Below are 72,089 nucleotides of genomic sequence, written 5' to 3'. Positions count from 1 at the left end.
GAGCCTTTTATTTTTAGTTTGGAAAAATAGGTCGTTTTATCGTTTGTTGAAAAAAAAAGTCTTTATTTTAGTTCGGAAAAAATAGATTGTTTTATTGTTTGTTGAAAATGAAAAATCGTTATTTTGTCTTGTTTTCAAAAATAGAAAGGAAAACAGTTTGTCTTGCCATGAAAATAAAAATGGAAAAGTGTCATGTTTTAAAATAGTTCGGTTAATTTGCCCGAACTACGCATGGTTTGATTCTCACGGGGCGTGAGATACGTAGGCAACCCTCATCGGGTCCAACCTCCCTTTTGCAAAAATAACAAAAAAATATCAAAATATTAATTTTTGTCATAAATAAACCAGATGATGCCGTTTTTGTCAAAATAGCCAAATGTTCCCAAACGGAAAGCAGGAAGGCTGACCTTGCACAAATAGCCACCTTTGGTCATGTTTTCATTTTTTTTGACCCTCACAGCCTTAAGTTTTCGTCCTCGAGGCGTTGAAAGGCCGTGTTGCAATACCGGGTCTTTTATCTTAATTTGAAAAAAAAACAAGTAGAGAGTCGTAAATAAGTCAAGTAGGGCCGTCTTGTCATAAATAGTCGAATGTCCCCAAAAGGAACGCTGGAAGGCCGACTTTGCAAAACGGCCATCTTGGTCAATTTTTGATTTTTTAACCGGTTGACTTCTGCGGTTTTAAAATCTTTGTTCCCGAATGGCTGAAAGGCCGCGTTTGAGAATTGAGTTCTTCATTTGAAAATATAGGGGTAATTTTGAGTCGATAATATAGATAGTTTTTTTGGAGTTAAATAAAAGTTTTTCTTTTTTGCTTAAACGCTTTAATAAATGTGCGGGATGAGCACGATGGTAAATGAGCCCTTTTCAATAATGACCAAAATCCCTTTTGAGCTGCAATTATGGTGTAATGATTTAGGCAAAGAAGGGCAAGACGAAGTAAAAAAAAATACTTGAAAGACCTTCCGGATTTATTAAACATTCACCCTCGGGGGGATATTATCAGGGCATTGGTTGCCCATTGGGATTCGGCACATAATGTATTTCATTTCTCAGACTTTGAGCTCACCCCTACATTGGAAGAAATAGCGGGGTATATTGGAAGTGATCAAGCTCCATTGAGGTTCAAATACTTGATTGCTCCTAGGGCCATTACCATACACCGATTCTTGGATTCCTTGAAAATACCCCGAACAGTTCATCATCCAGATTTTACAAAGGGTTTCTGCAGTTTTCGCTTCATGTATGATAGATATGGCTACGTGGGCGGGTTCAATAATCCAGACTTTAAGCTATGCAGTAGAAGTAACCGACAAAAATGGGAGGAAAACAGACGGGTGGCTTTTATGATAGCCTTTTTGGGCCTCATAATATTCCCAAGGAAAGATGATAATATCGATTTGAAGATAGCAGGGGTCGTCAGTACCTTGAAAACCATGGGGAAAAGCACTTTAGCACCTATGATTGTGGCTAACATTTTCCGAGCTCTCATTGCGTGCAAAGCTGGGGGCAAATTTTTCGAGGGATGTAACCTGCTGTTACAAATGTGGATGACTGAGCATTTGTGCCCTCGCTCTCAGTTATTAAGTTATGGTTAGGTTGAGAAAACTTGTATAGGTGAATTTTACACAAGAATCAAAGGGGCTAGTCTACCTGAAGGAGTCACGACCTGGGCATTATTATTTCGGAACCTCAATGTCAGCCAGATACAGTGGGTGCTTGGATGGTTGCCTGTCGAAGAAGTCATATATATGCCAGCAGCCCGGCCGCATTTTTTGTTGATGGGACTCAAAAGCATCCAGCCCTATGCACCATATCGGGTTCTGAGGCAACTCGGGAGGTATCAAGTAGTACCGAGAGATGAAGATTTGAGTACCCAGGTGGTCGAAATTAGTCCTGACGGTCGGTTCCCCGAGGAAGAGGTTCGCCAAATATGGAGTGAGTGTCAACATCTGATGGCAAACACTTGTGTGTCAGATAGGGTCAAAGGTGAAGTTGCCCCAGGGTATTACGATTGGTTTAGAGGTGACGTGGCATGTGGGAGACCGGCTAAAAGACCTCATCTCGAAGATTTCGCCAAGTCGTCCCAAGAGCAGTGGGAATGGTTAGCAAAGGAAGAAGGCAATCGAGTTGAGATTGGTAAACTAAAGGAGCAAGTTGAGAGTCTGAAATTCGAGAACAGTGTACAGGTTGCCGCGGATCAAGGTGAAAAGAATAGACTGGCTCGAGAAAATGAAGCACTTAGGGCCCAAATCCGGCAGTTGAAGATAACCATCGATAAGCAACCGAGGAGCCGATCCGATGAACAATTGATAAAAAGATTGGAAAACGAAGTCAGGGAATGGCGGGATGAATTAGAAAAATCTGAGAATGTCATGGCAGAACTTAAAGCACAGTGGGCTGCACGAACAGAGGAGCGTCACCAATACTTGAATCAGTTGAAAAGGGACCATGAGAAAATTGTTGCCAATTTAAAGAGAAAAGTGGTTGCCCTTGAGGGTAAAGTGGTTAGGCAAGCTAGAAATTTTGAAATTGAAAATGGACATTGTTACGACTTGTTGGCCCGAATGGAGGTAGAAGTGCAGCGGCTGCAAGACCAACACCTGCAGGACTCTCGAGCTTTAAAGACATGCAGCGATCAGATAAGACGCTTGCTCATAGAAAAGAAGCAAACAAAAGACAGGATTAGAGCCATTGCTCATGCCATTTTCAGGAGATGCCGGGTTTGTGAAGACATGACCCATACTACTTTTGTCTCAGCGGTGATGATCTATGTGAAGCGAACCATGAATGAGTTAGAGCAGCTTGAAAGGGATTTGGATCCTAGGCCCGCGGCAAGGCCGAACGACGCCCCGCGGACACCTAAGTTTGAAACACTAGAATATGCATAGTCCGTGTCTGTAATTTTCTACCATTTTGAGTCAGTCTTTCGTATGTCCGTTATCTTTCCGGGTCAAGTATGTTCGCAGTCTTAGAGTGTGTATTTGCTTTTAATTTGCGTCCGTTAGTTTCATTCCGAAAAGTGTTGAGTTTGTAATAGTTTGTTTTAGTATTGAAAGTTGAAAATTTTATTTCCACCCTTTATTTTCGCATTTATTTTCACGAACTACGCTTGGTCTGATTCGTGTGGGGTCACGATACTTAGGCAATCTCCATAGGATTCGACCATAATCGTAAGAAAAATAGAAAGAAGAAAAAGAAGAAAATAGAAGGAAAACTGAGAAAGAGTGAAAGAAAGAAAATATCGGAAAAACAAAAAGAGAAAGAAAAGCACAAGAGAGGGATGAAGTGAAGAAATTTGAAAGAAGGGTAAAAATAAACAAGGAACGAAGTGTCGGGATAACGCATGCAATCGAGCAAACGCATAATAGAAATGATTAACTGTATAAGTGCATTCATGCCAACGTGCGGTTGTTAAATCTGTTAAGACTTAATCGCTAACAAAGTGGTTGTCTAAATGTGTGAGTCCAGGCAGGTGGTTAGTTGATTGGCAATTCTGGCAACTCACCCATACAACACCAGGTCGAAAGATCAAGTAAAAATGACAGGGCAGGATTCGGAAATCAGCATCATAGACCCTTCAAATGAGGTTGAGGTAACAGATGTGGGTGCTATGAAAGAAGAAATGAGGAAGTTAAAAGCACAAATGGCTGAAATGCATCGGGCATGGTCTCAGGGACATCCGGCACCACTATATCCCGCTAATCCATCTTACATCCCACCCTTGGCCCAAGCTAAAGAGCCCACCACTCCCTACGCATCTTCAGCTTTCCCCTATCATGCCCAGGGTTATGGTACCACTTCATACGCTCCTCCAGTTCCACCCCCTAAGCAGAACCCTCCACCACCCATGGTTCCTGTCTTTGTGGCACCTCCCCCAGCCCCACTACATAGATCGTCCAATGAGACGCTATTCCAAGCTCACGACACCCAATATTTCCCTCCCGAACCCACTTTCAAAGCACCTGAGCCATATACCTATTCTCCCCACTTTGAAATCCCTGGAGAGGTTGAGAAACCGGTTAAGAATACAGAACAGGAGGAAGTGATTCGTAAAGTCAAAAGCCTGGAGCAATCCTTCAGGAACATGCATGGTTTAGGTAACCAAGTCAGCGTCGCATACAAAGATTTGTGCCCTTTCCCTGATGTTCAGCTGCCTGGGGGATTTAAAATGCCGAAGTTTGCCTTGTATGAGGGGCACGGTGACCCAGTAGCCCATCTGCGTGGCTTTTGTAGCAAAATGAGAGGTGCTGGGGGAAAGGATAAACTGTTGATAGCATATTTCGGTCAAAGCTTGAGCGGGTCAGCGCTAGAATGGTACACGAGACAGGACCCTGGCCGATGGTATACATGGGATGATTTGGCACAAGCATTCATTGGCCATTTTCAATATAACCTTGAGATAGTCCCCGACCGTTTGTCATTGTTGAAACTGGAAAAGAAGCCTGAGGAAAGTTTTAGAGAGTTTGGTTTCCGCTGGAGGGAACAAGATGCAAGGGTTGATCCTCCCATGAGGGAGAGTGAGATGATAGATTACTTCTTGCAAACATTGGAACCTACCTATTTTGGTCATCTAGTGACATCTGTCGGAAAGTCGTTTAATGAAGTGGTAAAGATGGGAGCCATGATTGAAGAAGGATTGAAATCTAACAAGATCTTGAGCTACTCGGCATTGAAAGCAACCACCCAGGCCATCCAAAGCGGTACTGGTGGTGTGCTTGGAAAGAAGAAGAAGGAAGAAGTTGCTACAGTTGAAGCTAGTGCTTGGTCCAGGCCCAATAACCCTCCACTCTACTACAACCAACCCAGATCCCACCACCCAAACTACCAATATACCCCATATGGCCTACCGCAACACTATTATCCACCACCAGAACCACACTTTTCTATCCACCACGCCCAGACCTACACTCAGCCCTCGGTGCACTCGCAATGGCATACACCGAATTCCCAAAACACACATCCACTCCCATAAAACACCTATCCATCTCCCAGGTCAAACAGACCAGGAACCAACTTTCGCCCAAACCAAGCTTTTAGAAGTGAGAAGGCCCCAAACAGAAAAACATTTACTCCGCTGGGAGAATCTTACACTACTCTCTTCCATAGATTGAAACAGTTCCAAACCCCCTTCCCAGAAACCTGGACCATTCTGTTAGCTGCGAGTATTGCTCAGGGATGCCGGGGCATGATACTGAAAAATGTTGGAAGTTGAAAAACGCGATACAAGAGCTCATTGATAATCGCCGTATTGAAGTAAGGCTCCAGAGGCCCCAAACATTAACCAAAATCCGTTACCAGCGCATTATGAGGCCAATATGATCGAACTGATACATAAGGGGACAGAGCCTAAAAAACCTTCGCAAGTGGTTATGGTGATTCGTTCTACGGAAGCCAAAGAAAAGACAGTGGGTGCAAGGCCAGTAGTTCAGTTAAAAGCAATAAAAGACAAGCCAGTGTTGGTAATGGGAAAGGGACCATCTGTGGTTGCAAAAAAGCCGGAGCCAGTCAAGTTAGTGGTACCAGGGTCATCATATGCACCCGTGGTGGTTGTGAAAGGAGCCTATGTAGAACCGGTTGTCATAAGACCGGTAGTCCAGTTACCCATGGTTGATAGCAAAGCCGTACCGTGGAGATATGACAAGGTAGTGGTGACATACAAAGGAAAGGAAATTGAGGAAGAGAGTTGTGAAGCACAAGGACTAACTCGGTCGGGACGTTGTTTTGCCCCCGAAGAGTTGAGAAAGGCTAAGGGCGCTAAAGACAATCCAGTGCCAGTCAAAAAAGCTGTGACGAAAGAAGAGGCAGAAGAGTTTCTGAAAAAGATGAAAGTACAAGATTATTCCATTATTGAACAACTGAGAAAAACACCGGCCCAAATTTCGTTGTTGTCGTTATTGATTCATTCTGACGAGCATTGCCGAGCTTTGATGAAGATATTGAATGAGGCTCATGTGCCTGACAAAATTTCAGTGAACCATCTGGAGACAATTGCCAACAAGATCTTTGAAGTGAACAGGGTAGCATTTTCTGATGATGAATTGCCTGTAGAAGGCATAGAACACAACAAAGCTCTCTATTTGACGGTCAAATGTGAAGGTTCAATGGTTACTCGGGCACTGATCGATAACGGGTCGAGTGCTAATATTTGCACGTTGTCCACATTGAACAAGTTGAAGATCGATGAGGATAGAATCCGCAAAAATAGCATTTGTATTCGAGGGTTCGACGGAGGGGGAACAAACATAGTAGGGGACATTGTACTCGAATTGACCATTGGCCCAGTCGAGTTCACCATGGAATTTCAGGTGTTGGATGTTGCAGTATCCTATAATCTTTTGTTGGGTCGACCATGGATTCACACGGCCAAAGTCGTGCCTTCCACGCTGCATCAAATGGTCAAGTTCGAGTGGGACAGACAAGAAATTGTGTTACATGGGGAAGATCCCACATGCGCCATGAATGATGCCATTGTGCCCTTTATAGAAACTGAAGATGATAAGGGACCATGGGTTTATCAGGTCTTCGACACGGTCCCGGTGAGCAGAGTGCCCGAGGGTAAAAGCATTCCATGTCCCAGGGTGGCAGCTGCGACCGTCATGGTAGTATCAGAAATGCTAATTAATGGGTTCGTGCCAGGGAAAGGTCTGGGGGCTAAACTTCAGGGCATTATTCAACCTGTGTCCCTGCCCAAAAATCTGGACACCTTCGGATTAGGTTTCAAACCAACAGCGGCAGATGTTAGAAGGGCCCGTAAATGGAAAAAGAAAGCTTGGGTTCTTCCTAAGCCTATTCCACGTTTGTCCAGGTCCTTCGTCAGGTCGGGTAGCAAGAAACAGTCATTGGCAAAGATGTCAGGTTCGTTGATTGGGGCAGAGGGGAATTTGGATAAGGTGTTCGAGAGAGTATTTGCTGAAGTAAACATGGTTGAGGCCGGGGAAGGGTCAAGCGGAGCAGATATACAGTACATCGGACCACATGCTAACATCAACAATAGGGAAGCTACTCCTCTTCCAATTCGAAGGGAGTCGTGGTAGTGGGTTTTGTTTTCCTTTTGACACCTGGATTATTCCAGGGTTTGTAATCCAGTTGCTATGTTCCGTCCGTTTGGATGAGTTAAAACCTTGTTATCTTTACATTTAATGAAATGCAATTTTCTTCGTCCCTAATTTTCTTTCCATTTTATTTTCTTTTCTTTTTGTACAGTTCTTTTTATGATGATATCAATGATATGACATGCATGAGGAATCTTCGGCCCAGTTTTAAAAGCCAATCTAGCTCGGAAGTAATGATACAAGAAATCTAGTGTGATGATGGGGTGGATTGTAACAATGATAAAGCTTATGAGGAAATTAGTAAAGAATTAAGTCATTTTGAAGAAAAACCCAAACCTAAACTAAATGACACAGAAGCAGTTAATCTAGGGGACCAAGGCAATGTGCGGGAAACTAAAGTAAGTGTTCATCTGGAGCCACAACTCAAAGAGGGGATAATTAAAGTATTGCATGATTACAAAGATGTTTTTTCATGGTCATATGATGATATGTCAGGTCTAAGCACCGATTTGGTGGTTCATAAATTACCCACTGATCCGGCACTCCTCCCTGTCAAGCAGAAGTTGAGAAAGTTCAAAACGGACATAAGTGTGAATATCAAAGAGGAGATCACCAAGCAGTTTGAGGCAAAGGTCATTCAGGTTACACGATACCCCACTTGGTTAGCTAATGTCGTGCCTGTGCCGAAGAAAGATGGCAAGACCAGGGTGTGCGTCGATTATCGAGACCTTAACAAGGCAAGTCCAAAAGATAATTTCCCACTGCCCAACATCCATATACTGATTGACAATTGTGCCAAACATGATATTGGATCTTTTGTGGATTGTTACGCGGGCTATCATCAGATTCTAATGGACGAGGGAGATGCAGAAAAGACGGCATTCATCACGCCGTGGGGAACATATTGTTATCGGGTCATGCCGTTTGGTTTGAAAAATGCTGGGGGAACTTATATGAGGGCCATGACAACCATCTTCCATGATATGATACATAAGGAAATCGAGGTATACGTGGATGATGTGATCGTGAAGTCTAGACAGCAATCCGACCATGTCAGAGATTTGAGAAAGTTCTTTCAAAGGCTTCGCAGGTACAATCTTAAGCTCAATCCTGCAAAGTGTGCTTTCGGGGTGCCATCTGGGAAGTTGCTGGGGTTTATAGTCAGCCGGCGAGGTATTGAATTAGACCCGTCGAAGATCAAAGCCATTCAGGAGTTGCCACCTCCAAGAAACAAAACCGAGGTGATGAGTTTGTTGGGAAGATTGAACTATATCAGCAGGTTCATTGCTTAGTTCACGGCAACTTGTGAACCAATTTTCAAGTTGTTAAAGAAAGATGTCGCGGTCAAATGGACTGATGAATGTCAGGAGGCTTTTAATAAGATAAAGGGATATTAGTCGAACCCACCCGTGTTGGTTCCGCCAGAACCAGGGAGGCCTTTGATTCTATATCTGACAGTTGTGAATAGTTCATTATGTTGTGTACTGGGGCAGCACGATGTTACGGGCAGAAGGGAGCAGGCTATCTACTATCTCAGCAAGAAGTTCACATCTTACGAGGTTAAGTATACTCATCTGGAAAGGACATGTTGCGCCTTAACTTGGGTGGCACAGAAGTTGAAACATTATTTGTCATCTTACACTACTTACCTTATATCTCGCTTGGACCCATTGAAGTATATTTTTCAGAAACCCATGCCCACAGGGAGGCTTGCAAAGTGGCAGATCTTGCTTACAGAGTTCGACATTATCTATGTGACATGTACTGCCATGAAAGCACAGGCATTAGTCGATCATTTGGCTGAGAACCCCGTCGATGAAGATTATGAGCCTTTGAAAACCTATTTCCCTAATGAAGAGGTGATTCACATTGATGAATTGGAACAAGATGAGAAGTCGGGATGGAAACTTTTCTTTGATGGGGCTGCAAATATGAAATACGTGGGAATAGGAGCGGTACTTATTTCGGAAACAGGTCAGCATTACCCTGTTACAGCTCGGCTTCGTTTCTACTGTACAAACAACATGGCAGAATATGAGGCGTGTATATTGGGATTGAGATTAGCTGTGGATATGGGTGTACGGGAAGTCTTGGTCATGGGTGACTCGGACTTACTGGTACACCAGATTCAAGGGGAATGGGAAACACGGGACTTGAAGCTTATACCGTATCGGCAGTGTCTGCATGAGCTTTGCCAGCGTTTTCAGGCCATAGAATTCAGACACATTCCAAGGATTCATAATGAGGTTGCTGACGCTTTGGCTACTTTGGCGTCAATGTTGCACCATCCAGATAAGGCCTATGTTGATCCATTGCAGATTCAAGTCCGTGATCAGCATGCTTACTGCAATGTGATAGAAGAGGAAATCGATGGAGAGCCATGGTTCCATGATATCAAAGAGTACATCAAAGCGGGAGTGTATCCAACGCAGGCCACCGGTGATCAGAAAAGAACAATTCGACGGTTGGCAAGTGGGTTTTTCCTTAGTGGAGGAGTACTGTACAAAAGAACGCCAGAGCTCGGTTTGTTGAGATGTATAGATGCACGGCAGGCCACAACTATCATGACTGAGGTGCATTCCGGAGTTTGCGGACCGCATATGAGTGGGTATGTTCTAGCAAAGAAAATTCTTCGAGCAGGTTATTATTGGCTCACGATGGAGCGAGATTGTATAAGTTTTGTGCGTAAGTGTCATCAATGCCAAATACATGGAGATTTGATTCATGCTCCACCATCAGAATTACATACGATGTCCGCGCCATGGCCTTTTGTTGCATGGGGCATGGATGTTATTGGGCCAATTGATCCAGCAGCATCAAATGGGCACAGATTTATCTTGGTAGCTATAGATTATTTTACCAAATGGGTGGAAGCGAAGACATTCAAGTCTGTGACCAAGAAGGCTGTAGTTGACTTCGTGCATGCAAATATCATATGTCGGTTTGGGATCCCAAAGGTAATCATCACAGATAATGGGGCTAATCTTAATAGTCATTTGATGAAGGAGACATGTGAGCAGTGTAAGATTACCCATAGGCATTCTACTCCATACCGTCCCTAGTCAAATGGTGCGGTTGAAGCAGCCAATAAGAATATAAAGAAAATACTCCGGAAGATGGTTGAAGGATCTAGACAGTGGCATGAGAAATTATCTTTTGCATTGTTAGGATATCGTACCACCGTTCGTACCTCGGTGGGGGCAACTCCTTATTCATTGGTATATGGCACCGAGGCAGTAATACCCGCAGAGGTGGAAATCTCGTCTCTGCGAATCATTGCAGAGGCTGAGATCGATGATGATGAATGGGTGAAAAGCTGTCTTGAGCAGCTGAGTTTGATTGACGAAAAGAGATTGGCATCAGTGTGTCATGGCCAACTGTAACAACGAAGAATGGCAAGAGCATACAACAAGAAAGTACGTCCAAGGAAATTTGAAGTCGGACAATTAGTACTGAGGCGGATTTTGCCTCATTGGGCTGAAGCAAAAGGAAAGTTTGCCCCAAACTGGCAAGGACCATTTGTAATAACCAGAGTGTTGTCTAACGGAGCATTGTATTTGACAGATGTGGAAGGAAAATGTATAGAAATGGCCATCAATTCCGATGCGGTCAAGAGATATTATGTATGATTTCTTTATTTTCTGAATGTATTTGTTTGTATTTGGCATATCTTAAAGATTGAAATGATGAAGGCGTTTTGTCCTGCTATCCAAACACTTTTATCCCTTGTTATCCCCTTTGAGCCTTGCTTATTTTTCATACCCCTCTTTCGGAATCAACGGCACTATCAGGGAACACAGGTGCCGAACATAAAAGAAAGAAGAGAAAAACAAAAAGGAAAGAAAGAAGAGAAAAACAAAGGAAAAGAAAAGAAAGAAAAGAAAAAGAAAAACAAAGGAAAAGGAAAATAAAGAAAGGCAAAAGAAAAGAAAAAGAGAAAAAAAACAAAGGAAAAGGAAAAGAAGAAAAGGAAAAGGAAAAAGAAAGAGAAAGAAAAGGAAGAAAGAAAAACACAACAACAAAAGTTAAATACAGTGAACTACGTTTGACTTGATCCCGAAAGGGTACGTAGGCAACCTTACTCCGAGGTTCAGTCATACCAAAATAGAAATCCAAAAATCCTCAAGCAAGAAACTGGGGCAGAAGTTGTGATTTTTGTGAAAAATTGGATTCCGAAAGTTGTAATTTAAACCCATTCGAATTGTTTTGAGCCTTTTATACCTTTCTTTCTAACCCAATCCAAAAGCCTACATTACGGTCCAAAGAAAGACCTTTTGATCAATTTCTAAGAAATGTCAGGTCGAACAGGTAGCGGTAATTCGTATCAGTGGCAACGCTCTGGTTCAAACAAGAAAGAACAAAAGTAAAAATGAGAGAGTCTTATTGGTGAAAACCTTCACGGGCACCGTAAGGCGACGGGAGCTGAGAGAAAATAAGATGAGAGAGTCTTAGTGGTGAAAACCTTCACGGGCACCTCAAGGCGAAAGTGAGTTGAGGGATGGCAAACTGAGAAAAGTCCGTTGATGGAAACCGTTGCGTGGTATTGCAGGAAAACAAGGTTAAGGTCTAGGTAATTCAAACCATTGATGGAAGTTCTGGGCAACAAAGTATGGCAATTGAAAGTTGGTTATTCGGACAGATTGGGCCGATCAATCCAAAATGCATGTCATAACCATTGGTACCAGCCGTCTCGATCAGATAAGTGTCTTTTCCTTCTCTTTTTAAAACAGCCATCTGGTTTTGGATTCTTCTTATCCTTGACTAAAAAAAACCATCGCATTTCATTTTCTTTTGAGGGTTTTATCTAGTTGAGATGTTTCAGTACTAGTCTTGGTCAATGCAAGCAGAAAGGACTTCAAAGCTCACTACCGGCTTCTGGAATTGTAAAGCACAACGTGGTCAGAGCATGTCAAAAACAACTTGATGCCAAGTGGAATACAGGGAGTTAACGGAAGTTTCATTGGAGAAATGATTGGGGAATGTCGTGGGAAAGGCAAAAGCTTAAACAAAAGGGTCATAAAAATGAAATAACAGCGTGGGTGTAAAACATTTAGGTCGCCGGATGTTGGGAAATTTAAAAGTTGGTCAGAAAGTCAAGCGGTTCAGGGACAGTGCGTGGAAGGCAGTCAACACAAAGCAAGCCAGTGGAAGGATTTTTCAGCAAGAAAGCCATCAACTAACTACCATTTTAAACTGACGAAATTTTCTTTGATTGTAACAGGGGCAGAAAGTTAGCCGTTGAGAAGGAATTCTCCAAGAAGGAAAAACAAGCAGTAATCAGGTTTGATCGCAAAGTGTGGTTTGATTAAATACAAGATAATCTTGAAATGCATAAGGGGAATGGAATAGAGACATACAATTTAATTTTAGCAATCAGGAGTCCGCCTGGAGAATAGAGACATACAATTTAATTTTAGCAATCAGGAGTCCGCCTGGAGAATAGAGACATACAATTTAATTTTAGCAATCAGGAGTCCGCCTGGAGAATAGAGACATACAATTTAATTTTAGCAATCAGGAGTCCGCCTGGAGAATAGAGACATACAATTTAATTTTAGCAATCAGGAGTCCGCCTGGAGAATAGAGACATACAATTTAATTTTAGCAATCAGGAGTCCGCCTGGAGAATAGAGACATACAATTTAATTTTAGCAATCAGGAGTCCGCCTGGAGAATAGAGACATACAATTTAATTTTAGCAATCAGGAGTCCGCCTGGAGAATAGAGACATACAATTTAATTTTAGCAATCAGGAGTCCGCCTGGAGAATAGAGACATACAATTTAATTTTAGCAATCAGGAGTCCGCCTGGAGAATAGAGACATACAATTTAATTTTAGCAATCAGGAGTCCGCCTGGAGAATAGAGACATACAATTTAATTTTAGCAATCAGGAGTCCGCCTGGAGAATAGAGACATACAATTTAATTTTAGCAATCAGGAGTCCGCCTGGAGAATAGAGACATACAATTTAATTTTAGCAATCAGGAGTCCGCCTGGAGAATAGAGACATACAATTTAATTTTAGCAATCAGGAGTCCGCCTGGAGAATAGAGACATACAATTTAATTTTAGTTTTCAATCAATCTCTTTGTCTAGTTTGAAGTCAGGAGCCCGCCTGAAGAATAGAGGCATGCAATTCAAGTTTCGGAGATCAGGAATCCGCCTGGAGAATAGAGGTATTATAATTCAAGTTTTAGCTTTAAAATCTCAGCCAGTAACATGTGCTCAGTTTTCAAACTGGGGCAGAAAGTTTTCGTTGTTGTATTTGTGTTGTGAAGTTAGGATCCCGCCTGGATAACAGAGGAATACATACAGTTCAAGTTTCAGAAGTTGGGAGTCCGCCCAAGGGAATAGCAACAGGGAATTTTATCGAGAAAGAACAAGATAATGAGGCAACAAGGAGACACAAGACAACAAGGCAGCGAGGTAGTACAAGAGCAAGTTTGAAGAATTTAGATAGGATTTTTTGTAATTCATAGAGCATAGTTAGTTTAGCTCCTTTTATCTTTGACACGGTGTAATAAGGGAAGTCAGCAAGCAGCAACAACAACAATCGCAGTGAAATCACAGTTCCTGATAGTCCCAGCTACCAGGCATTCTCGAACTACACTGACCTGATTCCTGTTTAGCCCAGGATATGTAGGGAACCTCTGAAGTAGGACGCGGTCAAACTTTTCAAAGATGCTTCACACGGAATTTTCAAACGGGCAAAAATCGCTCGTATTTGCTCACTTATCTTTGCCCGAAAACCTTTCGTGTTTTCGAGCAAAGAGGGGCAGCTGTGAGCACGTGATTTTTGCCCTAAATATGATTATTCCCAAAATCCCAAACAAAATAATTTTTCTTTATTTTTACAATTGTTTTGCATTTTGGTGTCATTTTCTGATGATTGTTGCATTCTATTTGCGCATGTTAATTCTTATAAAATACAAAGAATATGCATTTGCATTTAGGTTTTAATTTTTATATTTAGTATCAATTAAGGGATAATTAGTTTAGAACAAAGCATGAAAAATCACAAAAATTAGCTCACTTTTGCATGTTAATGATTTTTATTATGAATTTGTCATGAAATAGTTTTTAAACAATTTTAGACATTAGTCAGTTTTAGTTTTTGAAGTATATTAGGATTTTATTTTAGTTGTTGCAATTTTATAAAACCAGAAAAAATAATTACAAAATTACAAAGTGGAAAATAAATAGATAAAATGAAATAAAAAATAAAAAAAATAAAAAAACAAGGAAGGAAATCGAGTGAGAGGCAAAGGGCTGGCCAATTTTGGGCCAAATTAAAAGAAATTTTCAGGCCCAAATGCTTTAAATTCGTTCCAAATCAGCCCAGCCCAAGTCTCCAACCCGGTCCTCCTCTTAGGTGTTGAAACGACGTCGTTTTCCCCAGCCCCAATCACGACCGTTGGATCTCATCAATCCAACGGTCCGGATCTAACTAGGTTGTTTGTATATAAATGTCTGAAATCTTCCCCCCCCCTACCCCATTTGCTTCATCGTCCTCACCCTACCCATCTTCAACAAACCCTAATCCGCGCCGCCATCAAACCCCTCGCCGACGGTGAACGCCACCTACCCCGTTCAAACCCAGATTAACACTACAGATCCCCCATGAATCCCTCTTTCCATTCCCGTTATTAGTTTTTCTTGAATGTTGCCGGAGCTCATCGAATCTTCGTTTGAAGTTTCCGGTCAAATCGAAGGTTTATTCAAACCAGCCGAAAATCACACCACACAATCCCCGGCCTTCCCTCAATACTAATCCATGTTTATTTTCCTTCAAATCACTGTGAAACGGCTCGAATCTTAGATCTAAGAATTTTTGGCCAAAACCCTAAACCAAAATCTTTGTGATTTCGAACCGTAGTATCCTTAACCATGTGTTCTCTTGTAAGAACACACGGTTAGGGATGTTACGCGTCAAAAATCTGAAAGGATTCAGACGTTAATGACTGGCCGGAGTTCCTCGTGCCTCTGTGAGTTTTCCTGTTTCTTTTTACTCGCATGTTTGAAGTTCTAGTTACAATTTTGGTTTCATTAAGTGTTCTGTTAAATTTATGATTTATTTTGTGTATCAGTATAATTTTGTCAATTGCTGTTAATTCTGAGTTGATATTTGTTTGAATGATTGTGAGTTTATGGGTTAAGAATTAGTTGATCATGTTAGCTTAAGCTTTGCTTTGATCGATCCTGGTTTCTGGGTTCCCTTGGTTTGACTGAGTTGGTATAATTGAGCAATTGAGTTGGTCAGTTTGATTAGTTGATTTCTGAGTACTAATTAATCAATTTCAGTTAGTTTTAGATTAACTTAGGGGATTGGTTATAGCTGTTAAGGATGAGGGTAGGTTCAGTAACTTTGAGGAGCTTTCAGGGGTAGTCTGATAGGAATAGTAATTTCAAAGCATATGAAAGGGCAATATAGGTATTGTATGGGTAGAAGAATACCCTAGGGCCTTCTAGAATGGGGTACAAGTGTAGATTTTAATAATTGTGATGCATTTACTTGTTTAGCAAGTTAAGAATAGAGGGACCAAATTGAAAATAGGGGAGGGACTAAAAAGAAAACCCAAAATCTGATTGACTCTCTTGTATCACCTATAAAAGGGGCATCAAGTGCCTTGAAGAAGGGGACTTGAACTTTCATCCTAAAAATTCCACAAAAACATATTCTGCAGTCTCCAGATCTGAAGTTCCATTAGTGGAGTCACAGCACTTTCCTGATTCAATGTCGAGTGGGTTTTGAAAATCAAACAAGTAAAACTGGGAATCATTTAGCTAGGATTTTAAATGGTTGATATGCCTGAATGTGTTTTGGGTTGATTCATTGAGTTTGCCCTGCATTTCAACTCATTTCTGCTAAATTGACTGAATCTGGGTGGACTGAAATGCTCCTTCACTAACTGTGACTGGGATATTACCTTAGTTTCTGAGCTGCTGAACTGTTACTGCTGCTAATCTCCTCTTCTCTATTTACATTCCAATTTCCAGGTACATTTTCAAAAACCCCTTGATGTAATCGCAATGTGGGATGAAATGCAATCACTTTGGTCAATCTGTGTTCGTGGGATGCATATAGCTGTAATCAGCTGATTGATAAATAACTATATGTATTTGATTCGTTGGGATTGAGTTTTATTAATTCAGACCATATCTAAACTGTTCAGACTGTGCATTTCATGTTTATGTAATTGTAGTTTTCAGTTTTGCTTAAGTTCCACAATCTGCTGAAGTTAAATTTGCAAAGTTGTAATTGATTTTGAGTTCAATACACGTGACTGCTTTTAATTTTGGTTTAATATGAATTGTACATTCAATAGCTTCGTACTGGGCCAGTTTTTGGGCCTGGCGTATTAATAGGTAGCCCAGATTTTTTGGTTAGGTGATAAATTGAATTGGGGCCTAGGTGCATTAAAGCTTAAGAAATTAGTTAAATCAAAAGGTGCCCCAAGGGCTCGATCCATGGGCTGTACAAATGCCTGTCAATAAGTTAAAATTTTGGTCTGCGTTAGGCCCGATGCTTAGAGCTCTAGGAGTTTGCGCCTGCAGCATGTGCAATTGCATGATTTGGACCTTATGGGCTCAGAGCCCATTTTCTCAGCATTTCTTCCTGGATATTCAAATTCAAATTCGACAAAGTACTGGCCTTAACCAATTAGGATCCTTAAGTAATTAATAGCATAATTATCTCACTGTTTAGATTTGGAAAGGTTATTTAGTAAATTTCACCACCTTCCTTAAAAATAATAATACGTTAGAATCTTTAGGCGCGATTTTAATTAAATGACCTTCTTAAACTTGGGTGCGCATAGATGCGACTCAAATCCAAATCTCGACGAAGTCGAAATGTGTCAACAATCACGGGTGCATTGATGTGACGTGGTTCGAAACGCGTTTTCACGACGTCGCAATTCTTATTAAAAAATATAATAATAATAATAATAATAATAAAAGCTGTGTAAAATTAAAAAGCACATAAGCTAGCATGTATTAAAATCAGATAAAATCAAATACAACAATTAAGCGACCGTGCTGGAACCACGGAACCTGGGAATGCCTAACACCTTCTCCCTGGTTAACAGAATTTCTTACTCGGATTTCTGGTACGCGGACTGTTAACAGAGTCATAAATTTCCTCGGTTCGGGATTCAACCGGTGACTTGGGACACCATTAATCTCTCAAGTGGCGACTCTGAATCATTAATAATTAAATCCCGTTCCGATTGTCCTTTAAGTGGAAAAACTCCCTTGAATCTACATCATTTACGGGGTGTAGGTAGTAAAAAAGGAGGTGTGACAAGTGTCGAAGAGTAGTATGAGTACAATCAACTCTATGTACTCAGTAAGTATCTTGACTAACCTCGGTGAGGTAGTAACGAGGATTTTTAGTTAAAAGATACTCACTGATATAACATGTAGCAATAGAACAATACAACATAAAAAAGTACACGAAAGGAATATGTGAAACAAGAACTGACCACTAGAAGAGATCACAATTTAACATTTCCCAATATCTCGACCAATTCTTGCCTTAGAGCGATAACCAACAAACCATGATAGTAACTCCATAACTTTCATAGTGTGAGGAACGTACTTAAGATGTCAAATCAAATGGCATGCTAGAGTTCATGAATCACACATGTTAGTTTGTATGAGTCCACCAAACTATAGAGTACCTAGTCCTCTATGAGATAATGCTAATAAAATTGAAAGTAAAGAAGACAAGGGATTTTTACGTGGAAAAATCCCACACAAGGGAATCAAAAAACCACGACCTACACTTGTAGGCTTTTAACTTCACTAACATGCAATCTCACTATTACAAGCCATTTTGCAATAACCCTATTACAAAGACTTCAACTAACTTGTGATGCTCTCACCACAAGCCAATTTATAACTCTCCTAGTTACAAAGGCTTTAAACTTATGATTAATCTTAGTCACAACATAAACTCGGAAGTTTACGGATTTTTTGGTTTTTCCTAAGACAAAGCTTCTAAGAAAGCAAAATAGGAAATACAATGAAGAACAAATAACAAGATTACAACTCAACTACGGATATACATAAGCTCATTGTGAAACTGATCCTTAGTAGAGTTGTCTTCTTGTTCTTGACACACCAGTGACTTCAATGTCGGATGAACACTGTTATGCTTGAGAGAATATCACTGAATGCACAAAGATGTTGTGCCTTGCACCAGGTTGTTATATCACAAAAGACATCACAATATATAGTGATGTCAATTCTTGGTACACGTTTCTTCCCAATGAGAAGTGACTGTTGCATTGTCTGCACAGTCACTTCTGTGTAGTTGCGTTCCATTTGTATAGTTGACTTGTACTTCTGTCAGATAGCACTAAGGGACCAGGTCCTAGTTGTGTTCCTCTTTTGTAACAGTTGCGAGATAGTCAATTTCTACTGCTACGTTCCAGTTGTACAGTTGACTTGTACTTCTATCAGAGAACCCTAAGGGACCATGTCCCTGTTGTGTTCCTCTTTATAATAATTGCGGACAGTCACTGACTTGTACTTCTGTCGTATAATCCTAAGGGACCAGATCACCAGGTCCCTGTTGTATTCCTCCTTGTGGTTGTTCATTCATTTGCTGGAGACCAGACTGGATATTATTCATTTGAAATGTATACCGCATGGTCAGGTTCTCTATCTGGTTCTTCAATAAGTTGTTAGATCATCAAAACATAAGAAGCATAAGGCAAAGACATTGGAAACTCATTAACACCCCAATTTGAGCTTTATGAACTTTAGAACTTCAAACTTCTACATTCGATGCCGAAACTTATCAAATCACCTCCGATTGACCTCAGATTTTGCACACAAGTCATATTCGACATTACGGACCTACTCCAACTTCCGGAATCAGAGTCTGACCCCGATATCAAAAAGTCCACTTCCGGTCAAACTTCTCAAAAATCTTCAAATTTCTATTTTAGCCAAATGACTCCAAAATGACCTACGGACCTCCAAATTCACTTTCGATCGCGCTCCCAATACCAGAATTATCGTACGGAGCTATTCACATTCTCGAAATCCCAAACGGGAATCGATAACATTGAAATGCACTTCAACCCAAACTTATGAAATTCCCCCAAAAGTTCTAACCTCCACAATGGGTGCCAAAACATTCCCGGGTCTTCCAAAACCCGATCCGGACGTATGCCCAAGTTTGAAATCATCATACGAACCTGTTGGAACTTTCAAATCCCAACTCCGAGGTCTGTTACCCAAAAATACAATCTTAGTCAATTCTTTCAACTTAAAGCTTCCGAAATGAGAATTCTCTTTCCAAATCAACTCCGAACTTCCGAAAATTCCATTCCGACCATGCGTACAAGCCATAATACCTGAAGTGAAGCTGCTCCTGGCCTCAAACTGCCAATGATGCACTATAACTCAAAATGACCGGTCCATTATAGTGCAGAAGTGTAGTATGAGTACAATCGACCACATGTACTCAGTAAGTATCTTGACTAACCTCGGTGAAGTAGTAACGGGGCTTTTTAGTTAAAAGATACTCGTTGATATAACATATACCGTAAATTAGCAATAGAACAATACAACACTACAACATAAAAAAGTACACGAAAGGAATATGTGAAACATAACTGAGCACTAGAAGAGATCACAATTTAACATTTCCCAATATCTCGACCAATCCTTGCCTTAGAGCGATAACCAACAAACCATGATAGTAACTCCATAACTTTCATAGTGTGAGGAACGTACTCAAGATGTCAAATCAAATGGCATGTATTTATCTCATCCTCACCAAATATACGTATAACAGTATCAACCAGGTGCAATAAATGTCGCTAACAGTAATAACAAGGCAGGAAATACACAAGTAGCAATGATGAACAATGCAGTACATATGGACAACAGTAATAGACTAGGTAAGAGGCATAAGAGTGATGGCATCAATTAGGAAAGAAGAACATTATTTCACCTAACTAGCATGGTAGAAGGCATAACTATAGATATAGCAAATAAGAGGGAAAAACATGAACTTTATGAGTTAACAAATAGAAGGCATAAATGACTAACATGGTAGGAGACTTATTCTAAAGTGCAACAAAACAAAAATGATATGGATGTAAATATATCAGCAAGAAAGGAGGCATGATATTGCAAATTAATAAGTAGAAGGCATGGGCAACACAACAACAATTGAGATAGAGAACAAAGATAGAACAATACCGATAAGTCAAATAGGAAACATATGTACAACAGTAACAGCTCAAGGTAAGGGCATGGACGTATACACAAGGGAAAGATATCACGACATAATGCATGTCCCTCGTCCTCGCCTGCACGGAAACACCCTTCGTGCCATGAACTCATGATAATATAAACGAAATGGCATGGTATCACCCTTCGTGCTATTATTCTCATCCTCACATGATTATGTAAATGAGATCAAGATAATATAAATGAATTAGCAAGGCATCACTCTTCATGCTTTTACTCTCAAATGAAATGTCACGGCATCACCCTTTGTACTTTTACTCTCAAATGAAATGACACGACATCATCCTTCGTGCTTTTACACTCTCAAATGAAATGGTATGGCATCACCCTTCGTACTTTTACTCTCAAATGAAATGACACGACATCATCCTTCGTGCTTTTACACTCTCAAATGAAATGGTATGGCATCACCCTTCGTACTTTTACTCTCAAATGAAATGACACGGCATCATCCTTCGTGATTTTACACTCTCAAATGAAATGGTACGATATCACCCTTCGTGCTTTACACTCTCCCTCACATGATAATATATATACAATGGCACGGCATCACGCTTCGTGCTTTACACTTTTCCTCACCAAGCATATGTATATTAATGACAACAAGGTAGGAAGCATAAATAACGTCAAGGAGAGTGGTCAAATGAATATTTCGAATGAACATCAATCACAACTTTCAAGCCAACAATAGTTCAATAAACCCTCAAGAACCTTATTGTGCAAGTATTTCAACAAATCTCAAATTAACCTGCAACTCAAATATAGAATCTAATATCCCAAGAATAACGCTCGTAGCAATGTATTAGTGATTAAGCATAATAATGATTGAATTAGACACCTAAGTATTTCCCCACATTCTATCAAATTTTAATCAAGTTATAATAAACTAAATCTTGGTTTTTAACATTTAATTCCATATTTTAGTGATCTAGAAGTCAAGTAAGACATGAAGCAAGAAAGTCACGTAATTCTACTAAGTACAATTTATAGCATAATCTACCCTCGAGCATGATTAATCCTAGCACATGCATATATGTTCGTCACCTTATATATGTATCACCGCCGTATGTAGCAAATAGTGTCAAATAGTAGGAAAAATTTCCTCAACAAGGTTAGGCAAGACACTTACCTCAAACAAGCCAAATCGATACACTAGAAGCGTCATCCCGCTCAAATCATCCTCCGAACGGCTCGAAACTAGTCAAAGCAACCCAAATACATCAAATAATGCTAAAGGAACCAAACCTAATTGATAAAGGTTGAATCTTTACACATTTACTTAAAGTCAACCAAAAAGTCAAACTCAGGCCCGCGCCTCGGAACCCGACAAAACTCATAAAATCTGATAACTCAATTCAATTACGAGTCCAACCATACTACTTTCACTCAAACCCGACTTCGAATCGATGTTCAAAACTCGAAAACTCACTCTATGAAACTTTAGGCTAAAACCCTCAATTTCCCTTATGGAACCCTCCATCAAATGCCGAAAACAAAGATAGATTCATGATATAAAATCAAAAATAAGTAGAGAACACTTACGCCAATCCACATGGTGAAAATTGCTTCAAGAATCTCCTCAATCCGAGCTCCAAAGCTCCAAATATGTAAAAATGGCCGAAACCCCCGAAATATAGTACTTTATTTTCATTGGACAATAATACCTTACGCGAACGCGGGACACTCTTTGCGATCGCGAAGAACAAGCTCAGTAGCCTCACAAAATACCTTATGTGATCACGTAATAGACCATGCGAACACGACAATTACCTTCATCAGAGTTATGTGATCGCAACAAACACAATGCGAACACAAAGAAGAAGAAAAAGCCACTGCCCAGCTTAGTCCATACTACTATGCGAACGCGAGAGTACTTGTGCGAACGCGGTGCACAAACAGCAACCTACGCAAACGCGAAGAAGAAATACTCAGCTCCAATTTTTCCCCTCTACGCAATCGCATCCCTCAATCCGGAATCGCAAAGAACACTGGGCACACCAGACATTAGCAGAACCAGAAGTGCAATATGAAGAAGAAATTGTCCGAAATCGATCTGAAACACGCCAGAGCCCCTCGGGACCACGTCCGAACATTCCAACAAGTCTATAACATAATACGGACCTACTCAAGGCCTCAAATCACACATAACAATATTGAAACGATAAATCATACTTCAAACCGAACTTAATGAACTTTAAACTTTTCAACTCCCAAAATTAGAGCTGAAACATAGCAAATCAACCCGGAATGAACCCAAATTTTGCACACAAGTCCCAAATGATATAACGAAGTTATTCCATTTTCCGGAACCACAATCCGAATATGATATCATCATTGTCAACTCCCGGTCAAACTTATGAACTTTCCAAACATTCAAATTTCCAACTTTCGCCAATTTGTGCCGAAACCTTCTAGAAATATCCAAATGCAAATCCGCGCATATGCCTGAGTCTAAAACCACCATCCGGACCTAATGGAACCATCAAAATTACAATCTGAGGTGAAATACTAAAAAGTCCAACTTGGTCAACTTTTCTAACCTAAAACTTCAACAATGAAATTCATTCTTCTAAATCAATTCCGAAAAACCTGAAAACCAAAACCAATGATTCACACAAGTCATAATACATCATGTGGAGATACTGGTACCCTCAAGCTACTAAGAAAAGTGTAAATGCTCAAAACGACCAGTCGAGTCGTTACAGATAGGTGCGCGTACAACCCTGGTGGGGTGCGACTCAACCATGCATCTTCCTAAAATCTGATTTTTCCCCACCATTTTGGCAAATGAAGTGAAGGTGTTTAGGATAAAAGCTATGTGAAAAATAATGTGTTTAAGGTATTACTCCCTCTGTCTCATATTATGTATCGTGTTTCTCTTTTACACGCCCCTTAAGAATTATTAATTAGGAAAGGGATTGAACTATTATACTCTTATTTATGTCTTAATATATAATCTCTCTTCATTGGATATTTATTCTATTTATGTGTTATCTCCATCTTCAAGAACAATTATTACGAAGGGTAAAAAAGAAAAAAAAATTGTCTTGAACTTCTAAAATAATAAATAATTTGAGACAACTATTTTTAATAACCACAACTATTAATATGAGACGGAGGGAGTAGATACTTGAGCTAATTATGGAAAAGGAAAATATTTGTAGCGACTACAAATATTAACCTATTACCTTCAAAATGAACATATTTTATAGTTAGCAAAAAATATATTAAAATACATATATTTATTTTAAATTTTAAAAAAATGATCATAACAGTCATTCGGCTGATCGCTCTTACTCTTATCCTTTCTTCGTTAATAAGATTAGGTGATAACACCAATGGGACTAATCCTTGTATGGGTCAAAATTAGATCAGAGGAATTTGGACAGTCATCAGTAAGGCCGAGGTTGGACAATCATCAGTAAGATCGAGGTCGGACAGACATCAGTAAGGTCGAGGTCGGACAATCATCAGTAAGGCCGAGGTCGGACAGTCATCAGTAAGGCCGAGGTCGGACAGGGATGAAACAACTAGTTTGCTTTAGAATCCTCAAAAGAAATATTCTACTAAATATTCCCTCTAATTGTACCTTTTCTTTTAGGGTTTTTTCTAGGAATACCCTTATAAATAGGAAGGGAGAACTTCCCAAAAAAGGGGTCTCTCTCTCCCTCTCCCTCTGTCTAGAAAATATGTAAACACACCTCTCTGGAGGATCTGTGATCCCATACCTTCATCGGATCCAAAAAGGGTCCCAAGGTTCTTGTGTTTGTCTATCATTCATCTTTATCAAATGAAAGAAGATCCGTCTCACTGAAGATTGGGTGAATCTTTTCATTTTTTTACATTTTATTGTCACTTAATGTTACTTAATGCATCTTTCTTTATGCTATTAAATCTGGCCATAATCACTGTCAATATTTATACCCGGCTATATTTTTCTATTCATATTATTCATCTCGGATCTAGAGTTAATTATCCTTAACTAGGATTTATCCCTTCATCTTCTTTGATTGATTTGTTAAAAAAGGTTCTGATATCTTTTGAGTCAAACAATCATTTGTTTATGTTTTCTTGTGAATTTTCTAGCAAATGATGTACATTAATGATAGAACATTGTCTGGAAATAATGTATATAGTTAAGGTATGAAATATAGGGTAATATATATCCTCTGCCACCATATCCCTTAATTAAGCAATCACTTCATGTGAATTTTTGACTCTTACATCTCATTACCCCAACCCCACTCCCTCATGTGTCTCTCTTTTCTTTGCATTTGACAAATCAACCCAAAAAGTGAATTCATTTTGTAACCAACAAAGTAATCTTAAGTCCCATCGGGATTTTTCAAATATTTGTCTCTTTACAGTGGGTGTTTGGACATAAGAATCGTAATTACGAAAAAAAAAGTTAAAAAAAAAAATCAAGTGAAAATAGTGTTTGAAAATTAGAGTGGCATGGATATAATTTTGGGTTGTTTTTGAATTTTTGTGAGTGATCTGAGTGAAAAAAATTTGAAAAATAGTTTTTGGGAGTTTTTCAAATTTTCAAAAAATTTCAAAATTCATTTTCAAGTAAAAATTGAAAATTTTATGGTCAAACACTGATTTAAAAAAAAATGAAAAATTTTCAAAAATAAAGTATAAAAAAAAATGTCATGGCCAAACAGGCTCACAATCTCGTGTTAAAACTTCTTGTGCCTCGAGATTTCAAGATTGTTTTTTGTTTGGTTAATTTGATTGATATATATATATATATATATCAAGCATAGTTCGTGAGGTGTCCATGATTATTAATGTTACATGTTGTAATTTGTCAATTAAATATAATTCTTAGGATATCTGTTCATACATACAAGTGACCAAAAAGATGGGCCTATTATAAAGCTTCTTATTCGCCCCTTTCTGTGCTAGAAGATCTGGTAAAAATAGTACGGTATAGCCAGTTTTCGGACTGGTCATTTAAAAATAGTCAACGTTTACGAAGTCAATGAAAAATAGCCACTATTTTGCTGCAACAGAAACCGGTCCAGCATAATATACTGGAGTTCGGTGCACCTGTGTATGAACTCCAGCATATTATGCTGGACCGATATACTTTGCTGACTCCAGTATAATATACTGGAGACTGGAGCACCGGTGCTCCAAACTCCAGTATATTATACTGGACAATTATATTTGCTGGAACTCCAGTATATTATGCTGGAGTTCTAGTGTACTTATGCTGGAACTCCATCATATTATGCTGGAGTTCCAGCATACTTATCCTGGAACTCCAGTATAATATGCTGGAATTCAAGCATACTTATGTTGGAACTCCAGTATAATATACTGGCGTATTTTCCGGGTTATGAACAGTGTTTTCGCTCAGATTTATCTTTACATGCATGAAAAGTGGCTAAATTTTTATTACTTTTGAAACTGGGCTATTTTTGAACGACCAGTTATAAATCTGGCTATTTTTGAATTTCTCCCGAAGATCTGCCACCTCGTTCTGCTCTCAATAGTTGTGCCTAAGCGCTCGACAGCCCAGCCTAGTCATCCGTGACCTGCATTCAATAATAATAGAATTATAGCCCGTTTGGTCAAGCTTCTAAAATCAACTTATTTTGAGAAGTGTTTTTCTCAAAAGTACTTTTTTAAAAAGTATTTTTGGTGAGGAGTTGTTTGTGTATGGCTAATAATTTGAAAAACACTTTTGAGCGGTAATTAGTGTTTGGCCAAACTTTTGAAAACTTATTTTAAGTGTATTTTTTTCTCAAAAGTGATTCTTAGAAAAGTGTTTTTGAAGAGAAACTACTTTTTTATGCTTCTCCTCAAAAACATTTTTTTTTTCTTCCAAAAGCTTTTGCCAAACACCTCAACTTTTGGCCAAAAAAAATATTTTTGGCTAAAAAAAAACTTGGTCAAACAGGTTATTATAATACAAGTGACCATTTCCTATCACTTGTATGATCTCCCCTCAATCTGTGGAAATTTGTAGAGGGGTAAGGTCATGGGCGGATTTATAGCCTAGTATATGGGGTACGTGAACCCACAATCATTGTTATCGCCTTGTCGGACGATGTGTAAATTAAAAAATTTAATATTTGCATTATTTGGATAATCCTATTGTTATGTGTCATCCTTGTGATTTCTGGCGAATGAATTGAAGGTGTTTAGGATAAAAGCTTATCTCAAAAATGGTGTGGTTAAGCAATGAGATACTTGGGATAATTCAATCCACTCCATCTCTTAATTAAGACATATCTTTATGTTCAATTTTGTCTGACAAGCCCATTTGATATTCGAAACTCACTGGTCGGACTAACTAAAATATCAATTGTATAAATGTTTACATAGGTAAATTTTGAAGATTCGACTTTAGACATTTAATCTAATTTTAAAATCGAGAATCACACAAGGGACAAAAAACCCTTCCGACATCAGGCACTAATAAATTTTTAATTTCTAATTAGACGGGGAATCATTAAAATTAAGAACTAAAGCTCGTTGCTTTTTCTTTCCCTATAATTTAATTGAAACCGCAACCCTATCCATTTATTCATTCGGCCCAACTTTATTTTTTTCCGTTGAAAGGATTAATTCAATGGTCAACTATGGACTTTACAGTCCCATCCTATGATGCCCTGACTTTCCGAAAATATCACTAGGTACATGTCGAGTTCTTCAAAAGTAATACTATATTTTTAAAAGATCTAACACGAATGCGATAATATTTTGAAGAGCCGGCGCAACATAGGTCCCACCTCCCAGATTAGTCTCCTTATCTTTACATTTGACAAAGGTCGAACCAAAAAGTCAGTTGCTTTTTTTTTTTCTTTTTCTACTCATCATAACTAATATTGCTCCTTATCATTCCTTTTTTTTTTTTTGATAATTCCTTGGATTCTCATGCAAGAGTGCCACAATTTTTTAATTCTTTTAATTTTTAAAAGTTATTTCATCATATCATCAATAATAAAAGCAAGTGTAAAGCTTTGCACTGAACTCGCTGCAAATTTTCGCTTAGAATATGTATTGCCTGCATATAAATTACACAAATGGCTGTGAAAAAATGGAGGGATAAATAATTATCTTTATTGAGAAATTTACGACTACAAGATATTACATTATGGAATTTTTTTCTTAATTTCCTCATATATTTATTTTATTTTGTTCTTTTCTGCTTTGTTCATTTCAAATACCACAGAGTTGACACTTTAGTTACCCCCCCCCCCCCAAAAAAAAAAAGACACTTTAGTAGATACCTTTCCTTTTTTTCTTTTACTTTAAATAAATGCCTTTCTTCTTTTTTCTTTTCACTTTAGATAAAAAGATACCCGAGGAACTTAACAAAATTATATATAAATACGTATTTCGATCACTAGATTTACATTACCTTCCGTTCAACGGCGGATCCAGAATTTTAAAGTCGTGAGTGCTCACAAAACTTCTAAAAGAAGAGGAAAAAAGAGTTTAATTATGAGTGCTCACTCAATATTTATCTAAATATTTTTATAATTACATATACAAATTTACTAAATCTTGTCAAAAATAATGAGTGCTTGAGCACCCAAAATAACATGTAGATCCGCCACTGCTTCCATTATACCTAGTGTATTTGAAAGAATATAAATTATCATAGCTCTCATGATTAGCAGGGGCGAAGCTATGTTGGTCCAAGAGTGGTCAACTGACCATCCTTCGCCAAAAAATTATACTATGTATAAGGTAAAATATTACTTGTTATTGATTAAAAATAGACGTTGAACACCCTTGCATAGCCCACTAACAAAGCGTGTTCAAAATTTGAACATCCTTATTGATTTTATTGGCTTCGCCACTGCTCATTAGCTTTTGTTTTTGTTTTTTTGGTTCAGTCTGAAAAAAAAGATTTTCGGGAAAAAAGGGGAGAAAAGTGTTGCATTAATGCATTTAGATTGTCTTCAATAACATACATTATTTTAGTACATTTATGTTAGGTAAATTGTCAATCTTTGTTTTGTTTAAATAGCCTGTTCATCTTGCTCTTTTATTTTTCATTAGTTTGAACTTCCATGGTTGAGCCTCTGCACGTTAAACGGCAACCCGATACACAAGTTAAAGTATCTCGCGTTTATGCAGGGTCTGATAAAAGGTCGCATCTCAAGAAAGTGTAATGTGGACAACCTAATATAATATAACTATCAGTTGTTGATTTCAGTGGAGGAATCAGGATTTTCATTAAGGGGATCAAAATATAAAGAAATAAACTCATCAAGAAGTCAAGGAGTGTTAATACATAATATATATACACATATTTTTTTAAAAAAATTACTTAACTATACAGTGTAATTTTCTGATAAAGAGATATCGGTTGACACCACTTGAATGCATGTGGCTCCGCGACTTGCTGATTTCACGGATTTAGCCAGTGACCCATAAGTCGCACCGTTGATCCTCCACTTATATATTCAATAAATCATTCATTTTGTCTTGATGAATTTGTGTCAAATCAGTGTGATATGACTGTGGGTTCATACTTCTAACAAATCCTTCGAAATACACAAAGAATTAACAAAAAATCATATACTATTTGTGTGTATAAGATACTCTTGCGTCCGACATATATACATTCTTCATTCTTGTAATTCGTAAATGACTCCATGTAACGTATATTGGCACCTACCCATTTTCATAAACAGAAAGGAAAAAAAGGAAAACCTAATTATAATAAACAATTAGGAAATATGTACTTTCTAATTAGAAGCATAGATATAATTTTTCTTCATATCAAATATTGCGGGCTATGCTTTCTAAAATAATACTCCTACGTACTACATTAAAATAAGGTATTTTAACTATTCTGCCATGTTTGCCATTTTTTCTCTAAATAAATGTGAAGTGCCAGATAAATTAAGACTGATTAAATAATATTTAACTAAGTCTTACAAAAATGGGAATGGAGAGTTGGCTAGATTCTCTCTTCTTATTTTTTTTGGGGAAAGAGTCAAATATGTCCTTGTACTATTGAAAAAGGTCTAATATTTCTCTCCGTTATACTATCAGTCCAAATATATCCCTTACGTTATAGTATCGGTCCAAATATATTCCTGATATCATAAAAGTAATACAACTTACCCTTCCTCCGTTAACTGTCTCCTTATGACAAACATTTCATTGCTACCTCACCATTATACTCTCATTTTCATCCCTTCCCCACAACCATTCTTTCCCTTTCATTTGAAGAAAATCACAGATCATAGATATACAAACAAACTATATCAAAAGAAATGCTAACAACTAAAGATAATATTAAACAACGTGAACCGAGAAAATTCTAATTTTGCTATTCAAAATTCATGCTTATACGAACGAAAATACATTTTTTTTTATACAAAAAAATAAGCAAAGCTACATGCAAACTAGTTTAAGGTTTCACAATCGACCATGGTGAGAAAGAAAAATAACCTAGACACGAGAGTTTTTTTTTTTTTGTTTCTCTCTCTTCAACCACATTTTGGAAGACTACCATTTTTTCTCTCTTTACGTTTTATGTTAAAATAAAAGTGCTACTAAATTTTCCCTAAATAGGTCTTACAAATTCAGCGGCAACACAAGGAAATGCAAAATAAAATACAAAATTGTAAGTTCAAGTGAAATGTACGTACAATTCCAGGATCGGCCGGAGAAGCAACATGTATTTTGAAAAGCAAGAGGAAGTAGAGGCAGTGAAGTCTTCAAAATAATGATAGAACTTTAAAGTAATTGAACTTAATAGCTGCAAACAAGGTGAAATAGTGAGGTAGCAATAAAATGTGTTCATAGGGGAGGCAGTTAACGGAGGATGGGTAGGTTTGTACCACTTTCATGATGTCAGACATATATTTGGACCGAAAGTATGATATTAGGGATATATTTGGACCGATAGCATAACAGAGGGTAATATTAGACATTTTTAATAGTATAAGGACATATTTGACCCTTTTCCGTTTTTTCTCCCACCCAGTATCCGGTACCCGCATTAGAGTCTGACTATATCCGGATTCGCGGCGAATAGCACTCCCTACCGAGAGTTTTTCCATACACAGAGTTCGAACTCGAGACCTCTAATTAAGGGAGGAGCAGCCTCATCCACTACACCACATTCTTTTGGGTGAGTTGGCTAGATTCTCATTAAAGGTGCGGATAATAACAGTATTGCTAATAGACAAACAGTATGAAATGGGTGTGTTGACCCCAGCCGCCAACATGTTTGCAGGAATTTGGAAACATGCATTTACACCTTTTTAATATTGGTTGTCACCTACCCTATTTTTTTCTTATTTAATTTTTCTTTGGAAGAATAGCCTAGTAGATCATTGTACTTGTTTCGACTTGTTATTCCGATCCCTATACTTTATAAAGTTTCATCTAGACACTTATAATTGTTAAAATACACTATCTTACACCCCTCTGACGGTTGACCTAATTTATGTGGCATAGGCAAGTCTGAGGTGGATAAAATACTTAGTATACACGCACAATAAGAGCGTGATTACAATAATTCTACAGAAAATGACAAAAGATGAATCAACCGACAAGATCAGCTAAGAACCCATGATTTGCAAAAGGAACTTCATCCAACAACATCAAGAAGAATAGGAATTTCATCGGAGCCTGTCGAAAAATCATCGCTGGCTAGTTGAAACTTCCGAATCATCAATGGCAAAGAACACACTGGAAAAGTTTGCCATCACCGGCGATAGAGACCACATATGACCGGCACAATTATTTCTTCTGCATCACCCTTCTAAGTAGAAAATAAAAAAATACAAAAAAAAAACTAGCAGTTCAAATGGAATCAGGTAACGAATACCAAAAGGGGCGTGGATACGAAGAGCATAAACAAGGAATTAGGCACATGTATTGTGAACTTATGAGGTTATCTGAACCTAATAGTTTCAGTTCGAACCATGTTTACGTATTAAAATTTTCACGTAACAAGAACAAATTATGGATCCAGTATTTGCTTACTGACTTTATATAATTCAAAAAACATTAGTTTCTTGAAGTTTCTTGTTCATATCTCTGATCAAAAGGTATTATTCGATAATGTTTCTTGTATAATTCGTTCGTGAAGGTACTCCAAGTGGGTTATCGCCTAATTTAGTTTCACGTTTATGTGAAATATATACACAATCGTTTCAGGATTATAAATAGAATCACCAGTAAATCAAATAAGCAGTGATAGAACTCGAACCTAAACATACAAAATGTTCAAATACTAAAGATCCACTCTATAAATATCATCAAATTTCAGTTTACGATCACATCAACCATATTATTATCAATGGGCGCTAAATATCGAAAATCAAAGTTTTTTTTTTTTTTTCCATTTTTAATTTCACTATCATAAAGATTACACCTATTCGCACAATTGGGCACATGTATTGTGAATTTATAAGTATATCCGGAACCTAATAGTTTCAGCTCCAGTCATGTTTATATATTAAAAATTCATGAACCATGGATTCACAAGCTTCATATAATTAAAAAAATTATTAGTTTTTCAAAAATTCTTGTTCATATCTCTCATCAAAAATATTCGATAAGGACTATCTAGCAGACTCACTGCTAACCCTAGTGAACATTTAAATACTTGTCTTACATTCGTTTGTGAAGGTACTTCTAATGGGTTAAAACGGAAAATTTTATTTTGTGTCTCATACAACTGACATTAGTTGTATGAGGTAATTCTTTTGTCTCACAGTTTTGTGGACCCAGAAGTATAAGATTGGGGTCCACAAATTTGTGAGACAAAAAAGAGTCTCATACAACCAGTGTAAGTTGTATAAGACACAAAATAAAACTTCTCGGTTAAAGCCCATATCAACAAAGCATCCATCTTATAAATAAGGCATATCTAGTCTAGGCAAAATTTTGAAAATAAAACCTTTATTTCCATGTCGTTCAACTACTTTATCGCCAACTTTGATTTCATGTTTATGTGAAATATATACACAATTGTTTCAGGATTATAAATAGAACTAGTACATCAAATAAGCTGTGGTAGAACTCAGAACTTGAACACACAAAATATTCAAATCCTAAATCCGCCTATGTATACATAGCTCGAGAAAATATTTAATTTAACTAACTTAATGAAATCGCTTAGGCGGGTAGATGCAAGTACGAAAACCCTAGTTTTCAAGTAGAGCGGCAATAACGGCAAATACAAAATGAATTTGTCAAAATATTCCCAAATTCCAAAAAAGAAAAAAACCAAAATTAAATGGCGCCGTTTTCAATTATAACCCAACTCTTTTTGGCGGGTATACAAAACCAATCAAAATTTTCATAACAAGGACATTTTCGTCCTTTCACTATCCCCGCGCGACTAGGGTTTTCGTATATTATTCCCCTTTATAAACCTCCGATTTTTCCCCAAATCGGCTACGTCTCATTTTCATAAGTCGGTTCTTCGTTATCTTTCTCTGTGGTTCTGTAGCTTTATCAGTCGGTTCATCACTATCCTATTTTTCCCAAACCCTATCTAACCCTTAATTTCTTCATTTTTCCTTTTAAAAAAACCTCCACCGTACGTTTATTTAGCAGAAATTGAAGAATTCCACTGTTTTGTTCGCTTTTCTATAGGATAAAATTCAAGATTCAGCTGGTTTTGAGTTTTATTTAGCATTTCTTCATCTGGGTCTTGCTTAGTTTTTGTTAAAACCTTCTCATTTGTGATCTCTGAGCTGAGGCCAGTGATCAGAGTTAGAGCTTAGCTGTCCAAAAATGGTGGATTTTAGTGATAAAGTCAGTGATCACGAGGTACTTGTTGTTTTTATTTTTTTACTTTTGATCATAACTTTTTCTCTTTATTTATTTTATATATGTGGATTAATGATTTTGATTAAATTGGTTTTGATTTTTAGGTTGCAGAAAATGAAGAGATGAAGGGGCAAAATCAAACCCCAGAAAGAGTTTTATCAGAGAATAGTGAAAGCCAGTTAAAGACTTGTGTTGATTGTGGTACAACTAAAACTCCTCTTTGGAGAGGTGGACCGGCTGGACCTAAGGTCAGTTATTAACTCATTTATTTAATTTTTATTTTGTTTTATTATCACTTTCAATTTTTTTTGTTACTAATTTTGAATCCCTTCATATGATAGTGTTTGATTAAACATAGTTAAAATATTAATTTAACTTGTGTATTGTATTAGTAGAATTTAATTTGACAAAGATATTAAGGATATTATTGGATTATGATTTAATTTTTGTAAAAAATTAGTAATAAATAAATTAAGTACCCAAGTTGCAATAGTGATCAATGAGGTATGAATTAAAAAAAATTACTAGGTAATTATTTTTTGTAATTTTTGCGTATACACTATCCTTTTCAGCCCCACATATGTTGGGTATGTTGTTGTTGTTGTACTAGTAGTATAGTGGTGGTAGGTAATAGATATATGGTTAATTAGCTAATGTGCGAGTAAGTTGGCTTGAATATTGGGCGGAATTTTTCCCTATTTGACTAAACTTTTGTGGTTATGAGTTATTTGTTACTTGTATTAGTAGGAGATAGTTATTTGGTAAATTAGGTATTGTTTGTGTAAGTTGGCTTGAACACCACTAGAGAAAAAATAAAAATAATTTGAGTTCTTGCAAGTTGTAAATGTGATGTTATTAGTGTATTTATATCAGTATTTTTGTAACATATCTAGGGTGAATATGTGTTATAAATTTTAAATGAGGTATTAACTTTAGAATAATTAACCTAAATAGTTGCGCCCACTCAACCATTTAAGTTAAAAATAACCAATGGATGTATGATGTATGTATAATCAATATATAATTAGTGTATACCGGCTAAGAAGATGGCTATTTTTCCTATAGTTCTATCGATGGTACGCATATATTGTCTTTTTTCATCTTCTTAAGCTGAGTCTTTTGGAAACAATCTCCCTACTCTCCGTGGTAGGGTAAGGTTTGTGTACACTTTACCCTTGTGAACTCATTGGGTGGTTGTATTTGTGTAAAAATCCCATTTTTCAATTAATTTTGTTGAGTCTGATGATTTGATCATGTTGAATGCAGTCATTGTGTAATGCATGTGGAATAAGGAGCAGGAAAAAGAGAAGGGCACTTTTGGGATTGAACAAAGAAGACAAGAAACCAAAAAAATCAATGGGATCTTCAAATAAAAGTGCTAGCCAACATCATAATCAGAACAATCAGAGTAGTAATAGCAGTACAAGCAGCAGTGAGGAAAGTACAACCAGTAATGCAGTAAAGAACAATAAATGCATTCCATTTAAAAAGAGATTGTTGCATTTTGGTAGAGAAGTAGCCTTACAAAGACCAAGATCAAGCTCTACACAACACAGGAGGAAATTGGGAGAAGAAGAACAAGCAGCATTTTTGTTAATGGCTCTTTCTTGTGGTTCTGTTTATGCTTAGAATGAAGAAAATAATTAAGGAAAAAAGTTGTACTCTTGGGAATGATTGTAGTACCTTTTAGCCTTTTTGGGCTGGTTGAGCAAGAAGGTAGGTGCATGAGTAGAATGTTTATGCTTAGAAAATGAAGAAAATAATTAAGGAAAAAAAGTTGTACTAATGGCAATGATTGTAGTACCTTTTAGCCTTTTTGGGTTGGTTGAGCAAGAAGGTAGGTACATGAGTAGAATCTTAAAATGATAAAAAAAGAGCTTAATCAAGTTGATAGCTCTCAAGAATGTAGGGTTGTGAATTGGCCTATGTTTAATTTAATTAAATTTATTTGAACCTAGTTAGAGTTATTGGTTATGCCTACTTTGTTAGTATTGAAGGAAGTTTGCTGATCATATTATTAACCAATAAATGCTAGTTTGCGTGCATACATTTGCATTTAATGAATAATAATAATATACTTAGGGTTATTTTAGTAGGATTTAAGGTGATAATATGTACATAAATCTTGTTCTTTTCATATTAACGGTAGAGAAGTTATTTTTGGTAAATCAAAGGAATGCATAATTAGAAGAAAAAAAAAGTAGAATAATAATTGAAGTAAAAAAAATAATAGATAATAATAAAAACCTAATAATAGGAAATACGAGAGTAACATAGTACTAATGGTATAGAAAAGAAATACAAATTTGAAAAAGAAGTATGTTTGATTATTTATTAACTTATTACCTTAATCTTTGATCTTCACCTATTTGTATTTAATCATAATTACTTAAATCTAATAAGAATAATACAATTGATTATGCTACACCTAGGGCTGTGCATGGATCAGATTTAGCACATTTCGGATTGGATTTCGAATTTCGGATTCTAGAAAATGCAATCTGAATCCGATTCGAACTAATATTGGATCGGATCGGTTTTTCGGATCTTGGATCGAATTATTATGCATCAAAGTTGCAAACTCATATGTATATTTTCTTTGTAAAAGAGGTAATACAGCAAGAAAAAAGGAAAAATTCACATAAGAACAACTAGCTCTCTACTTTTCAACTTTATAACTCATATTTTAAATTACAACCAACTAGCCCAAAAATAATCGGCTAATACCCAACATTCAACTCCAACGGATTCTCGAAATTACTATTTAATTTTTAAAAAAGATTGCTCATGCTTTTAAGTTAATTTTTGAATCAGTAACTGTGACTCAAATATTAGTTCAACAAACCAAATCTATTTGGGTGGTGAAAATTAGATTTTTAACAAGCTAAAATATGTGAATTTAAATTTCGAATTTGATTTTGTAAGAAATTTAGAGTGGGTATTATTTAGACTTGTTAGAAATAGTATAAGGAGGTTGTATATAAAATTTGAAGTCGGAGATTTGGATTGGTTTTGAACAAGAATTGTAACTGAAAATCGTGGAAGAAGTTAGTCTACAGTCGTTTGTATAAAGGTGTATAAGATATGTTTATACATTCATATACACTATTATACAAGATTATACAAAATTATATAAAAAACTGACTTCGTCTTCTACCTTGCGTTTTCGCTGAAATTTAACTCAAATCTTGCTCAAATCTACTCCAAATCACTTCAAATTTAAAATTTGAACTCCCTTTGATATTTTCAATCAATTGAAACAACGCCCAATCCCAACAACTAACAAACTCAAAAAATCTTATTTTCGAAAGCATAGCTTTGAATGGCCTCCAATGATAGACTTCTACTCTTCAATTTTCTGACATTGTAAACAGGGGGAGAAGGAGAAAATACACGACCCCTTGAAACATATGTAGAAGATGTAAGAAGAAGAGAGAGAGAAAGCAAAGGTTGTGAGATTTAATTCTATAGCTTTTAGAAGCAATGGTTATAAGAACACATATTTTGAATTTGCTAATGCTTTCATGTACAATATGGGCTAGGTAGGGTAAAACTTAAAAATATGGGTCATTTTTTGTTATGGTGTGAAGTCATGTGTATTTTCTTGTAATTCTTTCTAAGAAAAAAAATCATGTTTCTGCAATTATGAGAGTACTATGGTGCCAATATAATTAAATCCATCAATTGTAAAGGTAATAACTTGGAGAAAAATGTAAAGGAAGTACTAACTATCCGAAATTAAAGTTTAGTATTTACACAAGTCCTAATAATTTTGGATTTCGGATCGGATCAAATCATATTAAAATTATACCAATCCGAATCCGATCCGAAATCCAAAATTTTAATAAACAACAACAACAACAACAACAACCCAGTATAATCCCACTTAGTGGGGTCTGGGGAGGGTAGTGTGTACGCAGACCTTACACCTACCTTAGAGTAGAGAGACTGTTTCCAAATAGACCCCCGACATCCTTCCCTCCAAGAACTTCCCACCTTGCTCTTGGGGAGAGTCGAACTCGCAACCTCTCGGTTGGAAGTGGGGGTTGCTTACCATCAGAGACTGTTAATAAACACAATCCGAAATTGAACGGATCGATTCGGTTCGATTTGGATTTCAGATATCCGATCTAAATGAACAGCCCTAGCTACACCTGTTAGTTAGCAAATCGTTTTGTATTCGCTCTAGATCCTAATGAAAACTTTAACCTAAAGTTTAATACTGTAGATTATAATTCTAGACACGTGAAATCTTTGCTAACAAACAAGACTAATTTTTTCCACAATGGAATAAAAGGTAAATTTAAAATATTTTGTGTAATAGAGGGTTAAATTTGTATTTTTACCTTTATTATAGCATTGCAAAAGACATTTACATGTGAGTTGCATAGTAAAATTTGTCTTATTTTGGATGCATTCGTCACGTGTTTAAAGCCAGCGAGAGTAGCATATTCCCTTTCTATTTCTAGTTTGTCATTTCTCTTTTTGTACTCTGCTGACGCACACTAAATTTCCAGCTCATTGTTGAAAATTATTTTGTGATTTCCTATTTCTTATTTTTTATTACGAATAAAACTTTGAAAAAAGTATAAAGAAAGAAGAGAGAGATATATAGGGAACACTTTGTTCACACTCATGGGTCGTTTGGTTGGGAAAAAAGTTATCACACATTTTCATAGGGATAAAAAACATTACAATCTCGGGATTAGTTATACCACGATTTTATCCTGACCAAACATAAGATTAACTCATCTCAAATTTAATCCCGATATTAATTATTCCTTATCCCTCCTACCAAATGAGCCTTTAATATGAACTTTGAACCATCAAAGGATGTGGTGCAACGGATGAGGTCGCTCTTCCCTTAACCAAATGTTTCGAATTCGAGCCTCGGATATGGAAAAGTCCATGGTAGGGAGCGCTCCTCCCTCCCCCCCAAATGGGGCCCTATGCGGCGCGAATCCGAATATAGTCGAGCTCCAATGCGGGTACCAGACACCGGATGGAAAACCAAAAAAGAAAAAAATGAACTTTGAACACCAAAAAAGATTATGGTAGTTAGGATATATTGGAACCCCTCCACCCTAAATCAGAAGTCTCAATTTCGAGCCCTAGAAATTAAACAAAATAGCGGTAGAAAGCGTTTTCTCCTTTAATAGGTTTATGTGATACACATTTAAACTAGTCGAGAATTTAATGTGGGTACCAAATATCGAGTGAATAATAAAAACATAGACATTTGTGTTTTCTTAGCTAAATCAAACTTAGAACTAAGGACTTACAACAACAACAACAGCAACAACAACAACCACCCAGTATAATCCCACTTAGTGGGGTCTGGGGAGGGTAGTGTGTACGCAGACCTTACCCCTACCCTGGGGTAGAGAGGCTGTTTCCAAATAGACCCCCGGCATCCTTCCCAATGTCCTCAGTGCTGTACAAAAATAGCTAAAGAGCAGAACATATATTATAATATATACATCTCAAGTTGTGAATCTGCTCATCTAAAATAAAACACACACAAAAAAAAAATGACACCAATGATTAGATAAATGAGCAACTAAGGAAGTACTGGAGACTTGTGCTTTGTAGCAATTGAAATGCAAATCTGTACACTAAGATCAATCTGAAAGTGAACCAAAAAATGAGAATTATTTTAGTTAGAAATTTGGTATCTTTACAAAAAAAAAAAAAAAAAAAATGCTACGTTGCTTGAGCGCTATAGCATTCAAAACTTTGCATGCATGCATTGGCAAAACCATGTAGCAGCACCTTGTTCACATTTTACATTAGAAGATTGTCTAATGGATCGTCATCATCGCCAAACGCAGTTTCAACTGGTCCAATGCTTTGTTGCTGTTGGTAGTACAGCAAATTAATCAAAATCAGTGAAAAGGCAGCAGCTATTAGCTTAGACATTGAAAATATTGAAGCCTGTGTATTTAAAAACCATCACTTTGTCGCTTAAAGCAATAAAGATATGTGAATTGAGAGATTGCGCTTTATATCTGAAGCCATGTACTTCAGAGAAGTGTGCACTTCAAACAATGACGTGCAAAGTGATCCTAATGAGAAGGAGTTGATTCTTTGAATTTTAAATTTGAGGAGTTGGATTAATATCGACATCATTATAAATTGGGCGATAATATCAGTTATTATTAATTGCAATTTGATTATCAACAACAACAACAATATATTCAGTATATTCCCACAAGTAGGATCTGAAAAGGGTAGAATCTACGCAGTCCTTACCCCTACCTTGTGAAGGTAGAGAGGCTGTTTCCGGAAGACCCTCGGCTCAACAAAGCAAAATCATAGCATTTATGACAAAGAGCTACCGAAAACGAAATAGTAACAACCATAAACTATAAAAACGAAGCAAAGGAAACATCAAGTAATAGTATCGATCTAAAAATTGAGAACACGAGGAATTTGATTATCATGATACCAAATTCATATTTGTTTAATGTCTTTTAATTTCCTTAACTCGTGCGCTTCACTTCTAGCTTTTCGCTTATATACCCCTGGACCTTGTTGCTTCTTTGTACTTTTCAACTTTAAAAAATATTGATCTTTTTAAAGCAAGGTGAAGATAACAAACTATTTTCGAGGGTCTTCCAGGAACAACCTCTCTATCATCACAAAGTAGGGGTAAGGACTGCGTACATACTACCCTCCCCAGAACCCAATTGTGGTAATATGCTGGGTATGTCGTTGAAGATAACAAATTAAGACTAACCTGCTCGAAAAAGGCACTCATGAGGTCCTCCTGTCCAAATGGCTCACCTTCAAGAAGTGAGTTAAGTTGCGATCCGCCCATAAGATTAACGTGTCCAGTTTCTTGCCCGCTAGAGAGAACTGCTTCCGCAATAGGAGCATTTGTGTTCTGTCCACTCTTGTCCATTGAAGAAATCCGATGTTGTATACTAGAATGATAAGAGGTATCAAAGGTTGATCCAACATTCTGTAGACACCAGTCCTGTTTCGTTTGCTGATACAATCCGCTGAAACTATCGTCGTTAGGAGAGAACCCTCTAGATCCTCTAATGTCAGTGTTAACCTCTTCCTTAAGCATCCCTTTTGTTGCCAGAGTGGACATTGCTGAATTGCCACTCGCGGGAAAGCTGCTTCCTCGCAACTGCATGTTTTGGTTCAATGAGAAATCTACTGCTGAATATGCCTGTGAAGCCTGATTGTATATATCACCTCGTGCATTGTCCACAATACCATTCCGTAAGGACTGCTTTGGTTCCACGGTTGTTGGGATTCCGTAAAGCAAGTTAACTTGCTTATTGCTATTGTTCAGCTGTTGCTGAGTTTGAAATCTCAACTTGGGATTTTCAAAGCTAAAATGGTTTCCTTGGTCTACCAGGGGAACATGTAAGGACGATTTTGTTGCAGACTGACCCAATGCCGCTCCCCAGAGGGTAGCAAGACTTTGTGCAGGAAGTTGACCGTTAAGCGGTGTCCCAAAGGTTGCTTCTGAGTGTCCGATGAAAGAATAATTCAGTCCACTCGGATGTTGTGGTACACCCATCGACTTCTTTAGTAACAGCCGATATTTCTGCAGCAAATGATTGGTGCTAAATAAGTATTTAATCTATCAATCGACCACACCAGTAACAAGTAGTTTAAACTAAAAGTGGTCTAACTCTCACACCCATGCATATCCCAACTTAATACAAGTGTAACATCAATGACTGAACATTAATACAACTAACTGGTGTCGTCTATTAAGAACCATTTACTCTCGCTGTGTTCTATTCTAGTTATTTTCGCGGTTATTCCTAAAGAATGTACATTGTTTGAGGAAACTTATTTTCATGTGGTCTTTAGGTTTTCCTAGTCACCTTTAGCGCTATAATCACCATCATTTCGACTTGCTAACTAGAGAAGATATCAGGGAACAACTCAATTGACTTACATGTTGCACGACATGAGGCCGTGCACCAATGAAACTTCTTATGTATGTTACTATATCCTTTGAAGGAGTAAAAATTAAAGATTTGCAGTACCTGAAGATGGCTAGCAACATGTTCTCTTTTTAGCCAAGGAACATTCATCAGTTCCAGAATTTTCTTGGGAACAGCCCCTGCATTCATAGACAGAGCTGAGACGAGATATACATATATACATGAAGATAATATTGACTGTTAATTAATTGCATAGTGGAAGTCTCCACAACAAATTTAAGGTATGCAACGACTGAGAGGAGCTACAAGTTTTGAACTAAAGCCTCACTTAAGGAATATCGACCATTACAGTCAGTGGAATCGAGCGAGACTAGATTAATAGCCCGTTTGGCCAAGCTGCAAAAATTAGCTTATTTTGAGAAGTGCTTTTTTTCAAAAGTGCTTTTCTCAAAAGTACTTTTGGTGAGACGTAGTTTGTGCTTGGCTAATTAATTTGAGAAGCACTTCTGAGCAGCAATTAGTGTTTGGCCAAGCTTTAAAAAACTGCTTCTAAGTGTATTTTTCTCAAAAGAGCTTTTCAAAAAAGTGCTTTTGGAGAGAAGCTACTTTTTTCTGCTTCTCCAAAACTGTTCTCCTCAAAATCACTTTTTTTCCTTCCAAAAGCTTGGCCAAACACCTCACTTTTTGGCCAAAAGTGCTTTTGGCCAAAAAAAAGCTTGGCCAAACAGGTTATAATGTACAAAGTAAAAGAAGCAGAAAATCAGGTAAAGGACACACTGTTGAAGAGGAATGACTAAAAATGAGGTCACTAACTCGGAGACTAGCAACAAAACGGGGAAGAAGAGAGAAGACATAAGATAAGACAGCAACTTAGTTTTTATACTAAATGTTACAACTGGTAAGAACTCTTTCTATATCAGGTAAAGGTAACAGATTTCTACCCACTTCTCCAAGTAGAAAACAACCATGTAAAACTGCATAACAGGGAAATATTGTTTCATTGGTAAGTGTATAAGTAAATTCCTCTTATAAAGAAACCAACGGGATGCCACATATCACAAAAAGGGAAATGTGTTTAACATATTAAATGGAGAAAGATGCATGTAAATGCATAAATAAAATCCAAAAAAGGAAAAGACTACACATTTGGTATAGATTGAAAGAAGCAGAGAATACAAGTTATGAGAAGCAAGATGTGATGATGAAGATATCAGAGCCAAATCTCCCTCAGTACGATGGTGGGGCAAACCTCAGCGAGGATGTTGCATTCCTGGGGGGAGGGTGAATGTGATGCCCATGACGGAGGGCGGGTCAAGCAGGACTGACATGCTTCTAGGTTGGCAAGCTTACGAAGAAGGGGTGCACATGTCACCTTAGGCAAATCCCACATCGAAATGGGAGAAGAAAGTGAAGAGCTATATAAGGCATGACACAAATTCACATGGTACGCGCGCTTTTGGGGCTCGAGGTGGCGTAGCCCAACAAGACAAATCCGTGCGGGCCTAACTCCAAAGCGGACAATACATACCATGAGCTTGGGTCGTGACAGAAGACTCATGCGAAGGACTTTGATCTCTGATTCAAACATATTCGACGACCAACTCAGAAACTGAGAAAAAAAGGAAGACACTATAGTCAGCAATTGAACTGAGGGGTTAGGTCAGCTCCTAAGAACACTTTTACTAGGTCTGAAGGTGACAGATAACACACGCTTCACTTCGCGCAAAATGACCAGATATTTGGAACAACATAGAATCACATTAACAAGATATGAATCTAAATAAATATCTAAAAGAAAGGTAAATGGCTCATACTGTCCATTCCGAGTTGATTAACAGCTTGTAGAAATTTTTCATGAAGCTCCGCTGACCAAAGAACACGTGCTTTCTTCAACGCGACCATATCATCCCTTTCTTCAGTTTCATCTTCCTCCTTTCTTTTCTTCGACCTTTTCAAGTTCCCTTCATTAGCTGAAGATGAGTGCTCAACATCTTCTGGTGGTTCCTGTGGCCATTCTCCATCTTCTACACTTTCTGATTGATCAAAAACCTTGCCCTTCCACTCGTCCTTATTTTTTCGAACCACGTGCTGCCAAATGTTCTTCAGCGCCTCAATGCGTACTGGTTTGATCAGATAATCATGTGCACCATGAATCACACCTTTCATAACCACATTTTTACTATCATCCGCGGACATCACTATTCAATAACAAATGGAAGTTTAAAGTCCATTGATTAGTACAAAAGTCAGCAGTTTCTAAACTTAGGAACAACAACACAGTTTGTAATACACGAAAACAAGATACTCACTTATAACAGGCAGGTCCATCTCCAAACCAATGTGCTCAAGAAGCTTAAAACCATCCATGTCTGGCATGTGGACATCACTTATAACCAAGTGAAATTCGTTTTTGTTTTCGCGTAGCAATGACAATGCAACCTCTGCTCGATTACACGTGGTCACTGGAAGAAACCATTAAATTGAAATGAATTGCAAGGAGAAGATAAGAAAAGAACAAGTTCTTCAGTTCAGGATCAACATATCAACCAACCTATACATGTTCCTTGTATTTTTTCCTTTTGATTTAAGACTCAGATTAACATTAAAAATTACAACTTGGTAAACTTCAAGGGTCTGTAGAAACATGAAAAAACAAATCCTGGCCAAAGTCTTTTTCCAGCATGAATTCTCAACATAACTATTTCCTAAATCACCTAAAAATCGAATTTTCAGAAACTTACTACTCCTACTTTTTAATGGTTTAATTCTGCCTTCTTGTGAGGTTCTTCACATTGCCGGTCTCAAATCTTGATAAATTGCAGTAGGTTGACGGCTAGCACAAAGCTGGTTAACTTTTGATGAATCCTACAATTAATGGCGGATGGAGCATACATAAGACCGATTCAACTGAACCCAATATTTTAGTCACAAAGTAAGTAATCACAAAATTGTCAGAAAGTTATTTTGAAATCATAACTTCTAAAGTGTAATATAGTTAAGTGGTAAAACCTAAAGGCTGAATCCATCAAATTTCAATCCAGAATGTCCTCTGCCTACTATTTACTAGTTTGGAATTGGGGCATCGTGGTAGTTCCCCTCTTTTTTTTTCACTTCCACACAGGGTCCCAATTTTGGGCTCCACTAATCCGGTTTCGACTTTGGAGATACAACGTTTCCTACCAAAGACAACTCTATTTCCATGGCTTGAACCCGTAACCTCTAGTTAAGGATGAAGGTATGAGCGAATGTACAGTTTGGTCGCCGCGTTCATCTGAACCCTGTACTTCCAACGCGGAACATAAATTTATGTGTAAAAAATCATCAAAATTTGCAACAAATAACAGGAGGTCTTATTACCCAACTTGTGCTCTTTAATGGCTTATCCCCTCCTTCAAATTCCTTAATTCAACAAGATTCAGGATTCCTAATAAAACCAAAAAAAAATATTTTGGTTTCCCACCATGTCCGGTATCCGCATTGGAGCCCGAGTATATCCGGATTCGCGCCGCATAAGGCCCCATTCGGGGGGAAGCGCTCCCTACCAAGGATTTTTCCATAACTCGAGACCTCTGGTTAAGGAGTCTGGTTAAGGAGGAGCAGTCCCATCCACTGCACCACGTCCTTTCGTGGTAAAACCAAACATACTAAGTAGATAACGCATTCATTATTTTTCTCCCTAAAACTCAGACTCAAAATGAAAATAAAATGAATAAAGACTTGAACTTTATACAAATATTGCATGAAAACTTTAGAACAGAACATTGAATACCTTCGTAGTGGCACTTCTTAAGCATATTTTCCAAGATTTTGAGACAAGTAGGATCATCATCTACAACCAGTAATCGTAAAGTCGGAAACTTGATGGAGGACATGGGTTCCTTCAATAATTTTCAAGAAACTTACATGGAAAGTTGTCACTACAACACTATAGGCATAGAGGGATTTTTGGTTTCCCGGCGCGATATAGTTGAGACCCCACTCTGAGGCCAGGCCCGACTAATGGGACTAATCCGAGTAGGTAAAAATGTCAGCATAGCCGCTCTCTTAAATAATAGTCAAAAAATATATATTTATTTATATACAAAAAAAATATATAAACTTTATATATTTTTGGGATTACCATTTATTAATGCCTAATTTATTATATCTATTAATACCGACGTTTATTCTAATCTAACAAGTTTTTTTTTTTCCACTGTTTTTTTAGTGTTTAATTTAGAGTATATGGATAGGCTTGGAAATTTGGAGTTGATTGCTATATATCGCGAACGTGTTATACTGATACACAGTTAAATGAAGAAGCTTGGTGGAGATGTACGTAGTGTTTGCGCGATAGTACCTAACTGTTGGAGTCAGTTAATTAGACGAGAATTTATATGTTTTGGGTAGTGACACTTAAGTCCTCGCTATAGTTTATTTCATACTTTCAAAGGTTACAATTAGGCCCCTGTAATTAGACCTTAGTAGGACTTTGGGTTCCTTATAGTGATTATCTAGTTTTGTCTTGTAGTGATAGTGGGATATATATATATATATTTCTGTACCTCTGCAGCTGAAGGGATCAATCAAGAGAATATGTCTTTACCCTAATTTCATTGCTTTTTCGTTTATCTTTTGCCTTTGTTTTACTGTACCATTGCGGCTGCATCATATACTAGAAGTAGTAGTTCCATCGCCAAAAGATGTGGTGCAGTGGATGAAACTGCTTTTCCATTAACCATAGGTCTCGAGTTAAGTTCTGGGTATAGAAAAATCCTTGGTAGAGAGCGTTTTCCCCCGAATGGGGCCCTACGCGGCGCGAATCCGAATATAGTCGGACTCCAATACAGATACCGGACACCGGGTGGGAAACCAACAAAGATTTAGAAGAAGTAGTAGTAGTAGTTCCATTATTTTTTCAATTTAAAACACTTATTCAGGATTAAATCTAATTAATTTGAGGATTATTAAGCTAAGTCAATATTCTGATTTACTAGTTTGACTAAAACTCTTTTTTATGATCCGAAATTTTAAATTTTATTTTTATATTTCATTTAAGTGATCATAAAAGTTCATTAATGACTTTACTAAATGTAATTTTTTAAATGTCCTTAAGGATCTTCGTACAGATTAGTTATATAAATTTATAATATAAAGATTATTTCTTATTGTTTTGCTAGAGATATGTTTTAAAATATTACTTTCAGCTAGAGATATGTTTAAGATATACTAAAATTGTGTGAATTTTTTTTAACTAAATTAATTTCCTTAAAACACATTTATTATTTTAATTTTCTGCCTAAAACTCGACTCAAAATGAAAATAATAAGACTTGAACTTTATACAAATATTACATGAAAACTTTAGAGTAGAATATTGAATACCTTCGTAGTGGCACTTATTAAGCATCTTGGTTTCCCTTTTTTGGTTCCCATTGCTACGTAGTGCTCTCATTGAGGCCCGATTAATAGTGCTCCTTCTGAGGCTCGTCTAATGGGACTAATCTGAATATCTAGTTTATTTTATTTATTAATGAGAAAAATAATATTGTATAGTCGCTCTCAAAATAATAGCCAAAAAAATATGCTATATTTTTTTTGGTATATATACACATTTTTGTATGTTATATACAAAAATATGTAAATATTTTTGGTCGCGTGCTAATTTTTGCTCATTTATTAATACCCCTCTTTCTATTTATTAATGCCTAGTTTATTCTATTTATTAATAATGTTTATTCTAATCTAAGGAGTTTTTCCCTCTGTTTTTTTAGTGTCTAATTTGGCGTATATAAATAGACTTGGAAGTTTGAAGTTGATTGGTATATATAAGGAACGTTTTGTACCATTTTCATTAATTTTTCAATTTAAAACACTTATTCAGGATACAATCTAATTAATTTGAGGATTATTAAGCTAAGTCAATAATACTCTTCTTTTTTTATGATTCCAACACTTGATATTTGAATTTTCAAACGATCATAAAAGTTCACTAATAACTTTAATAAATGTAATTTTTAAAATGTCCTTAAGCATCACGCAAATATTAGTTATATAAATTTGTAATATAAGGATTGTTTAGTTTTATATATTACAAGTTAGTATTTAATGAATAATTTAAAATATGCGTTTACTTTTTAAATAGAATAAAAATTTATTTACTACTATAACTGTGTTTCTAATGACGTGTAATTAAAATTGCCCAATTCCCGGCTGAGATATCTGATAAGGTTGTGAAAGATTTTATAACTACAAAACGAATGACAATGACAATGACAATGACAATGAAAATAAAAATAAAAATAAAAATAAAAATAAAAATAAAAATAAAAATAAAAATAAAAATAAAAATAAAAATAAAAATAAAAATAAAAATAAAAATAAAAATAAAAATAAAAATAAAAATAAAAATAGAGTTTAATTTCAAAAATGCTCTCGTTGAGAGTTGAACTCAAGACCTCCCGCTTACTAAACGGGTGCTCTAACCAACTGAGCTACGAGAGCCTTATGTCATAATAGTTCAGGATTTATTATAAATTAGACATATACAAGTATATAATAACATCCATAATGTTCACATTGAATTACAAGGAGTAAACTTACCTAAGCTGGAGATATTTTTTTAACCTTTTATGCACAAAAAATATACTCCATTAGTCAGGCATCTATCTTATTGTATTGACGCAATTGGAAGATCAGGATTTCTCCCTGCCGCTCAAGCGGGATCAGATCGGGCTTTAGCGAGAACAGCTGTAATTGAATCGGGAACGGAAAGACTTCACTTCAACTCAATAAATGACGTCTACTTCGTAAGTGCTAAGGCAAAATATATCACCGAAAGGAAAGGTGATAGGGGAGCCTAGCCATTTCACTCTACCCGAGTAATAAAGTAGAAACCCCCCTCACGATCGATTAAAAGGAAAGTCACCAAGAGATATTTGTTCAAATCCAATTCGTGATGGTAAACAACTTCCACTTCTAACTAAGAGGTTGTGAGTTCAAGTCATCCCAAGAGCAAGATAGAGAGTTCTTGGAGGGAAGAATGCCGAGTTTCTATTGGAAACAGACTCTCTACCCCAGGGTAGGGATAAAGTTTGCGTACACACTATCCTCCCGAGACCCCACTACTGAGATTATATTGGGTCGTTATTGTTGTAACAACCTACCATCAGTAAATGCATGTTGCTTTGAAAATATTTCCCTAATATGTTTATTTGACTTACTGATACGCAATTTCCAAGGACAGTCTTACAAAGTAAGTAATAACATATTATAACTACAATTTTCTTAAATTTATTTTTTGTTGAATAACATTGCCTCCAAATATAACTATTTCAAAGAAAAGTGTTTCTTCCAAAACAAAATTCCTATGATATTTTTTAGAAACTCCTTTTAGTTGGGGTGGGAGGTCGGGGTCAACAAGTTCTTTTTAAAAATTCGATAATTAAGTATCTGATATTTGTATTAGAACTCCGACTAATCCGAATGCATATCGCGAATGACTTATTAAAGGGGAATAGATAGGTAGAATGCCTTTCCTCTTGCGAAGTTTCGAGTAAAAAAAATAAAAATAAAGAACAGAGGAGCCCGATGCACAAAGTATCTTGCGTTCACATAGTGTCCGTGGAAGGCCCCGCAACTAAAGGGTATATGGTGTAGACAGCCTAATTTAATACAAGTACCACTGGGTTGTTATTGTTGCTATAGCTGTTTTTACGGCTCCAAACCGTGATTTATAGGTTACACAAAAACAACTGTAAGAGATCTCGAGTCCGAGTCATGAATTTTTTTTAAAAGAAAAAAGAAAAACAGGATAGACCAATGCCCAAACTTAGGTAACAAGCTTCCATAATTTCCAAGAATATACACATCATGATGAGTCAATGACTCAATTCTTCTCTGCCAAGTGGACAGTGGTAATTTCGCAATTAAATCCAAGTTCAAGCCTTTATTCATAACCCAAACTCTATATAATTCCCCAGCATTTCCTAGTCTCTCTTAGCTAATTCTCCTCCCATTTCCACGAAACTTCGCGAAATTTTTTCCCATTTTCTCCTTAGGGTTTTGATCAATTTCCATTTTGGTACCATAAAGTTCTGATCTTTGAGCAATTTCAGTATCAGGAAATGCACAATTTCTTCAAAATTTTCTGAGGATTTTAACTTAAAATTTGTTTAATTTAAAGGATAATATAAATGGATTCTGATTCTTGGATTCGTCTCTCTACTTCTTCACGACGTAATCAATCTCGTTCAGGTCAGTGTTATCTCACTTACTTTCCTCTTTAAGTTTAATTAGTACTCCACATCTCATTTAGGCGTCACTTTCCTTTCAAGTTTGTTCAATATAATGTTACATATATATATATATATATATATATATATATATATATATATATATATATATATATATATATAAATAATCTAAATTTAAATTCTGATTTTATCCTTAATATAATGATTTATAACTACACAAATGTTTATATTTATTTTGGATCATAATTTTAAAAATTAGTTTTTTTAAAATAATATCACATAAATTGAGATAGAAAGAGTACTAGAGTAAAGTATCTAATTATTTGTTTGAAGAATAATAATTTTTGGGATGAAGGGTGGTTTTAGTTTGTGAGCTGAGGTTAAGTGGATTATGTTTTGCTAGAAAATGAACGAATGGAGAAGGAAACTATACGTTTGCAATGCTGGGTGTTAGTTTCTGTTATTTAGGGTTTATAGTATTTTCTCACTTACTTTCCTCTTTAGGCATGCTCAGTACAATTTCTGAAAAATATGTGTTCTGAAGTATGAGTGTCAAAAGTAGCTCATTTTCGTTTTGAAGTACTTAAAATGATTTCTTTTTATTGTAAAGATGTTTTACAAATATTACTCGTAAAAGGAACATAGTTCGACTCTCATGTAGTAAAAGGGCAACCCAATGAACGAAGCATCCGAGTTCACGTAGGGCCCGTGAAAGTGCTGTGTCCAAGGGAGTGTGGTGCAGGCAACTTACCACAAGGGTCATTGGCTGATTACATGGCTCAAACCCATGACCTATGGGAGATAATTTTACCGTTGCTCCTAGGATTGTTTCGGCTCCCAAATAGTAATACAACAACAACTATCCAGTAAAATACCACTAATGGGGTCTGGGGAAGGTAGTGTATACGCAGACCTTTCCCCTACCCCGAAGAAGTAGAGAGTCTGTTTCCAAAAGACCCTCGCCTCAAGAAAACAAAAAAGACAAAAGGAGACAATATTAGTATCACCACAGAAATCATAAGAAAAATAGGAACAACATGAAATCTAGAAGAAAGATGCCAAGCAAAAGCGATAGCTAGTAAATAGGTCCTGCACTGAAAAGCGAACTCCCAAATAATAATAGTGTTTTCTTTTTGGCTATTTGGATGAAGAGATAGTTTGTGAGCTAAGGTTAAGCGGAAGATGGTTTGCAAGAAAATGAACAAATTGAAAGGAAACTTACATTTGTATTTTTCTCCCATTTGCTTAATTACACCATTTATTTCCTGTTTAAGCTTGCCCAAAATAGCGGGTTCAGAATACGAAGTCCATGCATCTAATTTTTGGTGATTTTGGGCATTGATTGTTTATTTCGTTTAATTCACAGTTTTTTCAAAAATTCTGTAATAATACTATTTTATTCAGGAAGGAGTAGTTAGTTTGTGAGATGAGGTGAAATTCGATATGTTTACCCGATAGAAAGAAATAATGCAAAGGAAATTTTACATTTGTACTGCGGGGAATATGTTTGAGTCATGTTATTATGTTTCGTAAGGTCCTATACTCTTTAGGAGTCTTTTATCCCTGTTAGAACTGAGAATTTTATGCCAGTAGGAAATATAGAGAGCTTTTATTACTTTTCTTTTTTCTTTTTATTTTTATTTTTATTTTGTATAATGTTGGCCTGAATTTAAATGAGGAAAGATAATCAGTAAGGATTCATACGGCCGACCCCTACTTGTTTGGAATTGAGGCGTAGTTGTTGTATTGCTGGTCTTTTTGTTTTTGCATTATGGTTTGTTGGATTGTCGGAAAGATTGTTTATGGTTTTTGTAATTGAAGTTGGGGTGTATTTTGTGTATTATGCAGACTTCTATAATATAGGAGAAGAGTATGAGGGTGAAGAGGAGTCAAGGCCGGAGTTTCTATGCCCGTTCTGTGGTGAGGATTTTGATATTGTTGGCCTTTGCTGTCATATCGACGACGAGCATGCTTTTGAGGCTAAGAATGGGGTACAATATCTCTACAACTCTTAATTTTCTTGCTTTTTCCCCCCTTTTGTTCGAATATCATATTAAGTTGAGGCATAGCTGAATTAATTGAACTATCATATGTGGATTGTAAAGTTTTTAGCACCTAGGACTGTCTTATGTGCACGTTGAAGTTTGGGACTTTATTAACCTTCTAATTCTACTGCTGCATTTGACTTTCTCTAGTGTGGTTTAGCTTATTTTTCTTTTCTCTATTTCTTGTGCTTTTTTTTGGGGGGGGGGGGGTCGAGATGGGTTGCAATGTGAAAATGTTGACCTTTAGCTACATGAAATGATCCTTTTCATTCAGTATGTCTATTTTAGAGGCTTCGAACTTCACAAATTCAGAGCTTCAGGATACCAGTTTCTAGTTTCCCTTATACAAGTTTAAAAAGGATTTGTCTTTAGCCTAGTGGAAAGGCTCCTCCACCTCCTACCCTAAGGTTGAGTATTCGAGTCAACAAGGGGGAAAATCGGTAATGGACCACTGTTGACTCTTGATAAGAGAGTTTGGCTGTTGGGCGTGCTATATTAAGAGAAAGAAAGTCAACTATGATTTAATTGTCACTCTCATAGTGAATAGACTTAGAAGTGCAACCTGATTCTAGGGCCTAGCTTTGTTAGGAGATGCACACAGGAATATTAAGCTTCTTGATTTCTATTTGTGTGAGCTTTGGTCACATTTGACCAAGATAAATTATTAACAAGGTAACACCCTTGTGCAACTCCACTAGCTAGAGATATATAAACTGGAAATCCTGGGAAGCACGTCTGATACAGAAAGGCTAGCCCCTCATAATTTGGGGTATTGAGAATGATGATCTGGACTTGTCCATCATGGGAGTCAAAGATTCCTTAACGAGGGTAGCTCATTTCTTTCTACTTGGTACTTTACTTTAACTTCTAAATTTTGGCTTGGGAATGTGAAGTAAGAGCTGACGCAGTCTCAGAGTTCTGTGCGGAATTGATGAGACAAAGGAGGAGATATGTTCATTCTTTGCTGATTTGTCTCCTCCCCCCCCCCCCCCCACACACACACACAACCACCACACAAAAAAAAACAGCAGAAAAAGAAAGTAGCTAGGGTTATTTTGTGTTTTTAGTTGTAGCATTTGTATTACATTTTGTATTGACAGACATCACCTTCACATGCCTTTTTCCCAGAAAAAGATACTAACAATTAGGACAAAGCTTTTGTTTTAATGACGCGAACCAAAGTCAGATAGTGACCAAACTAACAGAAGTTTATTGTCCATCATTATAATGTTTAAATCTACTTAAGATTGTAGACCTCTTATTGTGAACTGTGTGTCAAAGTAAAATGTTGATATCTGTAAATGCCAATAAACATGACCAAAATTGATCCTCTGGCACTCTGACTTTTAAATGTCAGTTGAAAATGTGTATGCTGGTTCATATATCTGAGTTAATCGATGAGTTAGATAACATATCTGTAAATGCAGATATGCCCTGTTTGTGCAAAAAGGGTCGGGGTGAATTTGGTTGGGCATATTACTCAGCAACATGGAAATATTCTAAAGGTATCCTTCTGTTTTTCATAGTTGACTTAACTGGGATTTGAATATGAAGCCCTTTCTGTATCTCCTTTTAATATTACTGTAGGCAATGTATAAGAAGTCTTGTTAGAACTATAACGCATTTCACTTCTGTCTTGATTTTACTGCTGGGCTACGTAAAGTTTGTATGTTGCGTTGACTGTAACAGGTGCAGCGCAAGAGACGATTTCGAAGGGGTGGATCTAATTCAACTCTTTCTATTTTAAGAAAAGAGCTAAGAGAAGGAAGTCTACAATCCATCCTCAGGGGATCCTCACACTTGGTTTCTTCCTCCACTACAGATCCTGATCCCTTGTTATCTTCGTTCATTAACAGTTCGGCTTTGGTCGATGAACCTCCCGAAGTTCAACCTCTGTCCCCTGCTAAAGCATACTCAACACAAGAAAGCACTGTTGATAATTTGTCTGACAGGTATGGCAGCATTTTTTACACTTTAGTTATGTCTCCATTATTATTGCATTTGATGCTGGGAAGTGATGAGAAAGTGCGGTAAAAGGGGAACGAAGTCCTTAATAACTATGTTGCTCGGCCTCTCCGAAAATTTCGGCGGGTGCATGTCCAATCCTTCAAAAGTAGAGTATTTTTTGAGGATCCGACACGGGTGTAGCAGCATTTTGGAGAGAGTGCCAACATGACTTAATAATGTAATGCTTCTATGAACATGTGCACAACCATAGTTGGATTTTCATGTTTCTCTGACCATAATTCACTGGATTTCTTTTCTTCGCGTGTCTGGTAATGTTCAAACGCGTGGTTGAGTTGCACATAACTTCTCATTTTCCTTGTCGTGGTTGAAACATAGTTTTACTACTACCATTATTTTCTTAATGGAAAGTCATTTTAAGCAAATTCGTTACACCTAATTTTTTTTATTTTTTTTTGGTTACTCCTAATTTATGATAAAAATATATACCTTTGTATGTTTAGTATGCCTTCCCATCCTGTATGCTCTATTTATCATTTCTCAATAGTCGTAGATACTCCTGTAGAGTACTGGCCTATGTTTAGAAAAGGCATTAGTCATGAGTTTCGTGTTCGTTATTGAACGTTGTAAATACACTTGACAATATCTAGCGATGAGTATGATGCTCGTTTTGGTGTTTTCTATTGACTATGTCTGAGATCATTGATCTTAGTGTTATTCTGAACAGAAATCTTCAGCCATCTCCACTATCTGAGGAAGATCAAGAAGAGAAGGCTAGAAAAAGTAAGTTTGTGCAAGGGCTTTTGCTATCGACTTTTCTTGAAGACGACTTCTAATTTAATAGAGGATTTGCATGTCGTAGCTATTATATAATAACTTGTAATGTAGCTCGGTGAAAGAAAGAGATGCTGCCATTCTGTAGTAGTTAGGTCAAGATGAACTCTGAAAGTAGTCCTCGTGTATGTAGTTATGTATGTATATAATAAAGACTATTACTTTTCCACGTTCGACAGTATGCAATATATTTCTAATTTAAGAGTAAAACTCACCTAATAGTATAGCAAGGTCTGCTTAAACATTACTGTGACCCTGTTGCTTGGCCTTGGTTTCTTCTCCAGTGGAAAATGCACTTCAGATTAATAACCAAAATATAGTCTTCTCTCCTTTCGAAGTAAGACCAAGCTCATGAGCTTATAATCTTAGGTCGGAACAAGTTGATAGGACCCTCTTTTTCATGTTCCCATGTTCCCCCGTGTGGCGACATGGGGCGAAAAAAGGAAAGAGAGGGATGAGGTTTCTCTCGCTTTTGGCATAGCGGCCCCAAGTGGGAGGCTCGCACGACAGGTTATTAGCTCAGTGGTAGAGCGCGCTCCTGATAATTGCGTCGTTGTGCCTGGGATGTGAGGGCTCTCAGCCACATGGATAGTTCAATGTGCTCATCGGTGCCTGACCCTGAGATGTGGATCATCCAAGGCATATTAGCATGGCGTACTCCTCTTCGAACCGGGATTTGAAACCAAACTCCTCTAGAAAATTCAGACTTTCTTTTTGTGCTACGATCACATCAAAACATAAGCTTTGGGGCTCAATAACCAAGTTGTATCCATAAATTCGGATCTTAATTTGAAAGTTATATTTAGATGCGACTCAATAGCTAAGTGTATCAACAAATTCAGGATTTAATTTGAAAGTTATATTTAGATGCAGCCTTTCACATATCACCTGTCAAGGCATGACATAGATAGTTAGACGGTCAGCTCACTTGCTAGCTGCCAGTAACAAGTGAGTTTGTCCCTATGAGTTTTGTAGTGAAAATAGCACGGTTTAGTTAGTTTTCGGATTGGTAATCGAAAGATTATCAGTATTTGCAAAGTCATTGTAAAATAGTCATTGTTTTGCTGCAACACGGAAAGTTTCAGCATAATATGCTGGATTATAGAGCTCCTCCATTTAAACTTCTCGCATATTATTTGGAACTCCAGCATATTATGAAATTCTAGCATATTATACTTGAATCTTATATGTAAAAAATTCGAACCCCAGTATATTATGTTGGAATTTTTCCGAATTTTTAATAGTGTTTTTGTTCAGATTATATCGTTACATGAAAAAATGACTAAATTTTGATTACTTTAAAACTATGGCTATTCTTCAATTATCAGTTGTAAATCTGGCTATTTTTAAAATTAACTAGTTTTACGCTTGCCAATTTACCACAACTCCTCCTTTGTTAGCATGTAATAATATGAGGGAGCTCACACAGACCGAGTAAATTCCCTATGAGCAGTGGTGGATCTAGAGGGCAATGTGCGAGTTCCCGGATTGCACAGTCCTTGTATATATATTAAAAAATTTATTAAATCTCTATAAATATTTGATTGTCAACCCAATTACTAACTTGAGCCCGATCATTATAGAAATCCATAAACTTCAAAGTCTGGATTCGCCTAAGTTGGTCAACTAAAATCTCCTCTTGAGCTACTAATCACTTCTAGAAGAGAGTACACAGCAGTCTCATTTAATGCAACATCAACCTACTGAAAAGGGAAATGATCAGACCAAAGTTTACTTTAAAGAGTCAAAACTTCATAAACCGTATAGATAGATAATATAGCTTGACAAAATATACCCCGTGGTAAAATCATCATTTCAATAGAAATTAGGAAAAGCAATTTATTTTTTCTTTATCGGATGCCGAGGGTCTATCGGAAACAGTCTTTATGCCTTTTCAAGGGAAAGTAAGGTTGCGTACATCATACCCTCCCCAAACCTCACTTATGAGATTACATTGAATTGTTGTTGTTGTTGTTAATGTCAAGATTAACTTGCTTGTTATCTTTACTATTTCGTTAGATACCTGCTATTTTTCATCGACACAAGTAATAAATAATTTTTGTCGTAGATTATTCCACAAGATAGCTACCTCCTATAAATATTATATGTACCGAATAATTCTCCCCATCATATTTAAGCATATGAAAAAATCACCTATCTTTTTAAATGTTTCATAATTTTCATCTTACTTTATTAACCGTTAGACCACGCTTTAATCCGTAACTTCACTTGTATTTAAGAGATTTCAACTCAATAAAAAAGATGACAGGTGGAAAAGGAAAATGTCGGCATGTTTAGTTGAAAAAAAACTTGTACTGTTATTTTCTGTGGCACATTCAAGATCGTATTCATAGTAATAAAAAGTTTGGTCCTGGCTAGCTGAAAAATTTGGTTAGTAGGGAATGCATGCATGTAAACGCCGCCCTTCATTAAAAGATTGTATGCTACTATATTTTTTGGGATCTTTACGTAAAATAGCCGATCATATTTACTGTTTACTTTTTCTAGCCATATACATAGATCATACATTGATTATATATGATTATACACATATATTATATAAATCATGTATATATTATACCTCAACCGGATATTTTTAGTTTTGAGTGGTTAAGTGAGCGGCTATTTGGATTAATTATTCATATTTTTTTTGGTTTCCCACTTTGTGTCCGGTATCCTCTTTGGAGTTTGATTAATTTGGATTCGTGGTGGAAAATTCAATTTTGGAGTGTAAAGCTCTCCCTACCAAACAAGGGCGGATTTAGGCCGTATGGTGCACATGTACCCATGGTTTTTCCGCCAAATAGGTATTTTATGTATATATTTCATAAAATTGATCTAATATTATCTCTTGAGCCCCATGCTCCAAAAAAGTTGAATAGTGCACCTGGTTGAATTCTAAGTTATTCATCCAAAGGAACATGGATAGATTCTAGCTTAGCACTTCTTTTTTCTGGCTTTTTCAATGGTGCACCTATGATCTAGAAATTCTAGATTCGCCTCTGCTACCATAGGCGACTCCATACCCAAGGCTCGAAACTGAAATCTCTGATTAAAGATAGAGGAGAGTACTTACCGCTCCAATACAACCTTGGTGCCTCGTGGTAGGTTGTATGGTACACTTTAATAAACAAGAAAGCTTAAGCGTTAAAATTAACTTCATTTCTCAAGCTATAAATACCATCATGAAACAACACAATTTATATTACAATACACTCCAAGTTTTTTTAGAGGAAAAAAAAAATGGGAATTCTCACAACTACTTATGAGTTCACTACCCCAATTTCAGCCCCAAGAATGTTCAAGTCTTTCATTCTTGATGGAGAGAATCTTCTTCCTAAAATTGCACCTCAAGTTTTCAAAAGTATTGAGATAATCCATGGAGATGGAGGCCCTGGAACCATCAAGCAATTCAACTTTGCTGAAGGCAATATATTTCTTCTTTTTCTCTTATTATTATTATTATTATTATTATTATTATTATTATTATTATTATTATTATTATTATAAAACCACACTTCTCTCGAGTATTTTCATCGATCTTGGCAGGGATGTGCTTGGTATGGCGTAAGTTATTTTTTAGGAAAATATTTTCGTGAGGAAGTTATTTTGATATCATAAAATGTTCCTTCAACTAACACTTAGACATTATTATTAGTCTCGAGCTGTGCAAAAACAAATCCACTCTTTACTATTAAAAATTTCATCAAAACACTTTTCTATTTGCTAATATAATTATTGGTCTTTAATACTACTTCCGTCTCCGTTTCAATTTATGTGAACCTATTTCCTTTTTGGTTCGTGCCAAAAAGAATGCCCTCTTTCCTTATTTGGAAACAATTTACCTTTATGCAATGATTTATAGCCACACAAAATATATGTGCCTCATTTTACAACGCAAGTTCAAAAGTCTTATCTCTTTTCTTAAACTCCTGCCCAGTCAAATGGGTTCACATAAATTGAAATGGAGGGAGTAGATATTTTTCGGAAAAGGGTCAAATATACTCCTATACTATCAGAAAATGTTTAAATGTGCCCCTCGTTATACTTTAGGTCCAAAAATATCCTTGTCGTTATACTATTGGATTAAATATACCCCTTTTTCGTTAAGTTTGTCCAAAGTGGACATCCAATCCTACGGGACACTAACATTTGATAAGGTGGATGCCACATGGCTTGGCACCTCAGCGCCACTAACATTTAAACCAATAGTATTACGGTAGGGGTATATTTGGACCTAAAGTATAACGAATAACAAAGAGTATATTTAAATTTTTTTCATAATACATGGATATATTTGACCATTTGCCATATATTATTTTCAAAAAAATATTTTCAGGAAAATATATTTCATATTTTCTTGGATAAATAACTTCCTTCGTACCAAATGCACTCTAAATTAAATTGATGTCCCATGCATGCAGGTACGGAAATCAAGTTTGTGAAGCATAGGGTTGATGCAATTGACAAGGAAAAAATGACCTATGCTTCCACATTGATAGAAGGTGATACTTTGATGGACAAGGTTGAGTCAATTTCATATGAGCTGAAACTTGAATCCATGCCTGATGGAGGATGTAAAGGCAAAAACACTAGCAAATTCAATACAAAACCTGGTGTTGAGATTAAAGAAGAGGAAATTAAGGCAGGCAAAGAGATGTCTGATGAGATTGTCAAGGCTGTTGAGGCCTATCTCTTGGCAAACCCGAATGAATAGGTTTAATTAGCCGACCCTGACTTGTTTGGAACTGAGGTCTGAGGCGTCGTAATTGTTGTTGTTGATGTATGCTCCGGTTTGAATACTAGCTGTCTAGTATTCACTTTGTTTCTCCTTTGTTTAATTTACTACTTTTGTTGGTTAATAAAACTTGTGTTTGGTGTGAAAATGCATTTCTACACCACAAGGCACAAGAGTACTATCAAATTGTATTGAGGTTTTTCTTCGATTTTATTTTATATGCTTGACTTATAATTTAATGTTTATTTTAAACAAGCATATTAATGAGGTTCACGTTCTATAAATTCCATTCAAATGACACTAGGTAGCCACTCTAAAGGGCTGCTATTTAGGAATTAGCCAGTACGTACTGAATTTCAATTTTTCAGGACAAAATTGTCTTAAATAGTCCTGAAGTTAAGATTCTTAGTTTAAAATTTCAGGAGAAAATAAATACTAGTTAATCTCTAAATAACATCTTTGAGAATGCTATATGTGCACTTGCCCCATCAATTCCGTTCAAATGATCAGTCCAATACCATTATTGTATTGGGAAAAAATTGAGTCTGAATATTGAAGATGACGTGTCATGACACGTGGACTGGTCAAAAGGTCAAAACGCAATAAATAGCCAAGAGGCACGGGCGACAACAGATAGGGGAAAAGAAAGCAACATAGGTGTGGACCGTTACTAAAATAGGTACGAGTCTCGTACCTATTCGAGTCGTTTAAAGATCAAAGATCAGAAGAAGTTGAAGATACGAATCTGATGACGTAAAAGAGTCTAAATGCAGCATTAAATGTGAAATACGTTAGAGAATCTGAATTAAATAGAAATGATTGTGTAACGTTTCTTTTAAATATCATTAATTGCTCATAATTGCCTCATTAAGACAAAGACATTATATCTTCTCCTAGAATCAACTATAAAGGGAAAAGATTCAACATCTGTAAGGACACGAAATACTATTGAGATCTTACTGAAATACAAAACTATTTACTGCTTTACCATCATTCTCAAAAATATTTTATTTTCGTCTCCTGATTATTAGTAACCCGAATTTCTTTCTAGCTTTGACCAAAGACTCAGATTTTTGGTTAAACAAATTGGTTCCGTTAACGGGAATCTAATAATCTTTTCTTTTAAGCTACATCTTGTCCATTGTTATCACCATGTCAAACAACAACACCGACAATAACAGTAATAACACATTGGGACACCATGAAAATCAAATCCATCAAAATCAAGGTGACGTGGTTCCCTCCCCTCCAGATTCACCACGTCAATCTCGTGAAGGCACTCCTGTTACTGAATCCCGTGCTGATCAACAAGAACAATCTGAACACTTTGAAGGAGGTACAAATGAAGTTTTACAAAAGCTAATTGATGCACAGGTCGGCAAAGCTCTTCAGCCTCTAGTTAGTCGATTGCCTGCTGCACCACCCACACCAACTCCTAATAATAATACATTGGAGAATCCCCGTTCTGGTCTTGTTAATTCTGGAAATGGAGGAACCACCAGTGAACCACAGGGAGGGGGACCAGGTAATTCAGATAATTCCTATTTGCAAAATTTAGTACTAACCTTGCAGAAACAGATTAAGGAACAAAATGAGCGTATTGAGTAAATCCCTGGAGTTCCGCCTGTAATAAAGGGGGTTGACATGGACAAATACTCACAACAACCTTGGAAGTCAAGTGTTGCTCCCCTTCCAATTCCGAAAAAGTTCAAAATGCCTGACATCCCGAAATATGATGGTACTACAGACCCACGTGACCACGTGACTGCATTTACAACAGGCGTGAAAGGCAACGACTTGACCAAACAAGAAATTGAATCAGTACTGGTCAAGAAATTTGGAGAAACACTCACCAAGGGTGCATTAACCTGGTATTCTCTTTTATCTGAAAATTCTATAAATTCTTTTGCTGAGCTTGCAGATTCTTTTATTAAAGCACATTCGGGAGCACATAAGGTTGAGAAAAGAATGGAAGATATTTTCAAAATCAAACAAGGAGATTCAGAGTTGCTTAGAGATTTTGTTGATAGATTCCAACGTGAAAGAATGACTCTACCCCGTGTGCCTGACAACTGGGCTGCAATAGCTTTTGCAAGTAATTTAAATGACAAAAGTTCTGAAGCCACGAGAAGACTCAAAGAAAGCCTTCGAGAATTCCCTGCAACCGCGTGGAATGATGTTTACAACAGGTATAGTACGAAGCTGCGAATTGAAGAAGATATCGTACCTAAGTTTCATCATGAAGAAAGGGGTGGTTCCAGAAGATCAGAAACCGAAAAAAGATCAGGTAAAAACAGGTACGATTCATATATGGGACCTGCAGAAAAAGACCCACGGTCAAAACAAGATAACCAGCAATATGATCAAAAATCGAGGAACAGGGACTCTGGTTCTTCTTCGAAATTCATAAATGATCGGAACAGGCAAGACTCACGAGATGATGATAGAAGTTTAAAGGCACGGTTTGGCAGATATAACTTTAATGTCACTACCTCCGAGCTCGTGGCTGTTTTGAGAAGCATGGGAGATAAGGTACGGTGGCCAAAAGAGATGCGGTCAAATCCAAATAGACGCAATCCATATCATTGGTGCGAATTCCACAATGATCACGGGCACAAAACTTCAGAATGTAGATTCTTGCAGAGTGAAGTGGATAATCTATTGAAGCAAAGGTACCTCACTGAGTTATTTAGTGAAAAAGGTAAACAAGTCTATATGAAAAATAGGCAAGAGCCACCAAAGCTTCCTTCACCCAAGAGAACAGTAAATGTGATAAGTGGGGGAGAAGATATTCACGGCATAACCTACACAGCCTCCAACAAGGTTTCTAAGGTAACAATTACACACGGGAAACGGGTACGACAGGTTTTAGAAAATGAAAGTATTTCATTCGATGATGCAGATACCGAAGGAGTGATAACTCCACATAGTGACGCTCTGGTAATATCTTTACTTGTACATGATACTAATGTAAAACGAGTTTTGATTGATCCAGGGAGTTCTGTAAATATTATACTACTAAGGGTATTACGTGAAATGCAAGTTGAAGAAAAAATGATACCCAAGGTGCACACCTTGTCAGGCTTCGACAATTCAAGTGTGGTAACAAAAGGAGAGGTAATTCTAACAACTTTTGATGCAGGTGTTGTTAAAGAAACTAAATTTCAGGTAGTTGATATGGAAATGGCCTACAATATGATCATGGGGAGGCCTTGGATCCATGGTATGGATGTTGTTCCATCAACTCTACATCAAGTTATTAAATTTCCATCACCGTGGGGGATTTGTCAAATTCGAAGGGATCAGCAAACAACCAGGAGTATCAACGCTGGAACAGATACGAGCACCGTAAACAAAGAAAAATAGCAATTACAGGAAACAGTTGAAGGTGCCAGCAATCAAACCTCAACTGAGTAAGAGAAAACAGATTTAGACTCGAGACCTAATACCATTCAAGAACCTGAGGAGAATGAAAATATCAAAACAACCATCGAAGAACTCGAGGCTGTGATATTATTTGAGCATTGGCCTGAACGGAAAGTTTATGTTGGAGCTAATTTAAACTCAAACATGCGAGGTATGTTAATTGAATTTCTAAAATCTAACGTGGACTGTTTTGCTTGGTCCCATGCTGACATGACAGGGATACCACCGGATGTGTTAACTCAGAAATTAAACGAAGACTCATCCTTTACACCAATAAAGCAAAAGAAAAGGAAGCAAGGGGCTTTCAAAAACCAGGTGATTCAAGATGAGGTCCAAAAGCTATTAAAAATTGGGTCAATCCGCGAGGTAAAGTACCCTAATTGGTTAGCCAACACAGTTGTTGTACCTAAGAAAAATGGTAAGTGGCGAGTCTGTGTAGATTATACAGATCTTAATAAAGCTTGTCCAAAAGATTCTTTTCCTTTACCACATATAGATCAATTAATTGATGCAACTGCAGGACATGAACTTTTAAGTTTTTTAGATGCATATTCAGGGTACAACCAAATTAAAATGGACCCTAGTGATGAAGAAAAAACTTCTTTCATCACAGACAGGGGGACTTATTGTTATAAAGTAATGCCCTTTGGTCTCAAAAATGCTGGGGCAACCTATCAAAGGTTGGTCACCAAAATGTTCCAAGAACATTTAGGGAAAACAATGGAGGTATATATAGACGATATGCTCGTCAAAACCCAACAGTCTCATGATCATATTTCTCATCTATCTGTTACATTTGAAATTTTGCGAAAATTTAATATGAAACTCAACCCAGAAAAATGTGCATTTGGAGTTGCATCAGGTAAGTTTTTGGGTTTTCTTGTTTCTAACCGTGGTATTGAGGTAAATCCTTCTCAGATCAAAGCAATAGAAGAAATCCCTGATATCCTTACTAATAAAAAGGAAGTTCAAAGATTAACGGGAAGAATTGCAGCTTTGGGGAGATTTATTTCCAAATCCTCATAAAAGTGTTTTAAGTTTTTCTCTGCACTCAAAAAGCAAGATCATTTTGAATGGAATGAAGATTGTCAACAAGCCCTTAGAAATTTGAAAGCTTATTTGTCAAAACCATCGTTATTGGCAAAACCAAAGGTGGGAGAAAAGCTTCTCATCTATCTGGTTGTATCTGAAGTTGTGGTAAGTGCTGCTTTAGTCCGTGAGGACCAAGGTAAACAATCTCCTATTTATTATGTAAGTAAGTCCTTATTAGATGCTGAGACACGATACCCACAACTAGAAAAGTTAGCATTAGCTTTGATCATGGCATCTAGAAAATTAAGACCTTATTTTCAATGTCATCCCATTATTGTAGTTACTGCTTTTCCGCTTCGAAATATTTTGCATAAACACGAACTATCAGGAAGATTAGCAAAATGGGCTATAGAACTAAGTGAATACGAAATCATTTATCAACCCAGGACCTCTATAAAATCTCAAGTAATAGCTGATTTTGTGGCTGAATTTAGTCAGGGGATGCATTTAGAAGCAGAAAAAGAATTACAAGTTTTTAATGGTGCAAACCCGGGGACTTGGGTTTTATTCGCTGATGGTTCATCTAATATAAAAGGAGCAGGTCTAGGTATAGTTCTCATACCACATACGGGTGAAATTATTAGCAAGCTATAAAATGTCATTCTATAACTAACAATGAAGCAGAGTATGAAGCTGTAATTGCAGGTTTGGAATTGGCAAGAGAACTCGGCATAACACAAATTATAATCAAGAGTGATTCTTAACTCGTGGTTAATCAAATGCTGGGGACTTATACAGCCAGGGAAACTCGAATGCAAGAATATCTCGAAAAGGTACGGGAACTAATTAAGCAATTCCAAACTTGGAAGGTAATGCAGATCCCACGAGATGAGAATGTGGAGGTAGATGCTTTAGCTAATCTCGCATCTGCAGCTGACGTAGCAAACGGCGCAAATGCTTCAGTCATACATTTATTTCATTCCGTTCTCGAACCTGATAAGAATGAGGTAAATTTTAATCATCTAACATGGGATTGGAGAAACGAAATTATTGCTTTTTTACAACACGGAACCGTGCCTGTTGACAAAGGGAAGGCTCACGCGCTTCACAAAAAAGCCGCTTGATATTGTTTTTATCAAGGAAATCTTTATCGAAAGATGTTCGGTGGACCACTAGCACGGTGTCTCGGACCCTCTCAAACAGAATATGTGATGAGAGAAGTGCACGAAGGGCATTGTGGAAATCACGCAGGGGGAAGGTCGCTAGTAAGAACGTTGATTCGAGTAGGATATTATTGGCCTAAGATGGAAGAAGAGGCAAACAGTTTCGTGTCCAAATGTGATAAATGTCAAAGATACGGCAATAATATGCACAGACCAGCTGAGTTACTACACCCTGTTATAGCCTCGTGGCCCTTTATGAAATGGGGAATGGATATCGTAGGTCCATTTCCACAAGCAAAAGGTCAGGTAAAGTTTCTACTTGTACTCACAGATTATTTCACTAAATGGGTAGAAGCAGGAGCATTTAAACAGGTACGAGAGAAGGAAGTTAAAGACTTCATATGGCGAAATATAATATGCCGCTTTGGAGCACCAAAGGAGATCGTGTGTGACAATGGACCACAATTCATAGGAGCTCAAATCACAGAATTTCTTCAAAGTTGGCCAGATTAAAAGGATAACGTCTACGCCATACCATCCAGTGGGTAATGGACAAGCGGAATCCACTAACAAAGTCATTATCAACAACTTGAAGAAGAGGTTACAGGATTCAAAAGGTAATTGGCCTGAGGTATTACCTGGAGTATTATGGGATTATCGTACAACGACAAAAACAAGCACTGGAGAAACACCATTTTCAATGGTTTATGGTGCGGAAGCCTTAATTCCAGTTGAAATAGGTGAACCAAGCACACGGTACGTTCGGGCAACGAAGGAATCTAATAATGAAGAGATGCGGGTCAACCTTGATTTGCTTGAAGGAAGAAGAGAAGCTGCATTGATAAGAATGGCAGCACAAAAGCAAGTAATTGAACGATATTACAATAGGAAAGCACGCCTCAGATTTTTCAAAATTGGGGACTTCGTGCTTAAAAAGGTGTTCCAATCTGCAAAGGCTGCTAATTCAGGAAAGCTAAGTCCAACGTGGGAAGGACCATACAAAGTTCGTGACATTGCGGGAAAAGGAGCATACGAGTTGGAGACAATGGACGACAAAGTTTTACCCTCACATTGGAATGCCGTCCATTTAAAGAGGTATTACTTCTGAGAAAGTACCTACGGTCAGGTATCGTCATGTTAAAAAAAAAATTCTTTTGAGTTATTAATGTTTTACTAACGATTTTAGATGCTAGGCAAAAACCCTAACTCGTGCCAAATGATGAGTCACGACCTGCAAGGCAAAATGGAGTATTCTAAAATTCCCAGCCCAGGGTTACAATTAATCTAATGGAAATACACACGAGTTAGGCAGTCTTCATCTATAATCGCACCTCCGAGTCCCGTATATTTTTTTGTTTTAGGAAAAGGACCAAATTGAAAGAAATAAACAAGTGCTTGAGGCTTCCTACTTCACCGCTCAAACACTTGGGGGACTACATATTATACACAGATATGTGTAGAAAAACAGATACGGATATCGAACAAAAGTCGGCCACAAAGAGACAAGTGTTGAGAAAAAGTTACGAAGTCTTCAGCATTCATGAGAACAAGACATTCTTCATCATCGTGTTCAACAAACACAAGACATGCATCATAATGTTTTTCCCATGAGAACAGCAAAGTCATCTCTCAAGCTCATAAACGAAGTCACCTCTCAAACCCTTCCTAATATATAAAGATAAGGTCATGACTATGTACTGAAACAGGTTATGAAGAAAAACCTTGTTTATTTTATGTTATGAAAAAAATATGTTACAAGAAAAACAGTTACGAGAAAGTTATAGATGTATTTTAATACATGTAATAGTCAAAAAACTTGTTAAATTTCATGAATAAAAACTTGTCAAAGTTGTTTCATACAAAACATGTGTATTCCTATTTCTTTCATCGTATTATAACACCATTATGAAGTTGAGACGTCTTCTTCATTAAGTGTCGATAAAATAAAAGGGCCCTCTTTTATAAGCCTCATGTTAATAAGTCATGAGAAGAATCATAAAGCATTTTCAAAGGATAAAAATGCTAAACTATTCTATAAGTCCTAAATAAGTAAGGAAAAGGCAAGAATAGAACACATTGAAGTACTAACAAAACTTCTTAATATAATTAAAAAGACTAAGTAGAAACTTAGTCAATAAAAGTTTATACAAGTGCCCCATTATGATAACTGGGGACTTTCACCAAAAAATCCCTTAAAAACTAAGGGATAAAACCATCATCCAATTGAAGGGGTTAGCACATCAGAAGTTGCAATATTAATTTTACTTTCAGCCACAGGCACGGTGGCAACTTCTGAAGAAGCAGCAACAGGAACGGTTTCAGCTGAGCTTGAAATGTTAGTATCAACGAGGGAAGCAAGAGTCACAGAAGCTTCAACTTCCACAGACTGAGTCATAGAAGTTTCACCCTCTGAAGCTGCAATTGCAACATTTTCAACTTCAACTGCCATAGCAACGGCTTCTTCATTTAAAGGTTCTTCAGCCACGGGAGCTTTAATTGATGGAGAGGGAAAGTCAAATGGTTGTTGGGTTCTCTCAATGGTCTCTAAAACTTTGGCCAACTCTGAGTTTAAATCAAAGTTTTCTTGACTGGCCTCTATTAAAGTATCACGACGAGAGTTTAGAAAAGCCCAACTCACCTCTATGTTAAAATTCTCCTCAAGAAGTTCATACTCCCTTTCCCACGTAGCAAGATCATTCTTTAACACTTGATTTTCAGCTAAAGAGGATTCAAAGGATGCTTCAAGGGAGGCATAAGAACTCTCTAAGGTACGTACCTTATCAGAAGAGATTTTTAAATCAGCTTGAGCTTGAGTCAAGCTTTGCACTAACTCCCCTGCATACTCTTCTTTCTTGGCCAAGAGTACCTTAAGTTCTCTGATCTCTTCACTACAATTTGATAGTTGTTCTGAAAATGAACACTCAAGGCGCTCCTTATCTTTCTCAAATTGGCTTGAAGAAGCCTTGGCAACTGCTAGCTCAGAAGTCATACCTCGCTTTTGTTGCTCCAGGAGATTTCTACTCTCTATCAATTCTTCTATAGTTCCCTGAGCATTCTCAAACTGCTCTTTCCAATTGGCTGCTTCTAGCTGTGCTCCCCTGGCTATTTCCTCAGCCTTGTGGATAGACTTTTCAGACTCACGCGCTTTCTTTTCTAGAAGGGAAATTCTTCCCATCAATTCTGTACCAATGAGGTTAGCTTGCAGTGACAATTCATAGAAATAAGGTTTTTATTTTTTAAAAAGAAACTTGTTAGTAAGTGAAGGAAGAATACCTTCAAAGTAGAATGAACAATGTCATTCATCAAAGTTAAGCAGCTGTGGCTGTCCATCTTCTTCTTCTTCTCAATATCTCCAATCAAAGGCCTAAGCCAGTCATCTGCTCCACCAGACTTCCTTAAAAGGCTGTTGTTAGCAGGAACTTCAAGGGTAACGCTCCTCATAGCCAAGCTTCTGCTACTAGAACCCTCCTCTGCATATTGAACAGAGGAAGGGGGAACTATAGAAGGAAGAGTGGTAGAAGAAGTGAAAATAACAGGAGTCATAGGACTCGAAGCAGGTAAGGGAGCAGAAGTAGGTAAAGAAGCAGGAAAAGAAGGAATGGGAACAGAGGAAGAAAGAGGAACTTCATCTAAAACTGGACCTAGTTCTCCACTTTCAAAACCACCAACGAAGAGACGATGAATAGATTCGTTGGTGTCCCTCGGAGTGGTTTCATCTTCAGAGGGAATGTGAACAGGTTCAGTAAGAGAGGCACAGACAGGGATAACTTCAGCTTCATTCTCGGAAACTATGCGTCTCCTGGCTCTTGGTCTAGCTATCAAAGAGGTGTCTTCGTCTTCATCGTCCTCAGAATCTTCTTCTACAACTTTCCTCTTTGACAGCCTAGCTTGAGTTCTCTCCACAGAAAGAGAAGTACCAGAAGAGGCTCGAAGGGCAGTAGCCACTTCGGTTGTCATTCCTCGAATAGCAAATCCTGACAAAAAGAAGGATTTTTTTTTAAAAAAAGAAGGACTTGTCATACGAAAAATGATAAAGAGACGCATACCGTGAGTTTTCACTCTCCAACCATGTAAATTGGAAATGGATTTCCACGTTCTCGCCTCCATAGGCACGACTTTCATGATTAAATCTACCCAACCACGGAAATTAGGAACGGGTTCCACATCTCCCATGGTTGCTATAGAAAAGCAAAGAAGGATGAAATTAGAAAAGAAGTTGAAATTCTTAAGAGATAAGAACGGTAAGTAAAAAAAAACTTACGTGCAAAGTTCTACTTCTCAGGGAAGGGGATATTTGTTTCACCCACCAATCAACTGTGCGTACCGCAACATAACGAGTGTACCACCCGCGGTCCTTGTCATCTTCAGGGCTTACTAAGACCCTTTTACTTCTTGCAGTTAGAGTAAAAACTCCATTGCGAAATAACTTGGGGTAGTAAAGATGAATAAGGTGGGGAAAGGAAAAATCAACACCGGCTTTAACAGATAAATACCTCAAACAAGCCATTGTTCTCCATACAAGGGGACCAATTTGTCCCAAACAAATTTTGAAAAAACGACAGAAATCAAGTATGACTGGGTCAATAGCAGGAATAAATCCCAAAGTGAAGGGGTAAGTATAAACAAAAGAAAATCCAATCCTAAAAGAAGATATTCTTTGATTTGGATTAGGGATTACTATACGAAAATCACTTCTCCAGTTGCAATCTTTTCGAACAATAGAAACCAAAGGTTCAGTGATTAAAGAAGGGAAAGTGTCAGCTTTCTCTAAATTGACAACTTGCTCACGAAGAGATTTCCTATCATTCTCAAAAGATAGGTCGTTGGGTACTATTTCCTCAACTAAAGGCTCTTGAAAAAGCCCAGGAAGTTCTTTACCGTTAGAGGAAGATTTCTTAGTAATAGAACCTCTGAAAATAGTACCGGAGCTAGAAGAAGGCATGACAGAACCAGATGCACCACCACGAACGGATCCTAGGCTACGAAGCCTGCCACCTCTTCCTCTTCTATGTCTTACAGGGGCATTGGGGAAGCTATCAAGAATTGGGATTCTTTTAGGGTTAGGATTCGAAGATGTCATTGCAGAGAAAAGGATAAACTCAAGGAGAAAGGAATAGAAATAAAGAGTAAAGGATTTGTTAAGGGTTTATGAAGAAAAGGACAAAGGGAAAAAGGATATATATGTATATAATAGCAACCGTCAAGCAAAGAAGTGTAATGATGGAAAGCCTATAATAAAGGCAACTATCGCTTCGTGAATATAAGGGATGAATAAACCTTGGAAAAAGGCTGCAGAATTACAAAACCAATCGGAAGGTGACACATGTGCAGAGCATTAAATAGAAAAGACAACTGGGGCGTCAATACTGTCATAGCATTGATTACAGCAAAAAATTCCCTTTTTTGTGAAGGTCAACTTCCCAAATATTTAATGGATAAATAAATGGAAAGTGGGGGGACTATCGGTATTGGGAAAAACTGAGTCTAAATATTGAAGATGACGTGTCATGACACGTGGACTGGTCAAAAGGTCAAAACGCAATAAATAGCCAAGAGGCATGGGCGACAACAGATAGGGGGAAAAGAAAGCAACATAGGTGTGGACCGTTACTAAAATAGGTACGAGTCTCGTACCTATTCGAGTCGTTTAAAGATCAAAGATCAGAAGAAGTTGAAGATACAAATTTGATGACGTAAAAGAGTCTAAATACAACATTAAATGTCAAATACGTTAGAGAATCTGAATTAAATAGAAATGATTGTGTAACGTTTCTTTTAAATATCATTTATTGCTCATAATTGCCTCATTAAGACAAATGCATTATATCTTCTCCTACAATCAACTATAAAAGGGGAAAGATTCAACATCTGTAAGGACACGAAATACTATTGAGATCTTACTGAAATACAAAACTATTTACTGTTTTACCATCATTCTCAAAAATATTTTATTTTCGTCTCCTGATTATCAGTAACCCGAATTTCTTTCTAGCTTTGACCAAAGACTCAGATTTTTGGTTAAACAATTATATTGAGCAATGTTGCTTCTACCTAATGTTCAGTTCTATTTTATGTGCACTATTAGTGTTATTTTTATTTTACATACACATCATATAAATGAGGTCCATATCTATTTTACACAAACATGCATATTAAATATACATCCCATTATATTGAGCAAAGTGTTAATTCTACCTTATGTCATTTCCATTGTATATGCACTACTAATGTCTACGGGATAAAGTTAGCAAAATTCATCCTTTGGGTGTCTACTAGATATTGAGTCGTAAATTACAAAATTAACAAGAAAAATTGGAAGTAAACAACATTAGTTTCAACGAAATGGACTCCACTAAAGCATAATAGTCACAATATACGTTGAGTTTCAGTTCAACTATCTGTCAATGCTCCATATTCTAGAGGGAAATGACTACAAGGGAAGAAAAGAAAGAAGCAGATTTACATCTACAAGTCTAATTGCATTACTGCTTATACAGTACAATGTAGACAGATCAAAAGTCAAATTTCAACATACGATATGCAGTCTATTTGTGATGCCAGCCACGAACATGTTCTTACCTTTGCTGATACCTAATTATGGAGTAGTTCAGCAAAGCTACTTAATAATTCCAGCGACTTAATGGAGAGATCTGAAACCTAGTGTTTTTGTTGTAATGATGAACCCAAACTTCACTCATTCAATGGACTTCGAATGGAATAACTAACCGCCATATCGGTATTTTAACAACTCTGGAGGCTCCTCTTCCATGATTCCAGAACCAGTAGTTGCCAAGTACTCACGTATTGTTGTTCTACGATCACCAAGGAAGGTATGATCAAGAAAATTGTTGTAAGCTATATCACCAAGATTTTGAGCTGCCAGAACACTGCAAAATGGGAATCTTAAATCATTTATTAAACTAGGATGGTCATTTTACTTCTTGTGTTAGGTTTGAAATAAATCTTGACAAACAATCAGTTAAAGGTTTACAAGTATAAGGTATAAGTTTCAATCTAAGCAAAAAGCAAAGTTAATGTTAGGTAGTGCCATCAAGAAAAAAGAACAATTCTGTCCAATCATGGAATGAAATCCAAATAATCTCAGAGTTAAAGTTTTAAGGAAGCAAGTTTCGAATAAGAACGTGGTTTGCACTAACAAGAACTGGATAGAACTAACCAATGGCGGAGATAGACACGGCAAGGTAATATATCGTCCCTCCAAATCTTGTCAATATTATACCGTCCATACTGCTGGAAGAAGATTCCTTTATCACCTAATGATAAAATAAGAGATAACACATCAAACTGCAACATCTAAAAAGAAGCCTTAGATAGGACACTAGCAACTTAGGAGAGAGAAACAAAATTGCCCTACAAAGATAAACATAAGATTGAATCATCAATTCCAGAACTGGCAGCTAATTCTCCAATCTGGAGGAAGCATTTCCCATTTTCTTATCATTAGTGTCAGCAAGATAGCTCTTTGGTACACACTCTACCATATGACAAAGTTGGCTTTTCCTTTAGTTTCACAACCTTAGTTCCAAACAAGTTAGGGTCAGCTTATCCTTTTGTTTCAGAACAAAATAAATATATTTTAATAAGAAAATAAAATACAGATAAATTCTCAAACTAACAAG

At 37.0% G+C, this 72,089-nt stretch overlaps 5 protein-coding genes and 1 non-coding gene across 7 annotated transcripts in view; 3 read left to right on the top strand and 3 right to left on the bottom strand.

Moving 5' to 3' along the window:
• Positions 1–32,712: 32,712 nt before the first annotated feature.
• Positions 32,713–35,057, top strand: LOC104218759 (GATA transcription factor 15-like). The gene is made up of 3 exons (XM_009769333.2): positions 32,713–33,100; positions 33,205–33,348; positions 34,367–35,057. Exons 1-3 carry the CDS (start codon positions 33,065–33,067, stop codon positions 34,727–34,729), a joined length of 543 nt encoding a protein of 180 aa, XP_009767635.1. The 5' UTR covers positions 32,713–33,064; the 3' UTR covers positions 34,730–35,057.
• A 3,464-nt stretch (positions 35,058–38,521) lies between these two features.
• Positions 38,522–45,013, bottom strand: LOC104218758 (two-component response regulator ARR2-like). Of its 2 annotated transcripts, none has more exons than XM_009769328.2 (6): positions 44,783–45,013; positions 43,323–43,475; positions 42,828–43,211; positions 41,116–41,192; positions 39,840–40,664; positions 38,522–38,956 (listed from the first exon to the last, which is right to left on the bottom strand). In XM_009769328.2, exons 1-6 carry the CDS (start codon positions 44,883–44,885, stop codon positions 38,885–38,887), a joined length of 1,614 nt encoding a protein of 537 aa, XP_009767630.1. In that variant the 5' UTR covers positions 44,886–45,013; the 3' UTR covers positions 38,522–38,884. The 2 variants fall into 2 exon arrangements, with proteins under 2 accessions (XP_009767630.1, XP_009767632.1); XM_009769330.2 differs by having other exon boundaries at positions 38,788–38,956; positions 39,887–40,664.
• Positions 45,014–47,421: 2,408 nt separating this feature from the next.
• TRNAT-AGU (transfer RNA threonine (anticodon AGU)) lies at positions 47,422–47,495 on the bottom strand. Its single transcript has one exon. It is a non-coding gene; the product is annotated as a tRNA-Thr (tRNA).
• A 1,496-nt stretch (positions 47,496–48,991) lies between these two features.
• Positions 48,992–54,263, top strand: LOC104218757 (protein DEHYDRATION-INDUCED 19 homolog 4-like). The gene is made up of 5 exons (XM_009769327.2): positions 48,992–49,247; positions 51,095–51,237; positions 52,719–52,796; positions 52,981–53,243; positions 53,984–54,263. The coding sequence occupies exons 1-5, from the start codon at positions 49,187–49,189 to the stop codon at positions 54,090–54,092; spliced, it is 654 nt and encodes a 217-aa protein (XP_009767629.1). The 5' UTR covers positions 48,992–49,186; the 3' UTR covers positions 54,093–54,263.
• Positions 54,264–57,245: 2,982 nt separating this feature from the next.
• Positions 57,246–59,014, top strand: LOC104218756 (major strawberry allergen Fra a 1-2-like). The gene is made up of 2 exons (XM_009769326.2): positions 57,246–57,517; positions 58,515–59,014. Exons 1-2 carry the CDS (start codon positions 57,334–57,336, stop codon positions 58,805–58,807), a joined length of 477 nt encoding a protein of 158 aa, XP_009767628.1. The 5' UTR covers positions 57,246–57,333; the 3' UTR covers positions 58,808–59,014.
• An 11,763-nt stretch (positions 59,015–70,777) lies between these two features.
• The window catches only part of LOC104224538 (uncharacterized), a 3,893-nt gene continuing 2,581 nt past the window's right edge, over positions 70,778–72,089 (bottom strand). Inside the window, exons 7-8 of the mRNA XM_009776222.2 lie at positions 71,627–71,723; positions 70,778–71,336 (exon numbers count right to left, since the gene is read on the bottom strand). Coding sequence (XP_009774524.1) covers positions 71,171–71,336; positions 71,627–71,723 — 263 coding nt within the window. The 3' untranslated portion in view covers positions 70,778–71,170. The remainder of the gene's footprint in view (positions 71,337–71,626; positions 71,724–72,089) is intronic.

The sequence above is a fragment of the Nicotiana sylvestris genome, chromosome 10 (assembly GCF_000393655.2).
Source record: "Nicotiana sylvestris chromosome 10, ASM39365v2, whole genome shotgun sequence".
Classification (NCBI taxonomy): domain Eukaryota; kingdom Viridiplantae; phylum Streptophyta; class Magnoliopsida; order Solanales; family Solanaceae; genus Nicotiana; species Nicotiana sylvestris.
This window is presented reverse-complemented; position numbering and strand designations above follow the sequence as displayed.

Bases quoted from the DNA above. Each gene is read 5' to 3' on its own strand.
- LOC104218756 (XM_009769326.2), top strand. From the start codon at position 57,334: ATGGGAATTCTCACAACTACTTATGAGTTCACTACCCCAATTTCAGCC. The intron at 57,518-58,514 runs GCAATATATTTC...CCATGCATGCAG, and splicing joins GCAATTCAACTTTGCTGAAG to GTACGGAAATCAAGTTTGTG.
- LOC104218759 (XM_009769333.2), top strand. From the start codon at position 33,065: ATGGTGGATTTTAGTGATAAAGTCAGTGATCACGAG. The intron at 33,101-33,204 runs GTACTTGTTGTT...TTTGATTTTTAG, and splicing joins ATAAAGTCAGTGATCACGAG to GTTGCAGAAAATGAAGAGAT. The intron at 33,349-34,366 runs GTCAGTTATTAA...TGTTGAATGCAG, and splicing joins GTGGACCGGCTGGACCTAAG to TCATTGTGTAATGCATGTGG.
- LOC104218757 (XM_009769327.2), top strand. From the start codon at position 49,187: ATGGATTCTGATTCTTGGATTCGTCTCTCTACTTCTTCACGACGTAAT. The intron at 52,797-52,980 runs GTATCCTTCTGT...TGACTGTAACAG, and splicing joins AACATGGAAATATTCTAAAG to GTGCAGCGCAAGAGACGATT. The intron at 53,244-53,983 runs GTATGGCAGCAT...TATTCTGAACAG, and splicing joins GTTGATAATTTGTCTGACAG to AAATCTTCAGCCATCTCCAC.
- LOC104218758 (XM_009769328.2), bottom strand. From the start codon at position 44,885: ATGTCCTCCATCAAGTTTCCGACTTTACGATTACTGGTTGTAGATGAT. The intron at 43,476-44,782 runs GTATTCAATGTT...GGTTTCTTCCAG, and splicing joins TAAGAAGTGCCACTACGAAG to TGACCACGTGTAATCGAGCA. The intron at 41,193-42,827 runs GTATGAGCCATT...CTATGAATGCAG, and splicing joins TAATCAACTCGGAATGGACA to GGGCTGTTCCCAAGAAAATT.